General features: G+C 41.0%; 1 protein-coding gene across 4 annotated transcripts; it reads right to left on the bottom strand.

Moving 5' to 3' along the window:
* Window positions 1–17,855: 17,855 nt before the first annotated feature.
* On the bottom strand, window positions 17,856–50,715 carry LOC134203866 (cell death abnormality protein 1-like). Of its 4 annotated transcripts, XR_009977723.1 has the most exons (5): window positions 23,040–23,154; window positions 22,872–22,980; window positions 20,637–22,806; window positions 20,472–20,577; window positions 17,856–17,895 (listed from the first exon to the last, which is right to left on the bottom strand). XR_009977723.1 is itself a non-coding variant. In XM_062678704.1 (4 exons), exons 1-4 carry the CDS (start codon window positions 49,302–49,304, stop codon window positions 20,522–20,524), a joined length of 2,415 nt encoding a protein of 804 aa, XP_062534688.1. In that variant the 5' UTR covers window positions 49,305–49,349; the 3' UTR covers window positions 20,381–20,521. The 4 variants fall into 4 exon arrangements, 3 of the variants coding, with proteins under 3 accessions (XP_062534686.1, XP_062534688.1, XP_062534685.1); XM_062678704.1 differs by lacking the exons at window positions 17,856–17,895; window positions 22,872–22,980; window positions 23,040–23,154 and adding exons at window positions 49,039–49,156; window positions 49,234–49,349 and having other exon boundaries at window positions 20,381–20,577; XM_062678701.1 differs by lacking the exon at window positions 17,856–17,895 and having other exon boundaries at window positions 20,382–20,577.
* Window positions 50,716–72,089: the final 21,374 nt, after the last annotated feature.

Here is a 72,089-nt window from a genome sequence, read left to right as displayed (position 1 = left end):
TGGAAACTTCGGTAACAATTTTAATGTATGTGGTGTTGGGATCCATTGTTGGGCGACAATATCCAGGGTAGTCAGGATACACGTACTCGAAAACTTACCAAATGGAAAAACCTAGTTGTGCAAAGTTGCATTTCGACGAGGGTTGACTTATTCCGTTGTTGTGCTAACAATGATCCGGTGCACGGTGGGTGGGTGAGGTGAACCGGTCCCCGGAAATGCTCCCAATAGTTAGAAAGCAAAGTTTCCCATTTAAACGAACAACCGGCACCTCTTCCGTTCCGGTTCTGTCGTCTTCATCACGCAAATTCGAAAGCCAACGAAGTTAGCTGAAGCGAGGTGCGAATAACTTCCATCGCTGCAAGTGTTTAATTGAGTTCAGCACAAAACACTAACTTAGTTGTTAACACCATGTACTTTGATGTGCTTGCGCCCCAAGTGAGTGAGCGACTAACTTGAATGGCAAACTAAAACCCGAAGGGGAAGCACGGGGTGGATATTCAACAGAGATGCAGCTTTCTAACGGTATCCATTCAAAATGACAGCTTTTTGTCAGCTAACAGGAAAGTTTTATCTGTTCCTTTTTTTCGGATCGGATCTCCGTCTTCCTTGCAGGGTAATAAAATAGGTTTCAAAACATCTCTGCAAAGGGTAAAGTTGTAACAAGGAAGACGATGACGATGGAAGGTATTAAAAATTCATGGCACTTGTTCAATTCTTTGCTCTCTTGATGAGGAATCGCAGAACAAAACCATTGTCATTGCTCTTACATTATTGCTTCTTACAAATTTATCAGACAATGTGGGAACGGGGTCTCGTTCCCTTTTTACCCCACCACCAAAAATATCGGCACTGCTCACCAAAGTGGTTTCGTTACTCCAAAGCGTTGCAAACGCGTTGGATTGGTACATTCGTACATTTCGGCACAAGATCAAAATATGAAGTAACCAAATTCATTTTTTACCCGTGAAATATAATGTCGTCTGCGTATATGAAAGTAAATACTTTTTTGGGGAGGCAATGAATTCTCGTTTAACTTTTCAAAAGGATCCTGACAATTCTCGGTTTGGGCATAAAAGCCTTATTGCAGTCGTGAATTACAATCAATCAAATGGGAAATAAAGGATGTTCGATAAATAATCGGCACATATGATATCGATAATAATTGGCGCTTAAGGTCTGAAGGAAGGGTTTTCCGCTAAAAAAGCACGTGGTAGCACTCTCTGAGAGAGAAAATTGCCCAATTCCGTCCGCCAGAATGACGCTGTCAGTGTTGCCAAAATTATTTCATCATTATGCAGTTTACAATTGAATTAGAATTTGCCGTAAACGGAGAACAAAAGGAATAGGCAACAATGGGGAAGAAATTTATCACTCGTGCAGTGGTTCGAGGAGAGAACAGCAGCAGCGCTGACCAATCACGCAATGAGGAGGTCAAAATAAACAAACTCCAGCTGTTTTGCAAAATGAAAACATGAGCCGTTTCTAGAACAGTTCCGGAGGAATTCCTGGAGGAACTTCCGGAGGAATTCCTGGAGGAACTTTCGGAGGAATTCCTGGAGGAACTTCCGGAGGAATTCCTGGAGGAACTTCGGGAGGAATTGCTGAAGGAACTTCCGGAGGAATTCCTGGAGGAACTTCCGGAGGAATTCCTGGAGGAACTTCCGGAGGAATTCCTGGAGGAACTTCCGGAGGAATTCCTGGAGGAACTTCCGGAGGAATTCCTGGAGGAACTTCCGGAGGAACTTCCGGAGGAATTCCTGGAGGAACTTCCGGAGGAATTCCTGGAGGAACTTCCGGATGAATTCCTGGAGGAACTTCCGGAGGAATTCCTGGAGGAACTTCCGGAGGAATTCCTGGAGGAACTTCCGGAGGAATTCCTGGAGGAACTTCCGGAGGAATTCCTGGAGGAACTTCCGGAGGAATTCCTGGAGGAACTTCCGGAGGAATTCCTGGAGGAACTTCCGGAGGAATTCCTGGAGGAACTTCCGGAGGAATTCCTGGAGGAACTTCCGGAGGAATTCCTGGAGGAACTTCCGGAGGAATTCCCGGAGGAACTTCCGGAGGAATTCCTGGAGGAACTTCCGGAGGAATTCCTGGAGGAACTTCCGGAGGAATTCCTGGAAGAACTTCTGGAGGAATTCCTGGAGGAACTTCCGGAGGAATTCCTGGAGGAACTTCCGGAGGAATTCCTGGAGGAACTTCCGGAGGAATTCCTGGAGGAACTTCCGGAGGAATTCCTGGAGGAACTTCCGGAGGAATTCCTGGAGGAACTTCCGGAGGAATTCCTGGAGGAACTTCCGGAGGAATTCCTGGAGGAACTTCCGGAGGAATTCCTGGAGGAACTTCCGGAGGAATTCCTGGAGGAACTTCCGGAGGAATTCCTGGAGGAACTTCCGGAGGAACTTCCGGAGGAATTCCTGGAGGAACTTCCGGAGGAATTCCTGGAGGAACTTCCGGAGGAATTCCTGGAGGAACTTCCGGAGGAATTCCTGGAGGAACTTCCGGAGGAATTCCTGGAGGAACTTCCGGAGGAATTCCTGGAGGAACTTCCGGAGGAATTCCTGGAGGAACTTCCGGAGGAATTCCTGGAGGAACTTCCGGAGGAATTCCTGGAGGAACTTCCGGAGGAATTCCTGGAGGAACTTCCGGAGGAATTCCTGGAGGAACTTCCGGAGGAATTCCTGGAGGAACTGCCGTGGTTATTCCTGGAGGAACTGCCGCGAGAATTCCTGGAGGACCTGCCGCGGGAATTCCTGGAGGAACTTTCGCAGAAACTCCTGGAGGAACTTCCGGAGGTATTCCTGGAGGAACTTCCGGAGGTATTCCTGGAGGAACTTCCGGAGGAATTCCTGAAGGAACTTCCGGAGGAATTCCTGGAGGAACTTCCGGAGGAATTCCTGGAGGAGATTCCGGAGGAATTCCTGGAGGAGATTCCGGAGGAATTCCTGGAGGAACTTCCGGAGGAATTCCTGGAGGAACTTCCGGAGGAATTCCTGGAGGAACTTCCGGAGGAATTCCTGGAGGAACTTCCGGAGGAATTCCTGGAGGAACTTTCGGAGGAATTCCTGGAGGAACTGCTGCGGGTATTCCTGGAGGAACTGCCGCGGAAATTCCTGGAGGACCTGCCGCGGGAATTCCTGGAGGACCTGCCGCGGGAATTCCTGGAGGAACTTCCGGAGGAATTCCTGGAGGAATTTCTGGAGGAACTTCCGGAGGAATTCCTGGAGAAACTTCCTACATTTGATTTCTATTTATCTATCTGGTATCTCCGTGTTTACAAATGGGAATACGCATATACAAAGTTGACGGACTTTCCTTTTCCTGCCGTGCGCCACAAGAAAATATGGTGTTGACTACTCTCCCGAAATGGTAATTTTTGTATGGAATTTGGAAAACTTGGTTGAAGTAAAAAGAGCTTCCTTCAAAATTTAATGCGGTCACATATACTTTTTATTACATCAAAATGATCGTTGAAAAATTTCAAAACTTTTGTTAGTTGGGCTTTGCAAAATTCGGTTCCTTTATGTCTCAAATGATCGGAGAGAGGTACAGAGAAGCGAAAATTTTAGATGTACAATAGTTTAGTATTTAGAGCTTAAATCAAATTTGGAAAATAGTAGGTCCGCAAAATGGGGGTTTGTGCAACTTCACTGCAAATGCTTATACATGTTCGGCCAACCTTGACTCCGCCCCCTACAACTCAAATCAAAAACAAAACGTTTTAATTTTTTTTGATTTCACCCCAGGAAATTTGGTCCGGTCGGAGTAAAGTCGGATCGTCTGTGAGCAAGTTGTATGACTTTTGGACAGTACTTGCCTACAGACGGTCCGACTTAACTAAGACCAAACCAAATTTCCTGGGGGCTGAGTCAAAGCTGTATAGCATGTCGGATTGTCGGAGCATGTAAAGGGCCCCTAAGGGGCCCCATACACGCTCCGACATGTTGTAAAATTTGGTTCAGTCAGATCAAAATCGGACAGTCTGTGGCCAACAGTCGTACAATTTGCCCAGACGGTCGACTTTACTCCGACCCAACCAAATTTCCTGGGGGCGGAGTCAAAGTTGCACAACATGTCAGAGCGTGTATGGGGCCCCTTACACACTTACCCCTCTAACCCCTTCTAACACTTTCGTAGTTAAGATCTTGAATAATTTTTATGATCGATACACACGTGATTTGTGAATGCTTTCCATGAATTGATATTTATTCAATCAGCTATAGATGTTAATTAAGGGTAGAAACTTAAAGCAGATAGAAATAAATTACCAAAATATCATTCAAATGACGCTAGTCAATTAAAAAGAACTAGAGTGGAAAGTGGTGGCGCACATAATAGTCGGTGCTTAATAATCAAATTAAATTTAAATTTTAAACTGGGTTTTGTAAAGCCAAATTACATTCAATGTTACCCCCGTAGGTGATTTTTGTTTAAAAGAGTGTTTCGAAGCGCAATATCGCAATGATTTATCCAATCATCAACTTTCTTCTAGTTGGATCAAATGTGTAGTTGGATTTCGTTTTCGAAATCTTCATTAGGTCAACTGAGTCGTGCTGTTGCTTCCAACACGTTCAAAATCCAATAAGAATATTACAAAGAGAACGAATCAGATAGGTCAGAGGCACCACGCCTGAAAGGTATGCAATATAAAATCAAGCCCTACACGATCGTTAGAAACTGCGCACAGTTGAGTCACTTTTCACTACATTGATTTTTTTTTTGCTCGAACATATAAAAGGTAAGTCACTAGATACAAAGTCTGGCGAAGACACTGACAGGTCACCAATCGAACTGTCATTTGCGGGATCCAATCGAACATGATGCTTCAAATGGGCTTGAAGCAATGGAGAGTATTGAGATAGTGCTGATAAAAATATTGGAAAATTATTCCAAAAATATAAAAAGCTACAAAGTCCGAAGAAAAAGGTAAAGGAATTTGTTCTTGGATTTACTAGTTGAACAACATTCTATTTGATTTTTCGTGAATAAAATGTGGAAAAAGTATTTTGCTTTGTGAACGCTACTTTATAAAAGCTAACAATCGCGCGAGAGCTTGAACTTTTTCAAGGGCTGCCAAAATCTAACAAGGATTTTTCTGATTGGAAAATCTCACGGTTTTCACTCCGTCAGACTTTATATCTAGTGACTTTAATAAAAGGATGCAAGAAAGATAATTTGTAAAAAAAAATAAAAAAAGAAATATTTACAACTGTAAGAGTGAAATCAACAGTGATTCAGTTTCATTCCAAATTTTCGACCACCATTCTAGTTTGAATCTGGAGAAAAATAAAACAAACTCGCTGGTTTGCCCGGCTCCATTCATGTCTTTAAAAAATCAATTAAATGAAATATTTATGTTGCTGCCAAGAAAGGCGCAGTAATTGCGTGGATACGTTTGCGTTTGACACATTTCCCATGGGAAAATTGTCAAACGCAACGCAAACGTATCCTATGTAAGGAGCTCTTTATCGCTACATATTCTCTTTTGTGGCTTGTTTTTTTTTTGCATTTTCTGCGACAATTACACTCCTTGCTCGTGATTCATTCGTGGTTTAAATCTATGAAAAATAGAACTAAGCGTAATACCAGTTTTATGTTTTGGACAGTTGACAGTATACAAAATGAATCTAGCATAGCCGCTGGGAAAATTAATGTTACAGTCTCATATTCAAAACGACAGCCCCAAACAATTAGAATCATTGCTGAATTTGCTCTAAAATAAATTAAATAATATTATAATACGTTGTAAATAGGGTAACAGGATTAATAGTAAAGGTTTTTATAGATCCACAAAAAATAAGCCTTTTAAAAATCTATAATTATGTGAAATTCACAGCTTATGTAAGCAATATTTAAGCAAACTGATAAACTAATAATTTTGTTAACAAAAATGGGGTTGATTATTTAATATCAACCACTACCGAAAATTGCTTGCACCAGGTACACTGTTCCTTTGGTGGTGGTAAAAAATAATTTCGGCTCATAGTGGTGCTATCCATTGATTTCTTATGAGACTTGCCACTATTGGTACAGTTGCTTCACAAGGTTGCTTCTTCAGTTGCTAGGTTCAAGGGAGTCAATTTTATTAAGGAAAATTGTCATTATTCCAATAGTTTTTCGAGTGAATTGTGTGGAAAAATACTAGACTACAAATATTTCACTCTGCAAAGGGACGCGGGCAAAATACGAAGAAACAGAAAATTAGGTAAGTTTCAATATTAAAAAAGGGGAATTTTGGAATTTTATTTTAATTAACTCTTATACTGCCGCTAACCGCAAGTCAGACTTATCTGTATATGGCGCCCATATACAGATAAGTCTGATATGCGGTTAGCGGCAGTATACATGCATTAAGGATTTTATTGTTGACCAATATCAAAAAATGGCATGGCAAATGCTGGGTAATGCGTACCTGAAGGAATAATATAGACCCCATTTCGCAGTCCTTAGCCTATTACCCAGCAACCCCTATCCATACCTCATCGTGGCGTTGTCCGGGATACGAGCAACCTTAGGGAAGATCAGGAAACCAACCCCGGTGAGAATTATGGTCGCATGCTGACAGGGAATGGGGGGATTGGCTCCTCTCCGGAGGTGCAACGACTGGAAAGTCGGATCTTGGAGCATGAGAACTTTGAATGAAGCCGCACGTGTTGGGCTCCTAGCTCGTGAGCTACAGAAGGTCAGCGTGAGTGTGGCAGCAATCCAGGAAATACGGTGGCCCAGAACTGGAGAACGTGAATTCCGGGCGGTGGATACCACAGCTAACACTTCATTCAAGTACCACATCTACTATAGCAGCGGTGACAGAGCAGAACGAGGAGTTGGCTTTATGGTGATCGAAGCCGTGTTATCTGGTGGCAGATGGAGCGTGTTATCCGGAGAAGCCGATAAGTGACCGCATTTGCGTGTTGAGAATGAAGAGCAAATTCTTCCAGCCTGCATGCCCTAACGAACGATAAGCCTGATGACGTGAAGAATGCGTTCTATGAGAGCCTTGAAAAGGCCTACGGAGAAGGTCCAACACACGATGTAAAGATTGTCATCGGAGATGCAAATGCGCCGATCGGAAGAGAAAGTTTCTTCCGCCCTGTCATTGGTACGGAAAGCCATCAATCCGCTACCAACGATAACGGTCTGCGGCATTGTGACCTTTGCTGCTGCTAGAGGGATGGCAATCAGCAGTACCTACTTCGCACGTAAGAATATCCGCAAACATACCTGGCAACATCCGAGTGGAGATACTTGTTCGGATGTTATGGATGTAAGGTGCTTCAGAGGTTTGAATGTTGACTCAAACTGACCTTGTAGTTGCAAAAATTTGGGCGCGACTTCCCAGCGTCACGAATTCACGAAATAACAGAACGATGCGTTTCAATATCCAACGCTTGTCAGTTGAAGAAGCTTCTGAACAGTACCACCAGAAGCTGGACGAGCGGATTGCAGATGCCACTGGATCTGGCGACGTCAACAGATTGTCGGAAAATATCCACGAAGCTGTGACTACAACACCGCAGAAAGTGTTAGGCACTGTACAGCGGCGCCATCGAAATGGTTGGTTTGATGAGGAGTGCCAGTGAACGACGGACGAGAAAAATGCTGCTAGGATTCGAATGCTAGCGGCTCGTACCCGTACAGTTAAGGGCAGAAGAGAAACGAATCTACCACAGAAAAAAAAGGCAACACGAAGTGAGTGTAATAGCTGAAGTGCAAAAGAACATAGATAGAAACGATATACGAAGGCTTTACGCAACTGACAATGGTGCGCGGTATAAGACTGCACCGGTGCCCGTAATGTGGAAGGAGCACTTCGAACATTTATTGAACGGTAAAAACAAAGGTGTATTAATGAGCAGACAGGACATAGTCGACGGTCAAGCTGTGGAACCACCTTTGCTGGACGAGGTAAAGAAGGCTTCAAATGAGCTGGAAAACAGTAAAGCTGCTGGGAAGGACGAGATCGCAGTCGAGCTGCTCAAATACGGGAGTGAGCAGCTGCATCAGTCAGTCCACCACATTATCCAAAAAATATGGGAGGCTGAAGAACTGTCTGCCGGCTGGTTGGATGGCCTCATATTCCCAATCTATGAGAAAGGGCACATACTACAGTGTGCCAATTATAGAGGGATCACCCCTCTCAACTCGGCGTACAAAACTCTGTCGTGTATCCTGTTTAACAGACTGAGCGCCGAGACTTTAACTGACAGACCATTGAGCGTCGTTGCTGATGAAGCAAGTGTGTAGGAGCCGGACAATACTAAATACTCATCCTACTTGGTTGGCATGTGTACAAAAATACATATGAGAGAGTTAGTTCTGAAAATGTATTGCGAGAGATCGGCTGGTACCTGGTGCTGGGAATTTGGTTTCATCAAAACCCGCTAAGCTGCGGTGGACGACGAAGGTCCTTCGTAGCTTAGTAGGGAAAACACCTGTCATGCGAACTGGGGTAGTGGGATCAAAGCCCACCGAGGGGCGGTTACCCTCCAATACCTTTTCCGAACTAAATCTATCACATGTTGTACATATGCATAATCATGTTTCAGACAGACTGATACCGCTTGAGGAGCCCTTCGTCGGCGACTATCAGGCAGGTTTTCTTGAGGGCCGATCAACGATGGAACGATTCCGGGAGTACAACTTGCAGACTCACCATCTGTTCATTGATTTCAAAGCAGCGGACAATGTCCGAACATGGTTTTCCTGCTAAACTGATTAGACTGATCCGTACAACGCTGGATAGCTCGAAATTTGTATTCGGATTGCAGACGAAATGTCAATCTCTTTTGTGACCTTAGACGGATTGAAGCAGGGTGAATTTATTGTTCAACATTGCATTTCAAGGCGCTATTGGGAAATCTGGCGTGCAGAGGAACGGCACTATCATCTTCTTCTTCTTCTTCTTCTTCTTTTTGGCATTACATCCCCACACTGGGACAGAGCCGCCTCGCAGCTTAGTGTTCATTGAGCACTTCCACAGTTATTAACTGCGAGGTTTCTTAGCCAGGCTACCATTTTTGCATTCGTATATCATGAGGCTAACACGATGATACTTTTATGCCCAGGGAAGTCGAAGCAATTTCCAATACGAAAATTGCCTAGACCGGCACCGGGAATCGAACCCGGCCACCCTCAGCATGGTCTTGCTTTGTAGCTGCGCGTCTTACCGCACGGCTAAGGAGAGAGGCACTCTCATCACACGGTTGCATATGCTCCTGGGCTTTGCGGAGGACATCGTCCTCATTGGAATAGATCGCAGAGCAGTAGTGGAGGCTTTTGTACCAGTAAAGAGGAAGACGGCAAGGTATGGCTTAATCTTTAACTCTACCAGGACAAAGTTCATGGTGGCAGGTAGAGAAAGAGGAAGACCTAGTTGTGTTGGTGCGGAGGTAGTGCTTGATGGGAGTTTGTTTGAAGTTGTTGAAGAATTTGTTTACCTTGGAACGATTGTGACATGGGACAATGACGTTTCGCGTGAAGAGAAAAGACGTATTGCTGCTGTGAATAGGGATTACGGATTACGTTAGCAGCTTAGGTCCCGCAACATGCACACGGAAACGAAATTTGCTCTATACAAAACTCTGATTCTACCAGTGGTCCTTTATCAGTGGTGGAAATACTCGCGTCACGAGTAAGAAAAAAGTGTAATTGGGCCTACCAAAAATGCCGCACTCGCGGAACCTACTGCCTGCATTTTCTGGCGCTTGCTTTGTTCGCGAGTACGGGCAGAGCAAAAACAAAAAGGCAGGGCAGTATTTTGTTCGGGAGTAAAAATCACGGTCGCGAGTATTTGTGATTACTTCGAATACAATGGATAGATTTGACTTGACATAAACACAATAACAATAAACAATTGTGTTCTTGCTCGAACATCAGTGAGAAACAAGTTCCGAGGTGGTTTTGGTTGGACCACGTCCTGTAGATGGGCAACAAAAAAGGTAAATTTAAAAAATCTTTTTTCGTTTGTAAGAACCATAAGTGTTGTGTCCAGTCTCGCGTCGCGTTTTGTGTGTGTTTTATGACTTTTAGCAAATTACCCCGAATTACTCGCGAAGTTTCACGAACATTTTTCGGGGTTTGTTTTTTTGTTTTCTCTGCGAGTAGTAGGTAGCCAAGAAAAAGGCAAAACAAATGTTCGCGAGTCTTCTGCATTGCATACTTCTCGTTTTGTGAGTAAGGTTCGCAGATTTCCACTACTGCCCTTTATGGATATGAAGCATGGACGTTAAATGAGGTGGACCGGAGAGCTTTCGGGGTTTTCGAACGAAAAGTACTGCGTGCAATACTCGGAGAGAAACTAGAAAATGGTGTGTGGCGCAGACGCATGAATCATGATACAGCAAGTATACAAAGAAGAAAATATTGTGAATCGTATAAAATACGGCAGACTTCAGTGGGCTGGTCACTCAGTGCGAATATCGGAAGAAAGAATAGCGAAAATAATATTCAAAAGAGATCCAGATAGAGGCCGGCGACTTCGTGAGTGCACACGGTGGAATCGGACCTGGGGACCTTAAACGTCCGAGGAAACTGGAGGACATCACCCAAGACCGACGATTATGAAGCTCTACACAACGCTAGGCATAGGTGTATCGATGCTGTAGCCAACCAGGTAGCCAGGTAGGTACCAAAATCTTTTCCAATTCTGATCAATAGACAATAACAGAAGGATGAGAAAAAATAGTTTTAATAGAAAATGTCGAGATACAAATGCGAAAAGAGCAATAGGGCGGGATTATTGGTTTCCGTTGCCAAGTTCTTTTTTCTTGAATATAAGTGGAAAAAATCTGCGGATAAGAATAACAAGAATCTCAACAAGGAAAAACCATTAACCCTTTTGTTACCGACACAAAAAACACCCTTACGTTACCGACAGGGTACCCGGGTACCCACGGACTTAAAATGATCATAACATAGTCAGTTTTTCACCGATTTCGACGATTTTGGTTGCTACGGATGCAGGAACTTACCCGCTATTCGATACATGTTACAGAGAACCGATTCGGATTACATGGTAACCGGAATTCCGGATTAACTGGGCCAAGTCCCAAAGTATGTGTGAATTGAAGATATATATTCAACCAAATGAAGATTTCTTGCGTGATGACTAATAAACTTCGTTGGAAATTTAAAGAATATAACTTAACTACGTTACAGGACCTTTTTATGAACTAATCCCGGAACGGTTATTCCGGAAACAGGTTCCCGTCGGGCCAAAAGTGGCCACAAACTCATTTTGAAGAAACCCTGGCAATATGGGTATCAAAATTCATGAAATTGTTTCGGAAGCATGATCTGAAAAGTAATTGGACCATTGGATGGTTTGACAACGGACCGGTCATCCTGGAACAGCTTCCCGTGGGGCCTGAAGTGGCCACAAACTCTTTTAGAAGAATCCCTGGCAATATGGATATCAAAATTCATGAAATTGTATCGGAAGCATGATCCGATAAGTAATTGGACCATAGGATGGTTTGACAACGGACCGGTCATCCTGGAACAGGTTCTCGTGGGGCCTAAAGTGGCCACAAACTCATTCTGAAGAAACCCTGGCAATATGGGTATCAGAATTCATGAAATTGTATCGGAAGCATGATCCGATAAGTAATTGGACCATAGGATGGATTGACAACGGACCGGTCATCCTGGAACAGGTTCTCGTGGGGCCTAAAGTGGCCACAAACTCATTCTGAAGAAACCCTGGCAATATGGGTATCAAAATTCATGAAATTGTATCGGAAGCATGATCCGATAAGTAATTGGACCATAGGATGGTTTGACAACGGACCGGTCATCCTGGAACAGGTTCTCGTGGGGCCTAAAGTGGCCACAAACTCATTCTGAAGAAACCCTGGCAATATGGGTATCAAAATTCATGAAATTGTTTCGGAAGCATGATCTGATAAGTAATTGAACCATTGGATGGTTTGACAACGGACCGGTCATCCTGGAACAGGTTCCCGTGGGGCCTAAAGTGGCCACAAACTCATTCTGAAGAAACCCTGGCAATATGGGTATCAAAATTCATGAAATTGTATCGGAAGCATGATCCGATAAGTAATTGGACCATAGGATGGATTGACAACGGACCGGTCATCCTGGAACAGGTTCCCGTGGGGCCTAAAGTGGCCACAAACTCATTCTGAAGAAACCCTGGCAATATGGGTATCAAAATTCATGAAATTGTTTCGGAAGCATGATCTGATAAGTAATTGAACCATTGGATGGTTTGACAACGGACCGGTCATCCTGGAACAGGTTCCCGTGGGGCCTAAAGTGGCCACAAACTCGTTTTGAAGAAACCCTGGCAATATGGGTATCAAAATTCATGAAATTGTATCGGAAGCATGATCCGATAAGTAATTGGACCATAGGATGGTTTGACAACGGACCGGTCATCCTGGAACAGGTTCTCGTGGGGCCTAAAGTGGCCACAAACTCATTCTGAAGAAACCCTGGCAATATGGGTATCAAAATTCATGAAATTGTTTCGGAAGCATGATCTTTTGGGTTATTAGGCCATAAGATGGTTTGACAATGGACCGGTCATTCTCACACAGGTTTCCGAGGGGACCCTCATTTAGAAGAAACACTTGCTCTCTTCTTTTCCCGTTATTTCTTGTCAAAAAGACTTAAAAATTCTTGACAGGTACTCAGAAATGATTTATAATGAACCACAGACGCTGTAAGTATCATTGGTGTTTGCTGAATAATTTACAAAAATAAAAAAGAACGACTGAAATTTTCAATAAAATTTATGGATGCAAAATGGGTCAAAAACGTGACAAAAGCGGAACGTGATGAAATCGGGTCGAAAATGTGATAAAGTCGGAGGTAGATAAAATCGGGGAGTGACAAAATCGGGTCAACACTGTGTAACTTCAGTTCAATCAAAGGTAATTGCCTATTTCCGGGGATTAAACCACCCGACTTGGACGTTAATTTACAATGTTATGAAAACTCATATGTGAATATGTACGTTATGTGGAAGATATTGATTTGGAAAATGTATTGGAGGTAACCACTTTCCCTTCGATGGGACTCGAACCCATCGAACTGTAGGGTCATGGGTTCGAGTCCCATCGAAGGGAAAGTGGTTACCTCCAATACATTTTCCAAATCAATATCTTCCACATAACGTACATATTCACATATGAGTTTTCATAACATTGTGTAACTTTCCACTTCTCTCTTCTCATTTCTCTCATTTCACTTTTCACTTTTTACTTTCAATTTCTCTCGGTTGATATCCATCATATGGTCTCAAGTACATGGAAAACATGTTTCCGGAACAATTCCAAAAATTTTGAAACCCATATTGCCAGGGTTTATTCTAAATGAGTGTTTGGCCCCTGCGGACCCTCGGGGAACCTATTCCAGAATGACCGTTCCGGTTGATATCCATCCTATGGTCTTAACTACATGGAAAATATATTTCCAGAACAATTCCAAGAATTTTGATACCCATATTGGCAGGGTTTATTCTAAATGAATTTTTGGCCACTACTAGCCCTCCGGGAACCTATTACAGAATGAACGTTCCGGTTCATATCTATCCTATGGTCTCAACTACATGGAAATTATGTTTGCGAAACAATTCCAAGAATTTTGATACCCATATTGCTAGGGTTTATTCAAAATGAGTCTTTGGCCACTACGGGCCCTCCGGGAACCTGTTCCAGAATGACCGTTCCGGTTCATATCCATCCTATTGTTTCAACTATATGAATAACATGTTCCCGAAACAATTTCAAGAATTTTGATACTTATATTGCCAGGAATGAATTTGCGGCCACTATAGGGCCCACGGGAACCTATTCCGGGATGTCCGTTCCGAGTTCATATGATCACGTGGTCCTAATACGTTAGGAAGTCATAATCCTCGAATTTTCTGCGAAACTGGTAGCTCAGGATACAAGAAATCATCATTTGGATTCTATAAGATCAACTTCTCTATTTTTGAGACATGGTCTAGCAAATCCGGAACTCCGGTAACCAGGTAATCCGGATCGGTCCTGTGTGACATGGAACGGATAGAGGATGAATTTCTTAATCCATAGCAAACGGAATCGTCCAAATCGGTTGAAAACTGACGAAGTTATGGTCATACCAAGAACGTGGGTACCTGGGTACCCTGTCGGTACGTTACGGGGGTAAAAATATTCAGAAGCCCCTCCCAAAGCCCCCCTTACTTGGATTTTATTTTCGTACCACCCAAACCTTAATTTTTCCGAGTTTGAAGATGTCACGGAGTTTCAATTTCCTGCGATGTTCAGAACCCTAAAAAAATTTCACTTGAAAACGAAAAAGGTACCCGGGTACCCTGTCGGTAACAAAAGGGTTAATAAAATGCAATTTTAATTATTTCCATGAATATGGTTGGCGTATGAGAATAAATGTCAAATCTCAGTCTACTTTGATCAATTGATAGTCTTTTTTGATCGAAACTGATTTAAATGACGCTAAAAGTAGGATCACACCTCGGGAATCTTGTTCCCATGTGCTCCCAAGCTGGAATTTCGTCGCGAAAAGTTAAAAAAAATCCTGGCCGATTTATAGTATGGTTTACAGCTCGGACTCTCGGAGATTTCCCCCAGATTGTATTTTAAATCGGACCGAATTTTTAATTTTTCATAAGGGAAGATCCATTAATTACGTAACGCAAAAATTGGCCATTTTCAACTCCCCCCCCTTTGTTACACTTTTTGTATGAATCATTGAATATTTTTGTATGGATTGCCACAGCTCGTTCAACACCCCCCCCCCTCCCCCTCTAAGCGTTACGTAATTTGTGGATGATCCCTAAGGGAAACCCATAAATCAAGTTCATCTAGTCATCTAGGTAGAAAAATAAGCATGCATGCTCCTGATGTGTGAACTAGCCTCAAAGTACGTGGGGACCTTGAAACCAGGGTAGAAATATTTCACAGTCAATGCAGTGAAAAACATGGATCTCAGTATAATCTGCAGTCGCCTTCATCGCCGCCGTGGTGAGTGCGACTGAGTGCAGCCGAAAAATCATTTCCAACGCCGACCATTCAATTTCGCATTCTGCCACTCACAAGTCGCTCTGACATGCTACTCAGTTCGCGCCTTACCGTATGACTGTGAGTGCCCCATTTAAACGCGTGGTGAATTTTTTCAATTTGGTGGGTGAATGTGTACATTTTGTTGTGGTAAATTTCATCCTCGCGGCGCAGTGGGTGATGTGAGTTCTGTTGTTTACTTTTCTGCCTCTCCGGGAATGTGAGGTTGATTTCAAAGCAGGAAGAAAGTAAAAAAATGAAATAAAAAAACATCACCTTCATCCAGTGCTGCCGAATATTTACAACCCTGCTTGAAACTAGCCTTTAGTCCGACCAAATTTTCCCTCGGTTTAAAACTGCCCTAAACTCGATTTTGTTCAGTTGATTTATAAATTATTTTTTCATGCCGTCTTTTTTTTATAGTGAAGGATTTCGAAATATTCAGAATTATGCAGAAAAACTTTGGATGAGTTTTATTGTTTCGAAACGAATCAAATGATTAAGCAATATGTGGTAAAGCAGATTTGAAAAACATAAATCACATACTTCGGAAGATTTAAGGTGAAGGTGGGTTGAGTACCAAAACAAAGCTTTGAAAGTATTGGTAAAATAAAAACTGTCATATACTGTAGTAGTATTGGTGTCGTATTTATAAAAAACCAAAGAATATTAGTAGGGTGGTTCAAAAAACGACCCAGCACCACCACGCTCACTCGTTTCCGTCCCATGCTCCGAGTATCCTCCAAAAACCGATTTGAACAAAAACTGGCTGAGCGCAAGCCGGTTCAAGTTTGTATGAAAACTAGTATGGGAAACTAAACCTTTTATTACACTGGCTACAGTGCCTCCCCTCCAAACGCTGGAATAAGTATATAGATGAAAGCAACATTTCTGAGACTTCACTGAACGAGAACCGCATCGCAGGAAAAATCCATTGATTACGTAACGCAAAAATAGCATTGTATACCCCACTCACCACCACGCCACACTTTTTGTATGAAGCATTTGCCCCTTGCGCGATTGTGTAGACTAGACTAGACTAGAAGTATCTGCACCTGGTGCGATAGATATCACAGACAAATTCTGGGTATTTTGTTGAATTGCACGTTTCACTAATGCCTTCTGAGAAGCCTAATGATCATGCTAAAGATTCGCAACCTCGCTTAAAATCGACTTCCAACTATTGCAGCGACCATTCAACATTCATTGTCTATGGAGTTGAAGCTCTTGAATATTTCATCCAGTCATATGGTCTCCCCCCTCGCCATCGCCCAATGACGGAGTGCCAGAATCAGAATAATGTTAAATTCAAGCTCGCCATATCAACTGTCATACAAACCTGAAACGACCTGTGCACGGTAAGCCTCTAATCAAACCAACCCAAACCATCGGATAACACCCAAATTATAAATCATAATCGACTGAGCGTGGCGGAGCAAAATTATTTTTTGAACCACCCTGTTTATTAGTTTGCTGCTGCCGGTGCCGTTGTTTACTTTCGCTCCGCGATCAGTTTTTAATTGTTTTTTTTTGGACAAAAATAGCAGTTTATATTAAGTTTTCGGTTTAAACAAGTGACTGATTTCAAAAATTGATGTTTAATTTGTATTCCATCAACATTTCGGGGTGTTCATGTGCGTAGAAGTGAGTAAAAACTTGTTTTTTTTTCAGTGCCATTTCAGAAGAAGTGAAGTGCAGTGATAAACCCACCACATCGCGAACGGCTAATAAATTGGCACGAAACAGCTGATTTATGAAATGCATAGGACTCTTTGGATAAACATGTTCATTATCACGGGAAGTGAATAAATATGCTGTGAACAGGTTAGTAATTTGAATATTAAATTTTTGTTCGATGCTGTTCGAAGCATTCGAATGCTGGTGGGAGAGGGGTGCGGGAGGTGTGGGGTTGACCCGTGGAAGGTCCGGTGCCATCTTGACTGCCATCGTGGTACTCTTTCAACTATGTCCTTAAAAAGAATAAAAATTAGAATATTTGTCCCTGCGCTTAATTTTATTGACTTGAGGCGTGACCTGATTTTTAGGAAATACTTGACCTCTAAGTTACTATTTCCGTTCAATCCACTGATGAAATTGGCCAAACTTTAATGCCTCCGGAGTAAGCAGAAAAATCATTGACTATGAAAAATCTCCCGGAGAAGCACCTGTTGTCATTAACTCTAGACCAACATTTGAAAAAAGCGTAACAGCCAAAATAATTAAATTCTTCTGATTTCTCATCTACATGTATAGCTATTGAAGTCATGAAGAGCAAATAATGGTTTTCATAGCCGTTATAAAACTAAAAATGTTACTTGGATAAATGTTACTTGAGAAATTCATCAGCACCGCTAGGTGGATCAATCTAGGGTTTAGTCGATTAGGATGGCACAAATCGATAGAGCTTTCACTAAACTATCGTACATTAGCTAATTCGAAAACCACTTATGGGCATTAGTGTTATCACCGATTCGGTACGCCCCATTCCACATGCTCAATCCCTTACTCCTCGAAAAGGAAAGTTTGGTTTATTAATTTCCATTTCACCTCAAATTGGATTATGTACCGATCCCAGGGTGAAACACTTTATAGTTCAAGCGTTCGTTGTAGCGGAATATCAGAATATGCTATCTCTGCCCCCCCTCTTTGCACTTCAACGCAAAATATCGTTAATTGGATTGAAAACTGTTGATTGATGCCTCCGACATACGGCTTTCGGATGGAAAAAGCTTTTCAATTTAAACTCACTCGGGCATAACAGCTTGGGTGTATGCAATAACAATTTTAATAAACGATGTCACTAATGAGAATTTAATACGCGGTAACTATTAAAGGATATTATTGGGCGCCGGTAGTAAACTCGCATATGAGTAATTCTCGCTGAAACCGGGCCACTATTTGCACGAGGTTCTTAAAAATGCCTAAATTTATATTCTTTCGAAAGCTTTCGGCGAGTATATAAAGGATCCGAGTTAAATTCTTCAGAAAGATGAACCCCTCGTTAGTTATACACGAAATCATTTTAATGGACCCCTCGATTTTTGTCAATTCATGACTCACCAAAACTGTCATAACTCCAACATTTCTCAACCGATCATAGAGATCAGCATATCGTTGAAAAGAGGAAGAGTGTATCCTCAATTTGCAATAATAAAAATATAAGCAGCCATTTTGAATTTGGCCGCCATCTTGGATTTCTTTTTAAAAACTATTTTTCCGCCAGGTTTGCAACCACCGATTTTGAATGTTAATACATCAATGGAAAGCTTAGCTTATATTGTGTATTGTGTCCGAAAATCTCAGGTGTATGTTTTTTCTATCAAAAGTTATGTACGATTTACCAATACTAAAATTCTTGAATTATTTAATACCATAACTTGGATACGGCTTCGTTATGCTCAAAGCTTTTGAGCCCTTCAAATAAAATACTGTTGTAGATATGCCTTTCATTTTTGAAACATATTTGGCTTAGAATAGTATATGAAATCAAGGAACTGACTTCGTAGTACCATATTATCCATAAAATAATGGTCGTTGGTCAGATGGCCCTTCAAAATATAATTTGGCGAACCGTACATAACTTTCGATAGAAAAACCTTTATTTTAAACACTGCACCAAGTAGTTAAAAATAAAGTTGCTAATTACTTATAATAATTCGCAACTTTGTTGCATTCAGATTCAGCTCAACTTTGAATTCGTTTCTGTATCGTACGAATGTTTATTTTTGACAGCTAAGATGAGGTGGCGAATGTAGCCAAACATTTTGAAAGGGGTATTTTTTACTAATTTGATGCACTCCAATTTTTTTGATTAATGCTATTTACATCTGTAATAAATCACTTTACGTTTTAATTTTGCACCATCTGATGATAATATTTTTGATATTATGAATAATATGGTATGAACATGTAAAAACAGATTCTGTATAGATGTAAATATGATTGGCTTTTCAAGCTATGGAATTTGGCATGATAAGATGGAATCTTATTGTTCTCTGCCGCAACATAATTTATTGACATGAATGATCATGTGGATTAAACTCGATTGTACAATTTGGGTATAGATCAGGGTTCGTAGTTTTCTTTCTCGCGAGAAGAAAATAGCCTTTTTTCACGATTAGTGAGAAACGAAAATCGCAATATGAAAGGAAAAGCGAGTTTCGCAGAAGGTATCAATCACCATCACTTCTCTTTTCGTTCCTCATTTTTCACCAGTCTACAACGAAAACTGAGTCTCACTTGTCAAACTTTTCTTGATGAACTGTGCACTGAGATGCTCACTACATGGTGAGAGAATTTAGATGAAAGAGATACAAGCAAAATTCATTCTAGCCTTACATTTGGAACAAGTTGATTTCATTGTGACCAATCATATTTACATCTATACAGAATCTGTTTTACATGTTCATACCATATTATTCATAATATCAAAAAATATTATCATCAGATGGTGCAAAATTAAAACGTAAAGTGATTTATTACAGATGTAAATAGCATTAATCAAAAAATTGGAGTGCATCAAATTAGTAAAAATACCCCTTTCAAAATGTTTGGCTACATTCGCCACCTCATCTTAGCTGTCAAAAAATAAACATTCGTACGATACGAAACGAATTCAAAGTTGAGCTGAATCTGAATGCAACAAAGTTGCGAATTATTATAAGTAATTAGCAACTTTATTTTTAACTACTTGGTGCAGTGTTTAAAATAAAGGTTTTTTCTATCGAAAGTTATGTACGATTTACCAAATTATATTTTGAAGGCCCATCTGACCAACGAACATTATTTTTATGGTTAATATGGTACTACGACGTCAGTTCCTTGATTTCATACACTATTCTAAGCCAAATATGTTTCAAAAATGAAAGGCATATCTACAACAGTATTTTATTTGAAGGGCTCAAAAGTTTTGAGCATAACGAAGCCGTATTCAAGTTATGGTATTAAATAATTCAAGAATTTTAGTATTGGTAAATCGTACATAACTTTTGATAGAAAAAAAAAAACATACACCTGAGATTTTTGGACGCAATGCACAATATAAGCTAAGCTTTCCATCAATGTATTAATATTCAAAATTGGTGGTTGCAAACCTGGCGGAAAAATAATTTCCAAAAAAAAATCCAAGATGGCGGCCAAATTCAATTGAGCTGCTTATATTCCTATTATTGCAAATTGAGGATACACTCTTCCTCTTTTCAACGATATGCTGATCTCTATGATCGGTTGAGAAATGTTGGAGTTATGACAGTTTTGGTGAGTCAAGAATTGACCAAATCGAGGGTACATTAAAATGATTTCGTGTATAACGAACGAGATCTTTCTGAAGAATTTAACTCGGATCCTTTATATACTCGCCGAAAGCTTTCGAAAGAATATAAATTTAGGCATTTTTAAGAACCTCGTGCAAATAGTGGCCCGGTTTCAGCGAGAATTACTCATATGGGTTGATTGGAAGCTTTTAGTGTCATCCATTATGAGTTTTATGATCGTCATTATGAAGCTATCTGCGTTTCGGAACCGATGGATGCCTTCTCGGTTGTTGGATCGTCTGAAAAGAAGGATATTTTTTCGAATTGGAAAGTTGGTAAAATCGAACGCATTACTTACACTGACACTTGTAGGTACGAGAGAATTTCTTCTTTATATAAAATTTGTATACCAAAAAAGCAGCGACTGCGGTGAGTGTTGTGGCACATAAACAAACAATTAAAACTGCCCAATTGAATCCCGAAATTTGTTTTAATTGATCGCACCTGCAATGTCCCGGCTCTATACAACAAACACCAATGCAATCAAAGCATATTGGATCACAGTTTGAAGTGACGTTTGATAGCTCATATCCATCGTTACATTCACATTCATTTGGTGCGATGCAGTTTCCGTTTCTACAACCCTCGCACACTGGAAGACAAAAGTACGGGCTTTCAAGGTTGGCGTAGCCTTCGTTGCACAAACAGTTCAAGTGAATGCATGTGCCTTGTTCTACCGTGCAGTTGTTTTCGCATATTGAGACACACCACGGGTCATCAATGACAGCATGTCCGGGATTGCACTGGCACTGATTAGGTGCCACACATTTTCCCTCCCCACAGTCATGATCACAAATTGGGCTACATGATCCGTCGTCTCTGGTTTCGTGTCCATCGGCGCATCTGAATATCCCAGGGGCAGTGCAAATTGCGTTTTCCGGCAGACTGGCACAAACTGGATTGCATTGGGACAGCACATCATTATCTGACGAAAGTTCGTAGCCATTGTGACAGGAACAGTTGTTGGGACCAATGCAGGAACCATAGGTGCAATTAATGAAACTTGGATCACAAAAGGGCTGGCAGTCGAAATCATTAATGGCGGTATAGCCTTCAAAACAGCTGCATACATTTGGCTTTTGGCAAATCCCATTTGAGCAGGGTTGGTCACAGCGTGGTTCACAATAAGATGAATTGACTTGGTTGAATCCGAGCAGACATTCACACACATCCGTATCGATGCAGTGCCCATTTACACAAGCCGGGTTACAGAGTGGAGTACACCTTAGGATCGTATCCGCTCCCTCAGTTAGTTCGAAACCTTCGTGGCAGTCACAGGTGTCGACGTCTGTGCAGTTACCATGCGTATTGCAGTCGACCACTTCCGGATTACAGTAGAAGGAGCATTTGTTTGTAGTGTTATGATTTTTCTGATATCCATACTCGCATGCACAAGAACCAGGAGCGATGCAGTGTCCGTTCTCACAGGGTGGATCGCAAACTGGTTCACAGGCATGTGAGCTACCTGCGACTTGCTGGTACCCATTTAAACATTGACATGAACCGTCCTCTCGGCAAGTAGCATTGATGCATTTAGGGCTGCACTTTGATTCGCAAGCCAACTTGGAGTCTCCTTCCTGGTAGATAACGAAGCCTACATCACAGCGTAGAACATTCGGAGCAATACAGCTTCCGTTCACGGCGTCTACATAGCGTGCATCACACACTGGTTCGCAGTAACTACTGTTCACTGATTGATATCCATTCAGGCACTTGCATTTATTCACGCCAATGCATTCGCCATTTTCGCATGGTGGATCGCACAATGCAGTGCATTTATGTGATTCATTCAATTTCCGGTAGCCGTGCCAGCAAATACATTCTCCCGGTTCACTACAGTTGCCATTTTCACACTTAGGATCACAATCCGGGACGCACTTGTTTTGAATCAACTTATAGCCTCTATTACAAACACATTTGTTTGGGGCCGTACACATTCCATTGGTACAATCCACCCACGTGGGATCACACACCGGATTACACGTGAACTGATCATATTTGGACAGTTCGTACCCGAAAAGACAATCACAACGATTCTTTCCTGAGCATACTCCGTTTGCACACGGTCTGTCACATTTGGCCGTACAAACCGTGTTGTTCTTTACTCCGAAATCTAAGAGCTTTTCATTGAAGTAGTAACCGTCTCTACAGACGCACTGATTCTCCGAGCTGCAATCGCCATTAACACAGTAATCCTCACATTTAGGAACGCACAATCCAGCATCATTTTTAATGAATCCCTTCGAACAGACGCATTGATTCGGAGCAACGCAGTCTCCGTTGACGCAGGTCATGCACTGCGGTACACATCTGTCGCCAATCATGAGGTATCCGGTATTGCACGAGCATGTGTCGGGTGCCGTGCAGCGTCCATTGGTGCAGCCATTTTTGCACACAGGAATACACTCAGATCCGACTTCGTGGTACCCATCGCAGCAGCCTTGCTTGTTGGTCACTGCGTAGTCAAGCTGAAAGGGAGAACACAGATAAGGAGCGGTTATTAGGATCCCAATATTGAGCACTAATCGATTACATAGCATTGATTTGAATGGCAGGTACAAGCAACTGCACGTCTGGAGCCGAAACAATAAATATATTGGTTCTCTGTGGTAGTTTTGGAATAACTTTTCGATACTGCAGTCCTAGGAAAAAGAAAATAATTGAATAACAAATGTTCAGCAGATCAAAATCAATCGCTTACTTTACTTGATTCGTGCAATATTTACTCTCAGAGATTTCAATTGCTGAAATCAACACAACCAATAGCGCCGAGCTGCACTCTTTGAAGAGATTCATCTTGACTTAATTACAGCTCAAGTAGAACTGAATCTTTGCAAAAATTTAGTCGCTGTTTATTGTTCTGCCATTCAATCTTCGGCTTTTGGATATGTGATATCACGAATAGTGTAAAGGGTGTACAGAATCAAATTGCATCACTTTCAAAGAACGATAGCATTTCGTCTCCTGGGTTGATTATGATGAAATTTTGTGTACGGCGGTTTTAGCATGTGTTATTAGAACTGCGTGTGTTTCATTGTGAAATTTCCAGCAGTTTCGAAATTACAGTCGAAGGACAAGATCGTGCGCGATATGCATGATCTTGTGCATTCACCCAAAAAATCCACACCTTGAGAAAAGATGCCAGTAATCCATATTTATGCCAATGGCCCCGTAATCACCGGAGCTGCGGTCGATCCAAAGATACTGGGCTAGAATAAAAGTTGGAGCTGGAGCTCCACAATTTTGCATTATGGAACATGAAATGCTTTATTGGTCTCGCACGTTAACATTTTTCATTGGCTAATAATAATAATAATAATAATAATAAGGTGGAAGTAGATAGGAGCTCAGGTGAAATACCCTGGGTGTCCATGAAAAACCACCATTTTGAGTAGTTAGGGAGCTGAAGGCCCAGTTCCTAAGCACCAATGATAAACCACCCTCGGGCGAGCACTGGCGCTTGAACCTAGCTATTTAGCACTGTAAAGAATTAAATAACTTAACAGAACCCGTAGCTTCCGGGAATGAAAGCACACCCAGATATGGAGTTACGTTCAAGAAGAATACCACCCATGCGATTGCTCGAGGAGGGAGCCCCTACTGGAGCTGGTCCTGGAACGGGGGACAGAGCGAGCGGCCAGCGGCTAGAGGAAGGAAAGGTGCAACAGCGACCCTCTAGTCATCGGGCTCAGCCCGTGCCGACAAAGCAAAACAGAAACAGCAGCAGAAGAAATCACCAAGGCAATGCGGTACCTGTTGCTGTTGCTATGGTTGATCGACGTCAATCACTCACGTTGGCAGGCCGCCGACGGCAACGGATCATGTGGACAAGTGAGATGAATCAATACGTGATCCGTTGCTACTACGTTTGCACCAGGATGGAGACGGATATGTCCGGCAGACCGGCGATGCTGGAGATGTTCAATGAGAGGTTCCCTCGGTTTGCACCCCAGCTTGACCAGAACAAGTTGTACACACGCCAGAGAGCTATTATGTCACATAATATGCTGACTCCAGAAGACGTAGAGTACATCAAGCGGGAAGTGCAGAGGGAATTAGGAGAGGAGGAGGAGGCAAGATCGAGCGATACGTCGAGACGGAGTTCTGTTGGGTTGGATGCATCAATCGCAAGTAACCGTCGCGATTCGATTGCACCCGCCGCTCCAGGACCAACAGTGGAATTGCAACGACAGCAATTGAAGGACGAGCTAGCTAACCATATGGGCACAGCAGTTACACAGTTCCGTGGGACAGACCCCATGTCCCGACACCGGATACCCAAGTTGGAGTACTCCTATCGGTTGACGAGTACACTAAGCATCCTTAACCAGGATATTTTGCCACAATACTTGGAAACCGTGAAAAACCTTGAGGAGCTGCAATTTATCGTGTATTCGGCTGCAGTGGCTGTTGTAAGAACGTTGGGATTGCGAACGCGCCCACAAGCTGAGAGTGATGGACGCGCACGCCCCAAAGCACGAAAACCCGCGTGGATGTGACGTCTGGAGACCCGCATCGCCACACTGCGGTTAAAGGTTGGTCGATTAACACAGTACAAGCAGGGGAATCGATCAACCAGGCTAGTTCAGAATGTTGCTGAAATTGTGAAACCCACAAAACTCCGTGATCTCACTGAGGCGAACATAACTGAGATTCTCGACACCCATGAACAGCGGTTGAGTGCTCTTGCTAAACGACTGCGACGTTATGGAGAATGTTCGAAGAGGAAGGAGCAAAATCAAATGTTCAACATCAACGAAAGGGAGTTCTACAACCACATCCGAAACGACAAAGCCGATTTTGGTGAGGGCCTTCCGGAGATTGGAGAAGTCACGCAGTTTTGGTCCAATCTATTGGAGAACCCCGTCATACACAACGGCGAGACATGACCGCTATCAACGTAACCGCTAAAGACATACGTGAGGCTACCCGGTATACCAGGAATTGGGCTGCACCAGGACCCGATTTTGTGCATAATTTCTGGTATAAAAAACCCATAACGCTCCACGGGCGGATGGCGGAATGCTTCAACACGGTACTAGATAACCCCGGGCAGCACCTAAAACCGGAGATGAACGTCAACATCCCGGACTTCCGCATCGTGCGACTAGACCGGCCGACCAGGGGAGGCGGTGTGGGCATCGCTCTTCGCTACAACATCAACTGTCGTCTGCTTCCAAACTTCCAGCTCAGTGTCATCGAGGCCATCGATGTCAATATCACCACTTCGGTCGGCACAATCGCGCTCATCGCTGCGTACTGTCCATCCAACGCAAGCCAAAGCCGGCGATGGATCATCGGCTGCTCTTCGGAGGGACATCGTCAAGCTTACGCGGAGGCAAGGCCAGTATATCATTGCCGGCGCCCTGAATGCCAAACATCAAGCCTGGGGCAACAGTCGCGGCAATCGAAACGGCACCATCTGGAGCAACGACATGGAGGAAGGCCACTACACGATCTTGAGCCCGGATTCCCCCACTCGGCTGAGTTGGTCCGGTGTCCACGCAACCCTCGACCTATACATAACCAACATGAACGACCACGTCTCGCAGCCGGTCGTCTACTAGGAGCTCAGTTCGGATCACTATCCGGTGGTGGTGGAAGTGGGCTCCTCGGTCAATCGGCACCAGTTGTTAAGGCGAAACTACCATCGACTGAACTGGCAGCGGTTCCAGCAGTGCGTCGACAACACCATCGATTACGAGGTGCGTCCAGGGACGCCGGAAAGTATCGACCGCCAGCTGTGCGCCATCGAAGAGGCAATCTCGGTGGCCAGAGAGCAGCATGTCCCGACGGCTCGGCAGGTAAGCAACTCCTTAAACATCGATACACTCACCAAAGACTTGATTCGATTGCGGAATGTCACTCGCAGGCAGTTTCAGCGTACTGGACTGCCTGAGATTAAGGCACGCTGCAATCGAATCAAAAAAATTATCAAGGCCAGAATGGTTGACCTCAAAAATAACGACTTCTCGAATAAAATCCGCACTCTCCCAGATTATGCTAAGCCGTTCTGGAAAATGACCATTCCACCTTTGATCCCACTAGACAATAATGGCTCTAAAGATCGCTTGATAACTCCTGCAGAGAAGGTCGCTGAAATAGGTCGTTACTTCGTCAGCTCACACAATCTTGGGCAGAACATCGTCAGTCCACATGAAGCAACCGTCAACGAGCATACTAACAACATCTATTTGATTCCCAACGACTTCTCGGAGGAGTTGGAGATCTCAGCTGGCGAATTGACGGCTTATATCAAATCATCGAAGAAGGCCCCAGGCTTCGATAGCATCCTGAATCTCGAGCTCAAACACATGAGTGCTCCGTTCTTTGAGCACCTCTCGCTGATCTTTAATCAGTTTCTCCGGCTCAGCTACTTCCCATCGTCCTGGAATTCATCCCCATCCGGAAGCCTGGAAAGGATCCTTCCTCCTCCAAAAGTTATCGTCCCATCAGCCTTCTCTCAGGGATATCCAAGCTATTCGAAAAAGCTATTTATCACCGGTTACTTGAGTCTGCCGAAAATCTCAACATCTTGCTCGAGGAACAGTTTGGTTTCCGACGCGGTCGGTCAACTGTACACCAACTGACTCGAGTTACCAACGTCCTCAGACGGAACAAGTTTGTCTCAAAAACATCCGCCATGGCCTTACTCGATGTCGAGAAGGCATTTGACAATATATGGCATGATGGCCTGGTGTACAAACTACAACGCTACAATCTTCCCAGCTACCTGGTGAAAATCATCAACAATTACCTGTCGGCAAGGACATTCCAGGCCTCAAACAGCGGAGCGAGTTCCAATGCGCACAACATCTTCGCAGGCGTCCCCCAGGGCAGTATCCTCGGGCCCCTGCTTTTCAACCTGTTCACCTACGACATGCCAGAACCTCCAGAAGGCGGCATTCTGTCTCTGTTCGCAGATGACACCTTCATCGTCTACAACGGTAGAGTGATCAGAGCGCTAGTAGCAAAACTCCAACGAAGCCTGGATGCCCTGACAGAGTACTTCACCAGCTGGAAAATCTGTATCAACGCGGCGAAGATCCAGGTCATAATTTTCCCCCACTCTAAATCCCCTAAACCTGTTCCGCCTGGAGACTGGGCAAATGAGGCCGACTACCTTGGCTTGACCCTCGACAGCAAGCTTATTTTCAGGCAACAGGTTGACGAAACGGTGACAAAGTGTAACTACTGTACTTTTTGATCAACCGCCGGTCGTCGTTGTCCTTGAAAAATAAATTTGCTGTCTACAAGCAAATCATCCTCCTTGTCATCGAATACGGCATGCCATTCTGGGAGAGCTGCGCTAAAACCCACCACCTCAAACTTCAACGGGTCCAGAACAAGTTCCTGAGGATGATCCTCAACACCCCTCCCAGGACAAGAACATCCGAGGTCTACCGTCTGGCCGGGATAAAAACCTTACATGAACGCTTTGGTGAGTGTAAAGAAAAGTTTAGGGTCCGTAGCCTGCACTCGGACCAAGAAGCGCTTAGGGCGCTAGTTCCGATCTAGGTTATCAAATTTTTATTCTAAATATTAGTGTACATAGTAGTTAGGTTATCAATTTTCTAAATTAATCAATGCCTCCTTAAGGCTATTCTGATACATTAGATAAACTTCATAAATTATATTTAAATCCTAACCATTGCTATTGAACCGAATCAAAGATGAAGGGCCAAGTGGCCAAACACTTGTAATGTTAAAAATAATGTAACGAATGATGCTTCACCCCTTAGATAATTATTAAGGAGGCAAATAGTGCCCCACAATTTCCTACTGATGGCATCTATGCGAAATATTTTTTGTAGCGATTATCTCAGACGCGCACTCGTGGTTCTGCTTTCAATGGAAACTTTCTGCCGTAGCCAAGGAATTATAATTTGTCTCGGTTTAACCTTCTCTTCTATAAAATTGTGGTTCTGGAAAGAACCGAATTATTTAACATAAAGCGCCTCTCCAGACACTAACAGTAACAAAACCAAATCAGAACCTTGAAATAAAATTTCACATCCTGATCCTGATGTCATCCATGCTAATATTTGTTTGCAAAATCTCCCTTTGTGGTTGTAAGATTAGTCCAGGCTTAACCTTCCCTTATATAGACTGTTGGTCCAGAGGAGAACCGATTAATTTCCAATACTGTGCCTTCTGAATCACTAACAGCTACCATTCAATAGTCCGACGCGCGCTTGTGATTCTACTGTCAAATTTCTTATGGCGTCAAGCGATGATTTGCAATTTGATGAAAATTTCTTTCAGATCAACCTTTTCTACTGTAAAATTGAGGTTCTGAAAAAAAAACCAAATTATTTTCAATAATGCCCCTTCCCAATCAACAAGAAAACCAGACCCCCGAACCATGAACCACTGGAGTGCCGCTGACGCCGACGATAGCCACTCAATAGTTTGCCGCTGAACCGCTACAGATGCAGAAACCAGCGCCATCGTTCTCACCGTGCTCACTCTTCGTGACTAGTTGGCGTGGATCCACGAACAGGAATGGCGCGCGAGCACGTAATACGGAACCTTTAATACCCACAGAAAATAAAACGGCTGGGTCAAAAGTACATACATCATTCTGTTGACCGTGTTAGGAAAGCATGAACAGGATTGGTTGGTTTTGATATTTCTACTGGGTAGGATAAAAGTTTGAATAATCAAAAGTTTCAATGAAATTGACAAATTGTAACGGTCCCCAATTTTGGATTCTGATTTGACACCCTTGTCCAACATCAAAATGTTTATTAAGGACTTGTTTAAAATCTTACGAGTTCATTTGAGAAAAAAGTTTAGATGTATTAATGAATTCTCGCTTAACTTTTCAAAAGTACCTAAGTAAAATTTTTTTCATGAATTAATTTGAATAGCGCAATCAACAGAACAACATGAAAGCTATTTATTGCAGTATTCAAACTAATTCATGAAAAAAATGTTACTTAGGTCCTTTTGAAAAGCTAAGCGAGAATTAAAGCTTACGCATTGTACTCCAGTCCCTGAAAATTTCATGACAATCTGTTAATAGTCATTTTTTTGCGAGTGGTTTCAAATGGTTCAATTTGATGCCGTACACCCTTTAATGCAACATCGGTCGAAGAATCACTCTCTCCTCTTCTCTCTCTCAATCTCCAATCGCATCCCATGAAAGCTCTTATCAATAGCTGGATATTTAATTTTAATTTAGAATAAAAGAAGCAGATTGCTGGAGGCAAAGAGAACCGACACATCATGTGATCGGTATGTGTAAAGTTGTGAATCGTATGATTTTTTTTTGGTCACCGTTGTACATAATGAATTATTTGCTTAAGGCATGATCTGTGATAATGAAACGCTAATGAGGGATCGAAAGAGGAAAGTGGGGGAACTCGGTTTAAAATGCGTCAATCAGATAATACGCGTCAGAGCAATTTCTGGGTTGTTATACTGAATCTAGTTACAAAGCCGATGGAATGCGTCGGACCACTAAATTGAAAAATATTTGTTAAGACATCTATAATAAAATAAAAATTAAAACGATAAATTTGGTACATGGTCTTAGAGATACGTAGATCAGCCGTGAGTAAGATGCGCGGCTACAAAGCAAGACCATGCTGAGGGTGGCTGGGTTCGATTCAAGGTGCCGGTCTAGGCAATTTTAGGTTTGGAAATTGTCTTGACTTCCCTGGGCATAAAAGTATCATCGTGTTAGCCTCATGATATACGAATGCAAAAATGGTAACTTGGCTTAGAAACCTCGCAGTTGATAACTGTGGAAGTGCTTAATGAAAACTAAGCTGCGAGGCGGCTCTGTCCCAGTTTGGGGGTGTAATGCCAATAAGAAGAAGAAGAAAAAGAAGATCATATTTAATTTACAGATAAAGATCTTGATTAGAGATGGGCAAAACGGATCACCTGTCATAAGACGAGTTTATACAATCCCATTGAATTCAATGGGATTGTATAAACTCGTTTTATGACAGGTGAAAACATTCCACTAAAAAGCTCAAAATAATTTTCTTATCAAAACGGATCACTTTGATGAACGGATCAGATCTGGGTCATTTATTCTAATGATCCGGATCTTTCAACCGGATCGGATCCTTAGAACAAAACGTAAGGAGAATGCAAAAAGCTGAAATCTTCGTCATTCTGGCTCACACTTTTGAACCGTACTGATAATAACTTTACCCTGTCTTGTTTACAAGCGTATGGATTACAAAGAATGAACTTTTTATTTTATTATTTCCTTACAAATGGTCAAATAATTTGCTGATCTGGTGAACCGGATCTTTTAAAAAATGATCCACGAATCATTCACTCACTTTAGAGATCCGGATCATTTGACCGGTTCCGGATCTGAACGCCCATCTCTAATCTTGATCATCCAAGAAGCCTGAAGTAAGACCTCAAAGGTCTTATGCTAATCGGACTGTTTTAAATATGATACAAACTCCTTTTGACGTATATAATAGAAAGTGTCAAAGGCATAGTTATTTGGCCATCTGAGAAATCTCTGGAGTAAGGACCCAAAATCTACACGAGTAACCAAAGATCAATCGGGCTGTTTTAAATATGGTACGTGCCATTTTTGATGTATAGAATACAATGTTCCAACGACATTGGTTTTCAGTTATCCAACAAATCGCAGGAGTGAGGCCTACAGGTCTTCACGAGTAACCAAAGATCAATCGAACTTTCCCAACTATGGTACATGTCAATTAATATAAAACGGCAATCCCGAGTCCCCTAACAGCTGTTCGATGGCTATGTAGTGGCTGATTGGTCTGGAAAGTCGCTCCAGAAAAGATCGCGGTAGCGGTGCCAACATACCCCCTCCCCGTATCTCGGGTATTACCAGCACCGCTAGTTTTGTCACCGGCCTCCTCAACTTACCCTTAACCGTTTTGTTATCGCTTGACAAATTTGACCGTCCACCCCCGGATAGACCCCCATCACGATGCCTCAAATCCAACTTTTCCGCACCGCGTCCGCGATGCAAACAAGGTCGTCACGGGACCATGCCATTTTTCCCGCCAGTTGATCGATGGCAAATATTCAGACACCCACCGTGTCCACAGTTTGTCCGCCTTGACTCGTTTGTGAAACGGCATGTTTCATATTAATTGTTCCGTCGTCTCCGCGGACGAAATGATTCTGCGTCAACGTGTTTCCTGCCTCTGATTCTATAATAGCTGCCAGACCTTGATAATAGAATGCCCATCGTTAAATACCGTCAACGCCGTATTAACTGAGCATACAAGCCGTTTCCAGATGCCGCCCATGTGCGAAGTACTATGTGGATCGATATCCAGGTAGGCTTTGTAATCCTCTAATTTTTCCTCGCATTCTTTGCCGATATGTAGAACCACGAACCGACGCTGACGGCAGAGAATCCACTATAACATTTTTTTTTCGAATTGGCCTATGTAAAACGCTCCTCGATACTCCGGATCCACTTCGAGCCGTTGCAATTCTTGTGGACCGGGAATGCAGCACGAAGCAAATCTACATCTAGTCGTCTGTTGGTGGACATAACTTTTCGATGCTCGCACGGTCGGGAAACTGATGCTGTCAACGCAATCACTTTGCTATCAACCACTAGCGGCGGCATACCCTTTATCTTAGAGGTCTACCAATTAAGGATTTCGAGAATGTTACTCCAAAGCTTTTGATTGGTCTTGACAACCTGAAGCTCGCAATACCGCTAAAGATACGCGAAGGAGGTTGGGGCCACCCCATAGCAGCCAAATGCCGTCTCGGCTGGAGCATCTACGAACCAAATGGTTTAGAATTACATGTCATTGGATAATGTCGGAATAATCTCCCCAACAGCACATCTTGAGTCTGAAGAAGAGAAACGTGCACGAGAAATGCTTGATAAGACAACTCGAATGGTATCTTCTGGTTTCGAAACCGGACTCCCCGGAAAACAGACATCGTGAATCTCCCGCAGAGTTATGCTATGGCCTATAGAAGACTATGTAGCCTCGAGAGAAAATTATGTAAGGATGAAAATCTTTACGAGAGTGTACTTAGAATAATTCGCTATTATGAGGAAAAACAGTATGCTGAACAGAACATGAACTTATTACTACGAAACCGGAAAAATGCTGGTACCTCCCAATCGGCGTGGTCATCAACCCTAAAGAGAACAAGGTTCAATTGATAATGGATGCAAGAGCAACTGTGGATGGTGTTTCGTTCGACTCTCTTCTGTTGAGAGGTCCAGATATGTTGACGTTTCAGTTTCAATACGCTATAGCGGCTGATTTAAAGGAAATGTTCTACCGTATCAGAATTCAGGAAATGGACAAACAATTCCAACGTTTCGTCTGGCGAGATCGACCGGAACTGAAGCCCTCCACATTTGTTATGGACGTTGCAATCTTCGGATCAATATGTTCACCAAGCTCGGCCCAATATGGAAAGAACCGCATCGCGTAAGAGTTTATGGAAGAGAACCCTAAGGCAGCGGATGCAATTATTCGTCATCACTATGTTGACGAATACCTTGACAGTTTTGGAACGAAGGAGGAAGCAATCATAATCGGCCGACAAGTTGAAGAGATTCATGAAAGAGGTGGGTTTGAAATTCGCAACTTTCTGTCAAACACGGCCGATATTGCAAATAGTATTGGAGCCCAGTCAGCGTCTATGGAGAAGGTCCAAACAGGAATGGAAGAGTTTTCCCTATCCGTCCTAAGAATGAAATGGATACCAACTAGTGACTATTTCACATTTTCATTCGAGATACGAGAGAATCTAAATCGCGTATTATCTGAAGCTCATATTCACACAAATCGGGAAGTGCTGCGGGTCGTCATGAGTCCTTTCGACCCGCTAGGCCTAATCACGTTCTTTTTAATCCACGGTAGAATCCTTATTTAAGATATACGGGTTCCTGGTATTGAATGGGATGACAATATCAGTAAAGAGCTAAATGAACGATAAACAATATGGTGTGGGCATCTCCAGCAGTTAGGCTCACTTCGTATTCCACGTTGTTACTTCGTCGGTGGTACACTAAAAACATATTCCACGCTGCAAATCCACGTTTTTGTGGACGCTAGCAAATCAGCTTATGCTGGCGTAAAATACTTTCGCATGGAAACCTCAACAGATGTTGCCTTGGTATCAGCGAAGTCGAAGGTGGCACCGCTGAAGATGTTGTCCATTCCGCGCTTGAAGCTCCAAGCCGCTGTATTAGGCACACGGTTGATGAACAGTGTCATCAGAATGCACGATATTTTTGTAAAGAAGCTCATTCTATGGACCGACTCTCGAACAGTACTGGCTTGGATTAATTCCGATCATCGCAAGTATCATCATTTCGTAGGCTGTTGTGTAGCGGAAATATTATCATCGACTGAAGGAAATGAATGGCGGTGGATTCCCATCAAATCAAATGTAGCGGGCCTTGCAATGAAGTGGGGAATGGGTATTAGAGTGGGGCGTCATGGTCATTTTTTCAAATCAATGGTTTTTCTAAGCCATTCTGGGTCCTGAACAACTGTGCAGAATTTAGGACCAATCGGTTGCTTCCTCGCTTTCCGCATCGCGTTTGAAGTTTGTATGGAAATTAGTATGGGAGAACGTATATTTATGCATTTCTACTACTAGAGGTTTCAGTTCATCGTAAACCAAGTGGCACATTACGTTAAAGTATAACCCAAAGGATGCCGAAAAAGTTTGCTGAAGAAGGCACGTTGCTGGAACGTCCACGAAAAAAGTTATAACGCTTCGAAGATTGAGTGTTCAAACCATATGCAAAAAATCGTTTATTCTGCCAGCACTGCCGAACTATGTAGACCAATAATTTAACTGAGTGTTATTTCAAAATAATTGATCTTATAGGGCTTTAGAGCTAATGGGAGCTATCCGGAATCATTTCATAAAGAAAAAAAATCCGACAAGAAGGAAGATGGGTTTTGCCCTTCGATATCCATAGGTCGTCCGGTAGTGCTGGCAGAAACATTGATTTCTGGCATATGGTATGAACAATCAATTTTCGAAACGTAATAACATTTTTTGTAGACCCTCTAGCTACGAACCTTCTTCGGCAAAGTCTTTCAGCATCTTCCAGACTATATGCTAACGTATTGAGTCACGTGATTGATGATAAATTGAAGCCGCTAAGAGCAAAAACGTAAAAAAGTACGTTTTTCCATCCTAATCTCCATGTAAATTTAATACGCGATGCGGCATGCGAGGTCGCAACCAATCGAGCCCATATTTTGCACAGTTGATTGGGGTCCCAAAACGATTCAGAAAAACCTTGATCTCACTTGATCGGACGAAGTTTGCGTTTTTCCATACAACTGCGCCCCACTCTAATGGGTATAGGCATGCAAACCGAGAGACAATTATCAACGAGATTTGTTATTTGTTATTTGTTTGTTTATTATCCAACTGACAATGATTGTCTCAATGAATATGACTTATTCTATTCTAAATCTATTTGGTAACGTCCGGCGGTACGGAAAACTTCTAGTAGTCGTTGTCGAAACACGTCAGCAGAAACATTGTAGTCAAAGTAAGAAAAAAAATTATTTAATTGATGGCAGATTGCACGGACGGGCTCGTTCAAAGCATAATTGCTGTTCCTCGATTCCAGAAAAAGAAAGTTACGATGACGAAGCGGTCTATCTGGTGCGTATATTTGAATTTGGGCCAGCAATGCTGGACAATCGATGTCACCTGTGAGCAATTTTCCTGCAAACGTTGCTTGAGCGAATCTTCTTCTGACGTCAAGTGGTTCGATTCTCAAAAGACGACATCGCTCCTCGTACGGTGGCAAATTCCATTGGTCACGCCAACCAATAAAGCGTAGTGCATACCGCACAATTTTTTTTGAACGGCTTCTATTCGAGCAATCCAATTGGCTTGAAAAGGACACCATACAACAGCATTCGATTCCAATAAAGATCTCACAATCGAGCAATAGAGAGACCTGAGGCACATCGGATCCCTGAACTCATCAGCGATTTTGAACATAAAGCCAAGTTGACGATTAGCTCTGGTCACGATATCGTTATAGTGGACACGGAATGTGAGGGCACTGTCCAGAATAACACCAAGGTCCTTAACTTGCTGAACCCGAAGAAGAGTCTGTCCGTTGAGGACGTAGTCGAATGTGAATGGTTGATTTTTCCGATGAAACGAGATAATGTTGCATTTTTCGATACTTAGTCTTAGCAAGTTTCTTGAGCACCACTCAGCAAAGATGTTTACCATGTTTTGTAAATAATAGCAGTCGGAGTAACATTTTACTATTTTGACTATTTTTGTGTCGTCTGCGAATAAGTAGCGGCATCCAGGAGGTAGCAACAGGGAGGCGTCATTTATGAAAATAGAAAATAGAAGAGGCCCAAGATTACTGCCTTGCGGGACTCCAGAATTATTAACAAACAGTTGGGATTCCGAACAACCTATTTTTACGCTGACTGAACGGTTTCGCAAGTAGGATCTAAACCAGTCTACGCTCCTTGAAGATGCTCCGAGTCTCTCCAGTTTGGCAAGCAGAATTCCGTGGTCAACTGTGTCGAACGCTGCCTTCAAATCCATGTATGCAGCATCAACCTGCCAACCTAAGTCCATGCTCCGTAAGCAGGAGGAAGTAAACTGTATCAAATTCGTGGATACAGAACGCTTCAGGTAGAATCCGTGTTGATCTTTGTCGATGTAGTTTTGCAACACCTAAATAGGCTATCATTGACTATTATTTCCAATAACTTGGAGCAAGAGCACATGAAAGTAATCTCCCGATAGTTTGCAATATCACGTTTGTCTCCTTTTTGTGGACCGGAAACATGAAGGAAAATTTCCAGTGTGTCGGGAACTCACTACGCTGAACTGACAGGTTAAATAGCATTGCTAATGGTTGGCTCAAAACGTCTTTGCATAGCTTTAGCACGGATGCTGGTATTCCGTCGGGACCTGGAGCGAACGATAGCTTCAATTTCTGCGTTACTGCTATTACCATGTCAGCTGTAATGCGGGAAGTTCGAAGTTGAAGACATCGCCTGGCATATCAACGATTGCATCGTCCACTTGCACTTCAGATGCGGAAAATGCGTTGAAAACGCGTTGGAAATGACGTGCAAATAGATTGCATTTCTCGCGTTCATTGTTGGCCGTCGTGTCTCCTAGAAACATTGAGCATGGCAGTCCTGATTCTTTCCTCTTCTCGTTCACGAATGACCAGAATCTCTTGGGATTAGCACGAAGACTAGCTTCCGTTCGCTTCACGTACCGATTGTACAGGGAGTGGTTATAGTTACGGTAGCACTGGCTAGCAACATTGAATAATCGTTTGTAATAAGTTGATCGTGAATTACTGTATTTTCGGAGAGCAGCTGATCGTTCTCGCTTTAGTGTCCGTAAACGGGAGTTAGACCATGGCGGTTTTTGTGGAGGTCTGCGAGCTGGTGCAACAAGGAAAATTGCCTCTTCTACCTTGTTACAGAAGTAATCCACAGCGTCGTTGATATGACTGGATGTTTCAATAACTTGCCAATCGATTTCAGAAAGCGCGATGCAGAAAGCGCGATGCGATGCGTGCACTGTAGTCGGTCCGCCGAAAATCCAATGAGTAGTTTTCGGGAGACTGTTCAAACACTATAGGCGAAGGCAAATTTAATGACAAAGTTAGGGCGGGGTGGTCAGCGTCAAGATCTACCAACGACTCAAGTGGCAAGGAAACAGTTGAGCTCGGCAAAGCGTAGTCGTTCACTAAGACGAGATCCAGTAAGCGATCGTTGCGATTCAAGTTGGTATTGATTTGGAAGAACCCGTGCAAGTTGAATCCGTCAAGAAGTGCACAGCAGGCTGCGGGCATGTGCGATTGCATTGGGTCGATGAAAGGTGTACCGTGCGGGACCGAAATCCGTACAGCACCGAAATCCGTCCACCTCATGAGATATCACTAAATTAAAGGAGGTTAAAGGTAATTAATGTAGAAATAATTAATCTTATCCTGTGCAGATACTTGACAGTCAGTTTTTAGGGCATAGAATTGGAAAGAAGGCTTTGAAATTAAAACAACAAAATTCAAAAACAAATCTCCACCCACCATACGTGGAGTTTGTGCCGCCATTTTGTTTTCAAGTGGAGCATGATTACACCAAAATTAACTGTGTTTTAATTGCTAATAGCAAATCATTACATAAGATAAGCGGAATACAAATCGAAGGGATCGCTTCTCAAGGTGCGTATCGAACTATTTACAATGGTAGTTTAGTCAATCAGACTGTTTCAATTGAATTTTTTAGTTAAGAAATAGCTGTACGGATTTTGATACCTTGATTCGAAATCCGTCCACGGTGGACGGATTTCGAGTCAGGAGTAGTTGGTTTAATTCATTATTTTATCATGTTTTTCGTAGTTTTTAATGAGTAAATGTGAAACACTTAAAAAATAGAAGCCTTCATGCTCCTGTGTCAATGACAAACGTTTTATTTACTTTCGATTCCTATTTTCTAATTACTTTTTCATATACTAAGGTGCTTAAGTGTACGGATTTCGATGCCCCACGGTACCATTGTTGGGAAAGCTCCAAAGAAGACCTGCTTGATTATAGTCACCGAACAGAAGAGCAGGAGACTGGAAACCTATTCGAGATGAGATGGATCTCACCGATTCGATGTGCGAGTTGATAATCGTGCAATCGTTCTTTCGGTCGGGAGGCAGGTAAACCACACCGACACTTAGTGTTTTTTGAGGAATTTCAACAACAACCCACAGCTGCTCGAGCGTTTCGGAGATAGGCGTCGGGTCGATGTAGCTGGCCATTTTATTGGAGACAGCAATCAATACTCCTCCACCACGTGACTTGTTACTGTTCAGGTTAGATCGGTCGGTCCTGTAGACGGTGTAAAGTGAACCGAAAAGTTGTGTAGAGTAAATACGATCGTCAAGCCAGGTTTCTGTCAGGACGATCAAATCGTACACTGCCTCCGATACAGACAAAAAGAAGGTATCAATTTTTGTCCTTAGTCCACGCACATTCTGGTAGTAGACTCGAAGAATATTAGATGAGCTTTCGAGTGAGTCGCTAGAAGTTGCAGACTGGAGAGCTTCATAACGGTTGTCAACCAGAAATAAGAGTGGGTTGAGAGACTGATTAACTTCCTGCATATCTGACACGAGTGGTCTTGGATTAGATGGTCGGCGATTCAGCAGGGCGTCCAAAACTGGAACGTGGAGTAATTTCAAGTACCGGATGGTCAATATCACAAATGTACTTGCCTGACGTTGGAGATCGGAGGCCCCCTATACCATTACCAACTTCAGGACTGGGACGATGACGATGAACAAAGGTGTCTGTGGAGAGCGCGACTGAGTTGGCTGGTGCGGGGGCTTCCTCAGTGCAAGATGGAGTGTGTCCCGGATTCATTAAAGTTGCTGCAATACCAGGTACAGTAGTATACTGCATGTTGTCGGTGGTGGTAATACTGGAGCAGCTGAAACTTGTCGAAGAATTAGACGAAGTAATGGTTCTAAAGGACGCATACTTGCCTGGAAGATGTTGTCGGGAGATCCCGTCACCAACCACGACCGAAGGACCAGGACGACTCAGATGGCATGAATTTACGGGAAGCACGACTTGGTCGGGTGGCTCAAGGACTCCCTCAGTACTGTTGGCAATGCGTCCTGGATGTGTACAGCGTGTGGTCGATACAGCAGCAGAGTCTTCTTCAGGCTTAGGATACGCAGAAATCAGTTTACGGCTACGATAGGTGATGCTGCAGCAGGAGAAGGAGCTGGATTGGCGGTGGAAGGTCTCCGAAATTTTTTGGAACCGTAGTCCTCAAACTCCCGGAACATAATTCCTTACGGCCAAGTCGAGGGATCGAGAGCACTATTCTTCAAGGCTTGATCAATGGGCACTATTCTTCAAGGCTGGAGATGCGACAAACGTGTTCAAATCCGAAAATGCGTTCCCCTTATAGCAGAGATGGCAAGAAAATGTACGCAGTGTATAGTATGGAAAGCTGTCCCTAAGTCACCATTAATCCTACTTCGATCCAGTATTGATCAGGCAGGGCCGGAGTAATGTAAAACGGTGGATCGCTCTATTCACCTGTCTCAGCATTCGCGCGGTACACATGGAAATAGTACATAGCCTCTCAACGGAGTCTTGCATTCTGGCTATACGCAGATTCATTACACAACGTGGAGCTCCACCCAAGCAGCACGCGCAACATCTTTCAAATAGGTGTTTGTTCCTAATAAATTGCATTGAAGACACTGGCAATACATCGAGTCACATTGAAGCCACTTTCCAGTTTCAGAAAACCACAATGTTTCATTTCCGTTTAAGTGGCGTCGCAATATTCTACCCATCTGACTTCTTGGGTGGTTTAAAATTCGATCTGTTTCATATCAGAAACAAAACAAATAAGTTGTAGTATAAATAACTCTTCGTCTTCGGTTCATTACTGTTACGACAATGTTTTTGATATGTTGCAAAACTCTTTGAGCTCATGAGCTCATGAGTTTTGGGTAGGGGAACCCACTGCTAGGTAGCAGAGCATGTGTATAAGGAAAATCACCCAATTACGGCATCAAATATTAAAATCTTAAGAAATGTCTCTTCCCCATGGAAACTCGATGTAGCTGAGAGTTTGGAAATCCACCGACAGGTACAAACAGCGCTGTTGAATAAGGATCAGGGAAATGGCAGCTCTTGGCTCTTCAAGTTTCTACCTAAACAATAAAGTAATTTACTGTATAGGTCAATAAAGTAGGCAAATAAGATTAGATTAGGTACCTAGCGTAGTATAAATAGTGTAAGTTGCGATTGTTTTCTTCAAGTCGAGTCAAGTACAAGACACTGAAGACGACCATACAGTTGTGGTCGAAATACGTATCTGCAAAGATAACGAAAATTAACTGGTGGAATTAAATGGACAGTACTTAATTCGTCTTAGACGGTTTAATACATTCCACTAAACGAGCTTAATATATTTTTCCGTTAAGAACCAGCCGGAATGTTCCATTCCACGTTTTTTGCAACACTTACAAATCGCATATGTTGCTTGCAAGTCATACCGCACTGCTTGTATGAAATCCGTTCGAATTGAAACCATCAAACATTTTATGCCAAATGAAAATTAACATAATGTTTCATCAATAAATAGTTTTATCTGTGTTTCTAAAAATCCAGTTTGTGAAAAATGAGCAAGAAAACGAAATGATTTTCTTATACCGAGAAAACGGGATTAGAGTTTGAATGATTCGTGCAGTTCATAAGATTATGGTCACTGGGGGAGACAAAGTTAAATCGCGGCGCAAGTGCGCTGGCCAGCCTGAAAACTGCAATATGAACTAATAGAGTAATGACGATATATGACATTTTGGAACTTAAAATTCAGGATTTTTAAGGGATTTATATTGATTTATTATATTGAATCCTCTAGGATTCCATTCAGGAGAACCCCACAGAAATTACTCCTGCAGCTCTTAAATGAATTCTTTCTGGAGTTCAACCAGGAATGCCTCCTGGAATTTCTGAAGGAGCCATACATGAAGATCTTAGAGAATTTACACATACATTTCTTCTGCAGTTCCTCTACGAATATCTCCTGAAGTTCAGCTAGAAATTCCCCTTGAGGAGCACATAGCAATTTCTACTGCAGTTCCTGCACAATTCCACAATGGCATGGAATTCTTCCAAGAATTCTTTCTCGAATTCCATCAGAAATTCTTTCTGGAGTTCCTACGACAACTCCACCTAGATATTCTTAAGAGTTCCTTCAGAAAATCATGCTAGAACTTCTCCAGTCTCCACTAATTCCTTCTTTGGTTCCATCAGAAATTTCTCCTCTAAATCCAACCTGAATTTTCCAAATTTAAAATATCGCTGCCGAATGATTTTTTTCTCACATTTGTTACTAAAAGTTGTAACAGACGTGAGTTATTCCAAGAATTCATAGAATAAGAATTTCTGAAAGACCCCAGGTAGATTTTTTAAAGGAACTCCAAGAAAAAATCCTGAAAGAACTTCACAAGGAAACCGTGGGAATGCTCCTGAAAAATCAAAGGAGGAATATTTGGAAGGACAACAGGAGGATGTACAACTGTAATTTCTCCAAGAAGAATTTTTGAAGAAACTCCATGAAGGAATCCTAGAGGAGCTCCAAGAAGAATTCTTAAAATTCATCATGAATTTCCCAAGGAATTCATTCTGAATTCGCCCAGGAATTTATTCTGAATTCCCGCAGGAATTTATTCTGAATTCCCCCCGAAATTCATTCTCGAGTCCCCCCAGAAATTCATTCTGAATTCCCCCAGGAATTCATCTTACTTTTACCAGCAATTCATTATGAAATCCCCCAGGAACCCATTCTGAATTCCCCCCCAAGTTCATTCTGTATTCCCTCAAAAATTCATTCTAAATTCCACCGGGAATTTATTCTAAATTCCTCCATGAATTCATACTGAATTCCCCGATGAATAAATTCTGAATTCCCCCATGAATAAATTCTGAATTCCCCCAGGAATCCATTCTGATTTCCCCCAGGAATCCATTCTGAATTCCCTCAGGAATTCATTCCGAATTCCCTCAGGAATTCATTCTTAATTCCCTCAGGAATTCATTTTGAATTCCCCCAGGAATTCATTCATAATTCCCTCAGGAATTCGTTCTGAATTCCTTCTGGAATACATTCTGAATTCTTCCAGGAATTCATTCTGAATTTCCCCAGGAATGAATCGCCTGCTTTGAGCGTGCTTACAGCGGCACACTAGGAGTTAACTTTTGGAAATCAGTATGGCGAAAGGCATCTAATGTTGAATATCTCGAAAATAAGCAACTAAATCGAAAAAATATTTGGTAGGCCTTGTAGCGGACAACTTTCTACATAACTGGTACCAAATAGTTTTTCCTGAAAAGTTCCTGCTGTTGAGGAAACTTGCGTTAGATGTCTTTCGCCATACAAACTTCAGGTGGTTAACTAATGCTGGCTATTTTTACATATACGTTAGCGCCTGGATACGGCAGCGGCTGGTAGGAAACCAACCACCGTATGTGATTCATTCATTCTGAATTCCCTCAGGAATACATTCTGAATTCTCCCAGGAGTTCATTCTGAGCAGCACCAGGAATTCCCTCAGTAATTCCCTCAGTAATTAAATCTGAATTCCTCTAGGAATTCATTCTGAATTCCCTAAGAATTCATTCAGAATCCCCTTAGGAATCCATTCTGAATTCCCCCAGGAATATATTCGAAATTCCACCAGGATTTATTTTGAATTCATTTTAAATTCCCCCAGGAATTCATTCAGTCAAAACGATTAATGCAAAAGATGGCGTTTTTACAATGGTAGTAATATCAAAATTTCATCACTATAAAACTACTAATTAGTGGAAACAAAGTGCGGAAAATAATCTTCTTACCTCATACTTTATTCCTTATCACTACTTTCTTCTAAAACACCACCATTTTGTATAAATTTGCAAAATACTTGATTTTCCTGTACATTTTATTGATTACCATTCTTCCAAGAGCTCATGGTGAAAATTGTGAAAATCTCAAAACATAGAGTAGCAAGTTTAACAACACGGATAGAAACGCCAGTAAGCCACTCAGTGACGAGTACCGTAAACATTGTGCACGGGAGATTGTTGTATACACATTTTACGGCTGCTGCACCCTGGAAGCAAATGTCATTGAAGTAAACAGTCGGTCCCTCATTCACCCAGGAATTCATTCTGATTTCTCCCAGGAATTTATTCTGAATTATTGCGAGAGTTCATTCTGAATTATTCTAAGAATTCATTCTAAATTCCCCCAGGAATTCATTCAGAATTCCCCCAGAGATTCATTCCGAATTCCTCCAGGAATTCATTTTAAATTCCCCAAGGAATTCAGTTCAAATTCCCCCAGGAATTCATTTTAAATTTCCCTAGGAATTTATTCTAAATTCCTTCAAGGATTAATTCTGAATTCTCTCAGGGATTCACTCTGAATTCCCCCAGGAATTCATTCTGAATTCCCCCAGGAATTCATTCTGAATTCCCCCAGGAATTCATTCTGAATTCCCCCAGGCATTCATTCTGAATTCCCCAGGAATTCATTCTGAATTTCAGGAATTCATTCTGAATTTCAGGAATTCATTCTGAATTTCCAGGAATTCATTCTGAATTCCCCAGGAATTCATTCTGAATTCCCCAGGAATTCATTCTGAATTTCAGGAATTCATTCTGAATTCCCCAGAATTCATTCTGAATTCCCCAGGAATTCATTCTGAATTTCAGGAATTCATTCTGAATTCCCCAGGAATTCATTCTGAATTTCAGGAATTCATTCTGAATTCCCAGGAATTCATTCTGAATTCCCAGGAATTCATTCTGAATTCCCCAGGAATTCATTCTGAATTCCCAGGAATTCATTCTGAATTCCCCAGGAATTCATTCTGAATTTCAGGAATTCATTCTGAATTCCCCAGGAATTCATTCTGAATTCCCAGAATTCATTCTGAATTCCCCAGGAATTCATTCTGAATTCCCCAGGAATTCATTCTGAATTCCCAGGAATTCATTCGGAATTTCAGGAATTCATCCTGAATTCCACCAGGAATTCATCCTGAATTCCACCAGGAATTTATCCTGAATTTTCCCAGGAACTCATTCTGAATACCCCCAGGAATTCATTCTGAATTTCCCCAGGAATTCATTCTGAATTCCCCCCCGGAATTCATTCTGAATTCCCCCAGGAATTCATTCTGAATTCCACTCAGAATTCATCCTGAATTCCACCCAGAATTCATTCTGAATTCCCCAGGAATTCATTCTGAATTCCCAAGATTCATTCAATTCCCCAGGAATTCATTCTGAATTCCCCAGGAATTCATTCTGAATTCCCCAGGAATTCATTCTGAATTTCAGGAATTCATTCTGAATTCCCCAGGAATTCATTCTGAATTCCCCAGAATTCATTCTGAATTCCCCAGGAATTCATTCTGAATTCCCAGGAATTCATTCTGAATTCCCAGAATTCATTCTGAATTCCCAGGAATTCATTCTGAATTCCCCAGGAATTCATTCTGAATTCCCAGGAATTCATTCTGAATTCCCAGGAATTCATTCTGAATTCCCCAGGAATTCATTCTGAATTCCCCAGGAATTCATTCTGAATTCCCCAGAATTCATTCTGAATTCCCCAGGAATTCATTCTGAATTCCCCAGGAATTCATTCTGAATTTCAGGAATTCATTCTGAATTCCCCAGGAATTCATTCTGAATTCCCCAGGAATTCATTCTGAATTCCCCAGGAATTCATTCTGAATTCCCCAGAATTCATTCTGAATTCCCCAGGAATCCATTCTGAATTCTCCCAGGAATTCATTTTGAATTCGCTCAAGAATTCATTCTGAATTTACCGAAGAATTCATTCAGAATTCGCCCAGGAGTTCAATCTGAATTCGCCCAGGAATTCATCCTGAATTCGTCCAGGAATTCATTCTGAATTCGCCCAGGAATTCATCCTGAATTCGTTCAGGAATTCATTCTGAATCCCCCCAGAAATTCATTCTGAATTCCCCCAGGAATTCATTCTGAATTCCCCCCGGAATTCATTCTGAATTCCCCCCGGAATTCATTCTGAATTCCCCCCGGAATTCATTCTGAATTCCCCCCGGAATTCATTCTGAATTCCCCCAGGAATTCATTTTGAATTCCTCAGGAATTCATTCTGAATTCCCCAGGAATTCATTCTGAATTCCCCAGGAATTCATTCTGAATTCCCCAGGAATTCATTCTGAAATCCCCAGGAATTCATTCTGAATTCCCCAGGAATTCATTCTAAATTCCCCCAGGAATTCATTCTGAATTCCCCAGGTATTCATTCTGAATTCCCCAGAATTCATTCTGAATTCCCCAGGAATTCATTCTGAATTCTCCCGAGGAATTCATTCTGAATTCCTCCAGGAATTCATTCTGAATTCCCCCCAGGAATTCATTCTGAATTCCCCCCAGGGATTCATTCTGAATTCCCCCCAGGTATTCATTCTGAATTCCCCCCAGGTATTCATTCTGAATTCCCCCCAGGAATTCATTCTGAATTCCCCAGGAATTCATTCTGAATTCCCCCAGGAATTCATTCTGAATTCCCCCAGGAATTCATTCTGAATTCCCCCAGGAATTCATTCTGAATTCCCCCAGGAATTCATTCTGAATTCCCCCAGGAATTCATTCTGAATTCCTCCAGGAATTCATTCTGAATTCCCCCAGGAATTCATTCTGAATTCCCCCAGGAATTCATTCTGAATTCCCCCAGGAATTCATTCTGAATTCCCCCAGGAATTCATTCTGAATTCCCCCAGGAATTCATTCTGAATTCCCCCAGGAATTCATTCTGAATTCCCCCAGGAATTCATTCTGAATTCCCCCAGGAATTCATTCTGAATTCCCCCAGGAATTCATTCTGAATTCCTCCAGGAATTCATTCTGAATTCCTCCAGGAATTCATTCTGAATTCCTCCAGGAATTCATTCTGAATTCCTCCAGGAATTCATTCTGAATTCCTCCAGGAATTCATTCTGAATTCCTCAGAGAATTCATTCTGAATTCCTCAGAGATTTCATTCTGAATTCCCTTAGGAATTCATTCTGAATTCCCTTAGGAATTCATTCTGAATATCCTTAGGAATTCATTCTGAATTCCCTTAGGAATTCATTCTGAATTCCCCCAGGAATTCATTCTGAATTCCCCCAGGAATTCATTCTGAATTCCCCCAGGAATTCATTCTGAATTCCTCAGAGAATTCATTCTGAATTCCCAGGAATTCATTCTGAATTCCCCAGGAATTCATTCTGAATTCCCCAGAATTCATTCTGAATTCCCCAGGAATTCATTCTGAATTCCCCAGGAATTCATTCTGGATTCCCCAGGAATTCATTCTGGATACCCCAGGAATTCATTCTGAATTCCCCAGGAATTCATTCTGAATTCCCCAGGAATTCATTCTGAATTCCCCAGGAATTCATTCTGAATTCCCAGGAATTCATTCTGAATTCCCAGGAATTCATTCTGAATTCCCCAGGAATTCATTCTGAATTTCAGGAATTCATTCTGAATTCCCCAGGAATTCATTCTGAATTCCCCAGGAATTCATTCTGAATTCCCCAGGAATTCATTCTGAATTCCCCAGAATTCATTCTGAATTCCAGGAATTCATTCTGAATTCCCCCAGGAATTCATTCTGTATTCCCCCAGGGTTCCCTGAGAGTTCCTCCTGGAACTGCTATAGTAGTTATTCTTGGACTTTCTCCAAAAATTCCTACTGGAATTTCTGAAGAAACTTCTCATGGGAATCCTCTTGGAATTTCTTTTGAAATTGCTGCAGGTATTCTCATATTTTTCCTGGAATACCTTCAGGTATTGATCAACGAGTTCCTGCGATAATTACTTCAGCAATATCTTCCAGGAATTCCTTTTAGAATTCTACTAGGTTTCAGGAACATCACTGAAAATCCTTCTGAAACTTCAATGGTAATCTTTCGAAAAATTCAACTGAAAACTCTTTAGGATCTTCACTGGAAGCTCATCCTGTCTCAATAGAATAAATTCCCAAATATTTCAAAAGCAACAACCTCAGATCATCAGAACAAACAATAAACTCGCTAAAATTCTAGAAGAAACTCCTCGGCCCTTAGAATTTACCCAGAAGTTAAGTCGTTAATTTTATAAAATTACGGATTTCCGAGAATTCTTGTAGAAGTTTTTTGAATTTGGCTTTTTCCATGTTTACAGAAGAAGCAATGCAAAGTTGAATAGCATGGTGAACTAATTTTGTACTTACTTTGTACAATTTCAATTATATTATTCACTTTTTCGTCGGTTGTTTGGTATCATATTGTACTCATTCAAAATTTTTTTTTTCTGCATAATAAAGAAGGATCCATAACGTATATCACGCGGATATTGGCAATATTCAAACCGCCGCCGCACAGTGGCTAAAATCGCGCGCCGCTTTCCTTCGTAACAATCTTTGCATTGAACATCTAAAATACTTTTAGAAAGGCTTTGGGCTTTGTTATGGAAGGATTCTGGATTGAATGTTTCGGAATTTTAGTTTCCGCATATTCTTCGAATGCAAAATAATCCTTAGATTTTCATGGCTGAACTATGATTCATCCAAACGTTTCTCCAGCTCCATATAATTTTGCATACAAGCAGTGTGGTACGACTTGCATGCAACATGCTGGATGGCCATAAACAGACTGCGTGAAGCGTGGAACGGAACTATCCGGCTGGTTCTCAGTGCTCGTTACTTGAAAATGTAGTCTGTCTTCAGTAGCCGATTTTGGGCATCCCAAAGATTGTTCTGTGAAAAAATCAAGAGATTTGGTTGAAAAACGGCAGAGATCTGGGTGCTCAAAGTTGCCGTTCCACGTTTTTGCGAGCTTGGTACTTTACGTTGCAAATCTTGTCTCGGTACTTATAGTGTTAACAGTCATAAATCGAACTAAAACTTCTATCTAAGAGAGGAAACTGTGTGAAGTAGAAAACTGAAGATTTATAAGTAACTTTTATCTCGTTAAAACTAATAAGCCTTTCCCAATGTCAAAATATATTGTGATTAAAGTTGCCCTGAAACCACGGTTCCGCTACTAAAGAAATCAGTCCGAACAAAATACATTCACTTGAACATAGTTTTTAAGGACATTTTATTCCTCATCATATTTGCTGATACATTCGAGGATACGCATTCCAGAACAATTTGGATAGCCTAAGACTACTAGTTTTGGCAGGATCTAGTGAAATAACATTATTTTATGAGTAAGATCCGCGTTAAAAAAAGTCGTCATGAATGGGATAACACAAATAAGAATTTAATTACATCCGACAAATATAAATACCACAAGATAAGAAACTTTTGTGCAAATCTTGGCATTCATTCAACGGTAGAGTCCAGGTTTTCATCAAATTTCTGTTCTATTGAGAGATTAACTAAAAATCACTCGTAGAGACACATTTATTTGATAAGAAGATTAAATTAGATGCATGCTTCCACTGATACCGTTTTGGTAAATATATTAAGCACTTATGCACATGTATGGCGTCAAGGAACTCCAGAGCACAGAAATCGAAAGATAATAATTATTATACCTGCATTTAGAAACTACAACATGTATCTTTCATATAAGCATGAATTGCATTTTAGTCAAAATTTAAAATAATAAACTGGGTTACTTCACCCAAACATGGCGTCGAATGTTGATTACTAATTATCAAAGAACTTTCCTTGTTAGTCAGTTTGGATTATTTCGAACTGATGAGTCATAGAAGAAAAAAAACCGCGACAAGAATAACTCACTATGCATCGAACAATGATAACGTTCTACCATGCAATATTTTATATAAATCTCCAAACTTAACACCAAGTTTAATGAGGTCTCCATTCAACTCAGATAAGTTTTGATCTCGCTTTTGTTATAATTTAAACTAAATCTAAACAAAATGTGATCTCTATCAAGAACGTTTTTTACAGATTGCAAAGAACTGTTAGCTATGTGATGAAAGTCGCAACACAGTTTTACTTCCCACCATAGAGAGTAGTGGGCGTGAGTAAAAAATTTTCGTCTTAAAAACGCAAAAACTACACCGAGGAATAAAGTCAGGCCCATTGTAATAAGAGCAAAGAACATAACCTTCCGCAACCCGGTACACGCAGCATAGTATACTGAATTTGGAGACATTTTATCATACTCACAAAACAATTATTGGTTTGGTAGTCGACTTTAACTTGCAAAGTCTTCCTTCCGAAGCAGTTGTATTCAGGTCTGACATATTTCCAACTATCGACGGGTATCGACTTCACGAATGGTTTTCTGTGGTACACAAAGAAAGTGATTATTAAACATATCCCTTAATTCTTTTGTCTACTAATTTAGTGACTGATAATTACAATTCCTCTGTTAAACACCGCTGGGAGGAGGCAGCATCAATCAAAAACACCCAAATTAGAACAAAAATCATGATCACCCGGTTAATGTTTAGATATTGCAGCGCTTCACTACGAACAAACAGATGCACCAGACTAGAACGTGAAGAAAAAAAAATTATCGGTGCTTTCGAGAAATGATGCTGGCCAGCTGAAGCCCTCCGTTGATAAGCGGTGAGACGCGCGGATGCATAACAATATCATACCAAAAGTAGCTGGACTCGACTCTCGGACTGATGTAATTATTTTTTATTTATAGTCATTTCTAGTCTTTCCCAACCATTGTCATTTTTAAATAGAAACCTGGCAAAAAATCTTGCAACTCTAGATGTGCACAATGAAAGCATGCTGCGATGCTGCCATGCTCCAATCGGGGGTGCAGTGTCAGAAATGAATAAGAAGTTGACCCAGAATATCGCATTTACTTTTACTCACGTACGACTTCTTATTAGAAGGGATTTGAATCATTTGTTTGAGAAAGTATGTAAGTCCGATCATCCGAATTTCCAGAAAACAAAATCCTTACCAATAGGGAAGAGTTCAAAAATTACGAACAACCCTAATTCCACAATCCATTGAAGTATGTTTTGTAACAGTATTACAAAAGGCACGAATTGAAAAAAAAAATCAGTTTTAAACAGTTTTAAACAAATGCAGAACGAGAAGTAGTTGAAGTTTCTCATGACACATCTTGAACCGGCAGCTCGTTCCGAGTCGAGAGGCGCAATGCCGAAATGTTTTGGCATTTAATGGATGTGATGTATGTCTCTTGTTCGAGCATTAATACTTTGGTGTATTGTGAATTTAGGGATAGGATTATTGTGTGTTGATCAAAGAAATCGATGTTATTCGATGTTTTGTCTTTTTTTAATTTGGCATGAAGATTCACAAAATTCAAGAATGAGATTTATGCCAAGAATGTCATTTGCGCAGTTTCTCAAACAAACGTCTCGTTTACACACTGCAGCAACAAACGATAACGTCGTCGGGTGTCTTAAAACTGCGAGAACGAGACCCCACTGACGTCATAACTAGAATTTCTTCTTCTTATTGGCATAACTAGAACTATCGCTACTAAATTCAAAATGTGATGTCATGGTATTGCGCTTGCCTGGTTTTGATAAAAAAAAAAGATGCAGAGTCTTCCAGAAACTAACTACACGTCAAGACGAAGAAAGCAAATTACTCATCGGCACAATTATAACAAACATTTAATTATAGCTCATGAATACTCACAATGCATTTGTTGGTCACATAATTGACATTGATATTCATTTTTTTCGGGACAACGCAAGTGTAACCAACTTCCACGGTTTTGGTTTTGTTCACTGGGATTGACCTGCTAAATGGTTCTCGTTGTTCTTCGTTACACATTTCACCTGCAATGACGTTGAAACTCATTACACATATCACCACTATTTCAAGTTGCATTTTTGTGGTGACAGGTTGCTATCTTCTCTAGGATTGAAAAAGTACTAACAAGCATCTATGAACAGCGGATCGAAGCTTAGTCTGGAGCAGTCATCTTTTCCGGTCCATTTAGCTTTATTGGAACACGTACATTTAACTCTGCAACGAGTCGCGATACGTTGATAACGTATTGAGATGCCACAAAGGCGCATCATATTGTTTTACTTTGCCAAGAAAATCAAATCCAATGAGGATGAGTGAAAGGTAAAACACGATATCAATCTATATTTAGAACAAAAACGCTTATAAGGAGTATGCTCTGGGTCATGCAACTCAGACCTATAGTAGGAAGGAAACTTCGCTTTTGGGTGATAGCTTTCAAAGCCATAATTCAAGACAAAAGCTTCAAACGCGGGAATTTTTCGCCGTGCCTTCTCGATTGCGACAACAAAAATCACACTGCTAGTCGCAAAAGCTACTCAGCCGCCCGAAACCACCGGAAAAGAAGATCCGTAAGTATTTAATCCAATCTACGAATAAAGGAACCCGCGCCTTCACTCGGGGTCGCCGGGCGAAACTTTTGCTACCCTCCTTCCAGCCAGCAGCGGAGGTAATGGGGATAGTGCGGAGTGCTAAAATTATATTCGGGCTGGTGATTTCGCTTCTTTCATGGCCAATGTGCAAAGGAAAATCCCAACAGCACAAAAAAAAAAGAGTGACTGAAAGTGAAAGTCCTTTGCGGGAAATGGGTGCAGAAGGAAATGCGAACAAACGAATCGTAATTAAAAAAGTCTGTTTCTTATATTAATCTTTTTGGTTCGTTCGTTCTACCACCTCGGCTGAGGGGTTAACTCTCGGTCGGTTGGTTGAGATTCGTCTAGAACCCGATCCTTTTAAGCAACTGCTTGTTTTCCTTTCGTTTTTTTTACCGTAGTCCGCATTTCGGTGTGGTTCCAGATTTTCATGCTCACTGATAGCGATAAACTTTTTGATTGTGTTTTGGCTTTGTGCTCACGAGCTTTTTCCCAGCTTCTGAACAGCTGCTAACTTTAGGAGTTGGATTTGGGAATCGCCAAAAGAAATTGCATGCGGGTAAGCACTATTTTAGCGCCATTTTATTAGTCTCAGTTGAGGTGGCAGCCAGCGGTCAATGGCTGACGTCGATCCCTTTTCTTTAAACAAACCGGTTTTTGGCGAGGAAAGTTGCAGATGGGGTAAATTATCGCGACTGTGAAGGAAAACTCTTTGTAGATGAAGCTAAGAATTGTGGAAAATTTGAGAAAGTTAAAGAATCTCCCAATTAATGTGAGTTTGAGAATAATTATTTCAAGACTTGGACTTCTTCATTTAAAAACGCTACGTATCAGTTATTCACATAAAACAACTGAATCTAAGTTTCAATAATAGCTTGAAATAAAAGAATGCCACCATCAATGCCGTCGTTAAGTATATCGAAGAGCTTGTGCAGGTAAAAGTGATGTGGTTACGGATGGCAATCGGAGCTACGGATCATACATTCTGATAACGAGAATGCATGAAGAAGCTAGCGTGCCGTAGATCCTGCGGAACGAGTAGTTGTGGTGTGGCAGCTGTTATAAAGATGCGTTTTTTTACGATGGAGGGTTGAAGGCAAATCTTCAAACAGACATCTGAAATTATCGCTCAGGGAGTGGGGTCGGCCGACCCACTGAACCCACCCGAGTAACGGAAGGTTACTTGAGCTACCATCTCTTCTAATGCCCTGATTCCCTTGGGACAAGAAGTGGGCGCTGCCGCCGCCACCGACATTTTTGCTTCGGCACGCCTACGTTAAAAAATTGTATTAGAAAAACTTCGAATTAAAATTTCTAAGAATTTCCCGTTGAAATAAAAAAACTCGTTGTAATAGAATTTTTGAACGGAGAAGAGTCGTTGACAGAAAGCTAAACTTTTTGCCGATGTTCACAACCAAACAAACATTAGAGGTGAATAAAGGGCTTATATAACGACAAATAGTCCTCTAAAGCTTATATAGATAAAATTGTTTGTTGATAAGGCTGGGAGTTGTTTGTCCTAATAACACAAAGGACAGAGGTTCATTTTGATTCGTGCTACTCAGCTGCACATTGTATTGGTCATTTTCAAGTAAATCGTTATGCCTCCGTTGCGCGGTGCTAGTGTGCTGGAAATTTGATAAGCTTTACACACGTTTTCAACAAAATTTTATATGAGCCTCCATGTTTGTTCTTTGTCATTTGGTCGAACAGTTCCTTTGGCAAAAAAAAAAACGGTTGGCCGAATAGCTCAATTGGCTAAAATGTGTGGCAGAAAGAGTCATTTGGTTAGAATGGGCATTCGGCTGACTTGGTCATTTTGTATTTGTATTTGTATTTGTATTCGGCCGAAATGTTTTCGTTCTATAACCGACCCGAGCAGCATGAATCGAACGATAATGGTTTCGGCAACTTGATTGTGACTGAATCTGGTCACATTTAAGTTGAAATAACCCTTGTAGGACAAGTGTGCTGCCAGGGGTTTCGTCCAAACGTTCATTTCGGCCAAATGCAATTCGGCGATGATTTTTGACTTAACGTATTATTCGGTCAAATGGCTTTTAGTATAAATTTAAAAAAAATGTCGTGCAAATTCCAAAGCATTTCCTACGAAAATTTGCCGTAGAAATCCATTTTTTGTAGATGTTCATTTTATGATGCATCACCCGCGGAAAATCTAAAGAATTTTCTGTGTAAATGTCGAAGAATACTCAACAGAAGCTTTCTGTGGATTTTGCAAACATTTTCTTGTAGAAACTTGAAATATTTTTTTTGTGAAATTTCTGAAGAAATTTTCATGTCAATTCCAAAGAAAATATCAAACGATTTTCCTTGGAAATTCCAAAGTGCTTCCTTGAAAATTTCAATAAATTCGCAAAACTTTTAAGTTGCCATAGAAAATTCAAAAGTAATTTTCAAATTAATATTTTTGAGAAGCTCAGGGAATTTTCGGAGAAGTTCATCAGATTTTTCCAACGAAATTCAAAAGATCACCCGTTGAAGTTTTGAAAACATCCTCAAAAATTTGTTTTAAAAGAAACAAACGAAAAAAAATCCATACCGATTCACGCCACCGCCGCCGACCAAAATTCTGTTCAATGCCGTTGCCGCCGATTTTCGGACACCTCTACCCGGGACTACTTTCTAGTATTAGTTCTGAAGGATGAGCAGTGGAAGGGCAGGCATCTTGCAGAAGGTACCCAGAGTTGGCATCTCACGATCTAGTTGGTCTCCAATCAGTATGGCAATCATTCGTCCTGCACGGGAGTGATACCACTTGTCTACCAAGCTGGAGGCGACTCTAGGTTGATGACTCATGCCACTCCTACCTCAGCCACACGTACCATGCGAGACTTACTTGTGTCCTCGCCCATTCATTCGGTCGCTCACTCTGTGGGGGTATTAGCATGTATTACTCGCAATATCAGCTCCTCAGCTCCCTTATGTCTCCACTTTGTGCACCTCCTGTGCATCCATTTGGGTGCGGAACACCCATCTCATCACTAGTGCGCTCACCTATTGACATTTCGTAGCCCAGATAGTCCTCAATCAGTGTACTGGTCACCCCCACCCTGCAACAGAATGGTACTATTTATCCCCTCGGCACGGGTCGCCTGACATCTTGGAATTCGGGGTTAAGGACGTCATATTGTCAGCTTCAGTTTTGTATCGAGCCTGGCAATATGACCGGATTTACACCGTTGTGCACTACTTCAAAGTACCCATATCCCAGCGTAACGGGTGTTAAAAATGCGTATGCTCGCAACTATTTGTTTTAGTATGGAGAGCTATAACAAAATACAGTCTCGTCCAGCACACGACAGGTACAGTGGAAGCATGGCCACGTTTATACGATGCTGTGAGTCGCTATAGCCTGTAATATGAAAAAGCAGCAGACAGTAGGTCTTACAACATGCGAGGTGGAGCATGTTGTAAGACCTGCTGTCCATAAGACCTACTGGAGCATTTGTTGAGCCACGATGATTCGCCCCCGTTCGTAGTGGCTTCAAAGCATGGAAGCTGTATCCGCCGTATGCTGGACGAGATTGTATTTTGTTATAGCTCTCCAAACTAAAACAGATCGTTGCGAACATACGCATCTTTATATCAGCTGCCACAGCTTCTCGTTCCGCAGGATCGACGGCAGATAAAAGTCCGCAGGATCGACGATACGTTAGTATCTATCTTAAATTAAAATCACCCTTATCGCGAATGCCCAAGTGGAGTGAACTCGCGTCCCTTCAACTCGTTCATAGGCGATCCCGTTGCAACTCGTACACTTCCTGCTTCCGATTAACTGGCCGATAGGTGAATTTCCTAAGCCACAAAACTCCGTTTCCTCAGCGGTCAAGTTATACACACACAAAAAAAAAATGTTCCTGAATTCGTGAACCAACAAAAATACAGGGGTTAGACAAAAAGGTTAAGATAGGCAAAATTTTGTCGAAGTTCAAATCAGCATAACTTTGCGTAGAATGATCCGATTTCGATGAAACCGGGACCTTCGGACGCGGAAACTCTTCTTGTATACTGTCCCCATGCAAAACCTCAGATTGGCCGGAGATGTTCCGGGTTTTCCGAGGATATGTTAAAAATGCATTTTTCTTCAGCTTGTCGTTTTATCTGACGTTTACTGCCATTATGTTTTATACTCTCCCTGGAAACTAGAACTAATAAGCTGACATATGCTGGCTGCAGATCGAAAATTCGTTTGTTATACGCAAAGATATGGCCATTTTCTTAAAATCGGTACGGGATTGGCCATACACCCTGAACAAATGTCACTTTCGCAGAACACCCGGAACCTGTTACAAATTGGCCAGAGAGTCTTACAGTCACCATAATGTATCTTTAATATAGATCTTATATTCATCGTCTTTGGAAAACATGAATTTTGACACCCATGTATGCATAGTTCCAGACGGTGCCAAAACCGGCCCCTCCGGGAAGGCCCTTGGAACCTGCTATAAGGGTGGCAGTGGACACTATCACTCTGGAAATGTTTCTGTAATCATCGTCTCGCAAAGCCATGAACATAGATACCCATATTTGCATTATTCCGATCTGTTACCATTTCATCATGTTTCCGGGACCCTTTTTTACGAAAATGGCCATATCTCTGCGTAGTTTTGATGGATTCTTGATCGTTGAAGCACGCATTTAGCCTTTCCGTAGACTTAGTGTACGAGAAGAGCAAAATAATGAGGTTGAAAATAAAAATTAAGCATGTCAATGAATCAACATTCGCCCTCGCAAGAAGTGGGTTAGGGACAAAAGGTCGAAAGACAAAAGGTTGAAGGGACAAATGGTCGAAAAGGACAAAAGGTCAAAAGGGACAAAAGGTCGCACCAGAGTTGGCCTACACAGTTAGCAAAAACTGTGCTCTTTTGTTTTTACAATTTTTAACAATTAATTCTAAATGTCACTTCGATCAAATACACCGGGTACTATACGCCGGTGCATTTTCAATGCGTGCGCCTGCGTGGTATAGGACAACTATGTCTCGCGAAATACAAGCTTTATTCATTTGTTAGTAACAATCTTTTTTATCTATTTCAGAACTATCTAGATATTTATGATATTGTCTTATAGTAATTACTCCTTCTTAGAAAATTGCTCATTCTTCAACTTTGATTGATTAGATGAGGGCGTTATTTTTGCTTAAAGTTTAATGCATTTCATAAATTCATTTGGAATACACCCAAATTGTTATTAACTTGTTCTTGATAGACCTTTTGTCCTTTTCGACCTTTTGTCCCTTTCGACCTTTTGTCCTTTTCGACCTTTTGTCCCGTTCGACCTTCTGTGCAAGAAACTTGAGGCCGACCTAAGATCAGTGTTGCATTGTAAACTGAACGCGTGCTGAGAACCGCAAGTTCGTTCGAAAAAACTGAACTTGATCTCAGCAATCTAGGATCATCGTTCAAAAATTTTGTATGGCTCTTGAACGCTGAGTTCAGTTCTCATTTTTGAACGCGTTCAAACCTATACTAAAGAAAAATTGATACATCTGAGGCCCTTCAATGATTCACTTCTAACAGTGACTGCTAGAATGGTCAAGATGTAGGTACCTATAGGATGGAGATGGAAACAATCTGAAATTTAACCCAAGGCGTATAGAGTAGGAACGAGCGGTTGCCTTATAACTGCCAAGCCTGTTACTGAAAAAGAGTCACAGCGGAATTTGCTTAACGTGCGGTAAATTATTAATACATTACCATATTGTTTTCTTTGATTTATTTAGGATGTATTGTAATACAACTCCACAGATTTTGATGGTGAATTTAAGTCACATGAAGCGATCGAAAAAATATCGCGTAAAACAAGGATGGTTGTTTCACAGATTGATTTGTCAAAGGAATACAACACCTCATTCCTCGATCATATCTTTTCTCGATACACTTGCCGGGAAAGTTCAAAAATTTGAACCGGGAAAAACCGGGAATTCCAAAATGCAAATTGAGTGGCCACCCTGGTATTAGCATACTCTATTTTTAACGACTTGCAAATTGGCATTATGATTTAATTTAATTTAATTAAAATGTATCCATTTTAACAAATCAACGAACAGCGAGTGGATAACTGGAAAGAACGGCATATTACTTGATAAACACAGATTTTCGTTAAATTGAATATGCTATTCTCGATATGTGTTGGACGGAGAAGAAAATTTGAAAAAGTGTTATCAATTATCCAATTAAGAAGAATATGCCAATTGTAGCCGAAAGTTAAACATCTGCTTGAATATTACCGCTTGCTATCGATGTCTATTACTAAGCGACAGTTGACTAAATCACTTGAAAACTATCGAAATAGTATGATCCTGGCATCATTTTTGTACAAATCGAGTTTATAAAGCTAAAAATGCGTAAGAGATTCAAAGCATGCAAACTATAAACTGGCATCCAATCAAATCATTTATTTTCTGTATATTTTTACACGAAGAAGATAAAATCAAAAGAACGTAAAATATGTCATTGAGTATCCTCGGGAATTATTTTCAGAGGGTAACTAAAAAAGTACATTTAATTTTTGTTGTTTGAATAATAATAGTGTTGTTAATTCCATCCTTTTGTGCTTTTCCGAGTGCTTTTTTATAACGCGGGGTCAACAGGAAACCGAAAGCAGTGGGGCGAACGAATTGACAGACCGTTGAGCGAATAACAAAGTTCATACTGTGTTCAAGCAAAGCCTCCTTGGAGTTCAATTTTTTGATCGGAACGCGTGTGCTGTTCTTATGATCACGGGTTCAGTTCAATATTTTTGAACGCAAACTGAACGCGTTCAAATGCAACACTGCCTAAGATTTGATTTCCAACACCATATCTGGATATAGAACCGGAACTTATACTTTCCCAGTCTAGGAAATGTCCAGTCCAGAATACCTTCGAGGAGGGTAAACACGCTGATCTGGTATCTCTTCACATCTCGTAGGCGTTCGATTGGACCTGGAAACCATTAGTTTTGCAACATATCAACAAATGGTGATTCACGAGCAACATATAACGGCATATGCTCGGATTTTTCTCAAATCTTTTCGATCATTACAAGGCGTCATCGAAAATCAATGTTCTGAATCTATCAGGAAGAATCGGCGTACCCCAAGGGGGACTGCGACGTTAGGCATAATAGACGTTTGGTATAATTCTGGATGTTCTTTGGGTCATCTTATGCCTAACGTACATTATGCCTAATGTCCGTTAGGCCTAACGTCTTAATGCCTAACGGGGTATACCCACCCTAAGGGTCGGTCCTGACGCTCACCTTATGTCGCTATGAACGGAGTCTCTCGTTTCCTACCACTCGTCGTTTACGTCTTTATTTGCGCCGCCGAAAGTGTCGTTCTCCGTTGGGCTACCTTGGTAGGATTTAGCATGACCGCCAGCAAATGCGTACGCGGTCACAAATGTCAATCAACTGACAAAACCGTGCATCATATTGGTGAAACACTCCATCCCCAACCGTAAGATTTTCAAAGTACTCGGGATCTCCATCGACCATAGCCTCACATATCTGCCTGGTCAACTTAATCAAAACGCGTTCAATGCCTTACACTGGACCTGTATTAGGGGTAGGGGAGAATAGTCCAAAATGCACCCTTGAGGCAAAATGGCCTCACTCATAAAATCATTCATAAAATCTGTTGTACCGTGCGGGATCGAAATCCGTACAGCACCGAAATCCGTCCACCTTATAAGATATTAATAAATTAAAGGGGGTTAAAGGTAATTAATGTAGAAATAATTATTCTTATCCTGTTCAGATTCTTGGCAGTAAGCTTTTAGGGCATAGAATTGGAAAGAAGGCTTTGAAATTAAAACAACAAAAATCAAAAATAAATCTCCACTCACCAAACGCGGAGTTTGTGCCGCCATTTTGTTTTCGGGTAGAGCATAATTGCACCAAAAGTAACTGTGTTTTAATTACTAATTGCGAATCATTAAATGAGATAAGCGGAATACAAATCGAAGGGATCGCTTCTCAAGGTGCGTACCGAACTATTTACAGTGGTAGTTTTGTCAATCAGACTGTTTCAATTTAAATATTTAGTTAAAAAATAGCTGTACGGATTTTGATCCTTTGATTCGAAATCCGTCCACGGTGGACGGATTTCGAGTCAGGAGTAGTTGATTTAATTCATTATTTGATCATGTTTTTCATAGTTTTTAATGAGTAAATGTCAAACACTTCGAAAGTAGAAGCCTTCATGCTCCTGTGTCGATGACAAACGTTTTATTTACATTCGATTCTTATTTTCTAATGACTTTTTCATATACTAAGGTGCTTAACTGTACGGATTTCGATGCCCCACGGTAGTACATTTATGAACGAATATTACCATTACAATTTATAATTAGTTATCCATCATTGAGCTCCATTGGAAAAATTGAGCAAAATACCTTCATATTCACTCAAATTTAACGATTTGCTATTCTTCCACCACATCGGTAAGATTGTAGTTCAATCCATTAAGAAAAAACAATCAACCATGTGTTCACCATCATTTTACATGCAATTGAATCATTTTAAACCACCATTCGGGCGTTTTTCCCCAGGCCAATTTAAATGCGTCATGAAAATCTTATTGTTTTGAATAGGAGATCATTGTGAAATGTAGCTGGGTTTGTAAATTTTGCACCTATACGTTGAAATGGTTGGGTACTTTTGTTTATATGAGCGAAAACATCGAAAAAGCTTAAGGGGTGCATTTTGGACCGTTCTCCCCTATTCGTCTTCGCATTGGAGAAGTCATTATAGACAGCTGGGATTCGCCATTGCGTTCTGGCTGCTATGTGCCTTCTTATTGAAGGGGACCTGCATCCTGCGCGCGGTAGTTGACGTCCGTCTTCCCCAATGACCAGGATCCACTGGCATGGTCTAATCTAATCTAATCGAACACAAACGCAGCCAGTACAAAGAAAGCATCCTGGAAAATCATTGAGCTAGATGACGCCCAATAATTTTTCTTGTCAATATTGAGGCTCACAGCATACCAGTGGTATGACATGAACTTCAAAGCGGCCAGGCCCACTGCGTTGTGTTTGCCGCAGAGTTGATTCTTCGAGATGTATCGTGTTCAAGTAGTCACTTCAACGTGATACATATCACGAATCTACAGGGGTTGAAGGATGCGTGGACATACCGTACCATACGCACCGCGTTCTTTTTAAGTTCTTATTTTGGTAGTTGTATGTATATAAATATGTAGTGAAATGAATAACATTTTAATAAGAGATTATATTAAATTTTATATATATATATTTGTAGAATTTAACATCAACTGGGAGCCGAAGTTAACTCGGGATGTACATCTCTTGAAGAAGAAGCTGGAAATTGTAAAGAATTTAAATATTATTTAGAATGTTATGAGTATCAGATTGCAGGTCATGTGCCAGGAAGTCGTCTGCATAAAGGTTACATGGTAGGTTGTGAAGATTTCCTTCCTGGGATGTTTTGTAGTGGGCTATGAAAATGTTTAATCATGAAAATATGAAGGTACATAATACAATAATATAAATATATAAATGCATGAAAATATGAACATTTTATAATATAAAAGAATAAAAATTGCTATATGAAAATAAAAAAAAATATGAAAACATGAAATTAAAAATGAAGATACAAAAATATTAGTACAAAAAAGCATAAAAACATAAAAATATGAAAATATTGAAAATTTGAAAATATAAAAAATGATTTTAAAGAATAAAATTTTGAAAATATGACAGTATGAAGAGCTGAAAATAAGATAATATAAAAATATTGAAACACAAAAATATATAACATGGAAATATAAATGTTTTAAAAAATTAAATAATAAAAATATAAAAATACCGGAAACATGAAAATATAGAAATATGTGAATATGCAAATTAAATGATAACAACATTAAAATATAATGATATAAGAAAGACAAAAAATGTAAATTAAATATTAGAAATTATAACAATATGAAAATATGATAACTTGAAAATAGAAAATACACATATATGGATATACAAAAGATTAAAATATGAAATTTTAGATTTAAAAATACAAAAGTATAAAAATATGAACATATACAAGTATAACAAATGTGAAAGTATAAGAATATAAAAATATAAATGCATCATAATGTGTGCATATAAAAGTATAAAAATAGTAAAAATATAAGAATATGGAAAATATGATAATATAAAAATTTTATAATATGAAATAGGGGTGCTGGGTAGCACCAGCCATTCTTATGACCGGGAGATAAGACGAGTTTGTACAATCCCATTGAATTCCACCACTTAATTGTATCTTGACAGATACGTATTTCGACCTCAACAGTAAGGCGTCGTACTTGACTTGAATTGACGTCGAGTCAAGTACGAGACACTGAAGACGGCTTTACTGTTGAGGTCGAAATACGTATCTGTCAAGATACAATTAAGTGGTGGAATTCAATGGGATTGTACAAACTCGTCTTATGACAAGTGAAGACATTCCACTAAAAAGCTCAAAATAATTTTCTTAATCTAAGTTTATCATATTACAATAAACCTTGTATTTCGAAAGTTTTCAAGTTAAAACTGAGGGTGACTCCGATTCAAGCTTCCTCCTTTTCTTCAAGCGCCCATCTGACCTTGGTTTTACTATAAAAGTGGAAAACTGACCCCTTTATCAAAAATCACAGAAATGAAGATAAAAAAAAACTCTTCCATCATTGTTGGAAGTTAAAATGTGCGTGGATGTAAATATGTTTTACAAATCCACAAATTTACGAGTTTTATTCGTAAACAATCAATCATTTTAAAACATTTGTAACTCAAGCCGTGAATGATGAAATAAATCTCCAATTTCGACGTACTACTTTGCTCGGGTACCTACGCAAATGAACATTCGAGTGGAAAATACGTGAAAATTGATCACTTCCCGTGTGCGTGCGATTCTGATTCCGGAACGGGCCCACACCCGTTCCGAGGAAATAATACTTACCTGCCCTGGTGATGGCGGTTCGCGGCACTCGACCTCTGCGACTACCATTCCCAGACCAATAAATAACTGCCCACTTTCAATTCGGACGTATATTTTATTTGTTGGTTATTTATATGCATGTCGAATGGACGTTTGCCTCAATTTGGCGCGCCGTGATGGAATTATTATTTCGGAAAATTGGCCGCCCCAAAACATATCATTACAGCGTGCATACCTACGGTGCTGCTGCGACTGGGAAACGATCGTCGCAATGCACCCCCAATTGGGAGAAAATTTCTCGTCCAATTTGAATATTTTCCATGGCAGGTAGCGCAGCAGCAGCAGCGGTGCCATTGAGCCATATCGGTGCTGTTTGTGCTGATATGATAATGCCACTCAATTACGAGTCTTATCGATTCTCGGCACTCGGCATTTGCGCTTTGCTATGCAAATAGAGAAATAGTCTGGACGGCTAGTTCCCAGTAAGCCGACAGTTGAAGCGCGCATCGCTAATTAGACTGACAGGGATGCGGGGTGCCAGGATATTCGTTTAATGCTTACTAAATGGAAAAATATCGGAAGAAGTTTAAACACTGAAAACATAACTTAGGCACAAAAATATATTTCGGTCGATTGTTGCCCTTCAGTGTGCACCTCTCCAGTCTGATTAAGCACGGAAAAAATGTTTCTTTGGTATTGTAACTCACCTTATTCTGAGCTCGCATAATAAAAATTTGAAATTACACAAATTTCCAAAACTTCGAGCTATTTTTCAAGTTTATTAGCTCAAAAAAATGTTTTGGGAGTTGTTACTTCACAACAGACAGACTAAAACTGCATATATCTATTTCACGCACCATGGACATAATATTGTTGGTTATAGATCTAAAGTCTGAGGTTGACTTATTACCGCTGACAAGATACATTTTCCAGATTTATGATCGGACATTCTACCTACCTTGGACAAAATTAGTGAATATATTTGTATAATTTTAATATGCACATACATGATTGTATGTGTGGTTTTGATGTACAACTAGGACTAGTTTTGGTAGAAACTTTGCGACAATGACGTCTACTCGCCTCGCCTGGCATCCCTGCTTGTGCTAGTGATGACCTTTCGCGGCAGGATCAGCAGCAATGATGTAATCGCAAGCCAGTCAGCCATCCTTTCACTTATCGCACTTATTCGGAAAATTGAAACCCAGACCACCCAGCAATGTGGAGGAAAAAAACAGTCAGAAAATCGTGCCATCGTGGCCAAAAGGCAACGCAAACACTGTCAACGAGGTCATGAGCGCTACATTTAAATGATAAATTAGGAAATACCGACGCCGCGGGCCGGCAGTACCGTACTGTGTGGTAATGAACCTGGGCACACAGAAAGCACCAAGCGGTGGTGCTAAAAAGTAAAAGAATAGTGAGGCGTTAAAGCTTTTCCCAAGGACTCGGGGGAAATAGCGCCTGGACCAGGCAGTCAGCAACGCCGGACCACACATAAAAACGCAATTAAAATAATGTAAACATTAATTATTCCATGGAAATGAAGTTTATTTCTCACCGGATGGCGCAAAAAGGAGCAAACGGACGGGCGTCTGACGCTCACACTAACAGTACTCAGAGCTCAGTTGGTAATGGAAATGGTCGATTAGGATAATTTATGACGATACGACAAAGTGGTGTGTGAGTGAGTGGGTGGCTATGCTGGGTGCGGCACACAACACTTGGCTGGGAAAAGTGATGTTGCGGAATGACCAATGCGGTATCTACGCTTTGCATTCATCGAAATTTCCTTGGAGATTACTTGAAACGAATGATGCTGAATACATTGAAAATACTTCTAGTGAAGCAGGAAATCGAAGCAAGAATAATTTTCGTTTTCGAAACATCGGATATTCCATCCATTCACATTCCATCCAATTTTATTCATTTTAGTAGTAGGAGATTTTTAGTGATGTTCAAAAAAGCATTTGGTTACAGCAAGTGATTCCTGAGTAGTTCTTCTATCTGGGTGCCATACACTTATATCATAAGTAAATTTAGTCTTAATTATTTTTTGATTATCTTCTTCTTCTTCAACCGTCTAGGACGAATTAAGTACTCTCCATTTAATTCCACCAATTAATTTTCGATATGTTTGCAGATACGTATTTCGACCACAACTGTGTGGTCGTCTTCAGTGTCTCGTACTTGACTCGACTTGTCGTCCGAAAACAAATTCCTGCAGCACTCAGCTGCAGACTGCCACCTATACTGACGCCATCGCCTTTTCGACAGTCACCGTACAAATTCATTAAAGCGTCTTTTTTCGCCACATAGTTGAGATGCTTCTATCTATGTCAACATTCTGCCGTCTGCAAGCAATTATGTTTTGTACTTTGAAGAAAATAATCTTTGATCAACCTTCTTTTAGGAATACATTTTTGGAGGCATTCTTCATAGCAAATACACAACACCCGACGATTACGTTTTGCGCTTTGAATAAAATTTATCTCGGATTGCATTTCCAATCACTGCAGCAACCACTCATCGATGGTCGCTGCTCGGACCGACACGGATGCCATGATTAGCGTTTAGAATCTATTTCCACTTGTTAGTATTCTCAACAATACGCATTTTAAATCACTGACAGCAAAAAAACGAACACAGAATAACGCGAAAAAAAAATCACTGGAGAATTTGCAAGTTACTGGCCGTTGCAGTTTGCAAACATCTTGTCAACTTTACCTTCTTTCCAAATATAATGATGGTTCTGAAAAGATCCGATTTATTTTAAATTATGTGCCTCACTAACAGCAACCACTCGATCGCGCGACCGCCATCCAATGCGATGGTTCGCCGCTACAGACGCCATCGATTGCCAAATCCGCCGATGATCACCTCCGATGCTGATTGGTACACAGACGTGAATGACGCGCTGCTGCTGGCGCGAACATTACCGTAGCGAAACATTTTCTGCGACAGCCGTTATCGCTGGGACCGCTTCTGGATGCCTTGGTCCGCTCTCCGTAAAATCCAGAATGAAAATGACGCATGCACGCGAAACACGGGGTTTTTTATGCCCAGGGAAAACGAAACAGTGCACTATGGTCCAGGATACAGATTTACGCGGACAGATGCATTTTAGGCCAAAACTATATTTTTTAGAAAAAAACTGTTGTTCTACAAAATTGTTCGAAATAGTAAGGCTATCATTATGGTTCTACAAAAAAAAGGGTGGCCCATCATATAAAAAAAAAAAGAAAATATTTTTTTTTTCTCGGAATATTGACATGTTATGTTCTACAAAGTTGTAGCGTAGCTTATTCCAATCAATTTCGCTAAAAAAAAATTTCTGTAGCTCTTAAGTTGGCTGATTTAGAGCAATTTTACCTAATTGAATTAGGGTGTACCTCAAAAAACAGTATTTTTGATCTACTTTTTTTGTTTAAGATTTCTCGAAGAAGTCGTGTTTAGGTGAATTTTAGAGCTCAAAAAAATTCAACTTTCGATGTGTAAATATGCTGAATATCGTTTTTCTGTCAAAATTACATTTTTTTCATAAGTCGATATCTCCGGTTAGGGCAGACCAAAAAAATATATTTACACGGCATTTGAAAGAGAAATTAATATTCTTTATTATGTCAACAAATTGGGGGTATGTTATTTTTTTATCTCAAGTTTTATCAATTTTACTAAAATCATGTTTTTTCAAATCCATATATATAAAACTCAATGTTTGTATGTTTGTATGTATGTTTGTATGTATGTTCCAGCATAACTTCTGAACCCATTGACCGATTTCAACCAAATTTGGAACACACATTCTTCATCTTAAGGAGACGACGATAGGGGGGTTAGGGATGCTATTTGGAAACAGGGGGAGGGTGTGGGAGGAGGGGTATTGCTAAGTTATTGATCAACTCAGTGTACCCTTTGAACCCCTTGGCCGATTTCTACCAAATTTGGAACACACATTCTTTATCTTTGAGAGATGATGATAGGGGGATGCTCTTTGGAAAAGGGGGAGGGTGTGAGGGGAGGGGTATTGCTAAGTTATTGATCAACTCAGTGTACCCTTTGAACCCCTTGGCCGATTTCTACCAAATTTGGAACACACATTCTTTATCTTTAGGAGATGATAATAGGGGGATGCTCTTTGGAAAAGGGGGAGGGTGTGAGGGGAGGGGTATTGCTAAGTTATTGATCAACTCAGTGTACCCTTTGAACCCCTTGGCCGATTTCTACCAAATTTGGAACACACATTCTTTATCTTTAGGAGATGACGATGGGGGGGTGCTCTTTGGAAAAGGGGGAGGGTGTGGGGGTAGGGGTATTGCTAAGTTATTGATCAACTCAGTGTACCTTTTGAACCCCTTGGCCGATTTCTACCAAATTTGGAACACACATTCTTCATCTTAAGGAGACGACGATAAGGGGGTTAGGGATGCTATTTGGAAACAGGGGGAGGGTGTGGGGGGAGGGGTATTGATAAGTTATTGATCAACTCAGTGTACCTTTTGAACCCCTTGGCCGATTTCTACCAAATTTGGAACACACATTCTCTATCTTTAGGAGATGACGATAGGGAGGTTGGGGATGCTTTATGGAAAAAGGGGGAGGGTGTGGGCGGAGGGGTATCGCTAAGTTATTGAACAACTCAGTGTACCTTTTCAACCCCTTGGCTGATTTCTACCAATTATCGATCAATTCAGCATAACTTTTGAACCCATTTACCGATGTCCACCAAATTTGGAACCCATATTCTCTGTTTAAGGAAGACTGTATCAGACTGGATAGGAGTGTCATAGCTGAATGAGAGAGAGGGTATATTTATTAAACGAACAGTTTAGTATACCTTTTTACCGCATGGGGGGCCGTACACTTATTATGTAAGCAATTTTTCTAGGTTTTTCGACCCCTTCTCCCCCCATGTAAGATTTTTTCCATACAAAATATTTTATTTTATATTTTATTATAAATGGCGCGTAAGATATTGACAGACCCCCCTCCCCCCATAAGTGCTTACGTAATATGTGTACGGCCCCTGGGTCAATTCAAACCAAATTTGTAAACACGTATTCTCTGCCCAAAACTATTATAGAGAGGCCGGGAGAAACTTTTGGAATGCGGGAGGTTATTGGGGTTGCATATTGTTTGGAAAACGACTTAATTCAAAATCCCTCCTATTTAGTTCATTCGAGGTTCTTTCACATTGTACAATGCTCCAAAAACAAATTGCCCGAATTTCTCAAAAATAGCAAATCCTCGAACATAACATTTTCCCGGTAATAACATTTCTTCAAAAATGACTTCAACGAAAATGATATTTCCCAAAAATGATTCTTACCGATACACATATTCCAGAATATGGCATTTCCCTGAAAATGACATATCTCTGAATGAAGCAGGCCATTAACATAACACTATTTGGCTTGAGGTCATTCGACATGAAGGGCATTTGGAATAATTATGAACAGCATCAGAAAAATCTTTCATAGAAAGCATGCATTTGCTGGGCATATAGCAATGATAATTGTTACCCTTCATCGGAATCATGGCTTGCCCAGTGAAAAGCAAAGATTAATGTGTTTCTTTCTGAATGGTGGATGTGATTGCATTTGCCTGGAATAAGGCAATGGTGAGTGTGATCCCTTCTTTAAAAATGGGCGTTTGCCCGGGATAAAGCATCGGTGGATGTTTTTCCTTCTTTAGCAAATGACGTTTGCCCGGAATAAGCCTATTCAAACCAACGATCCCTTTTTCAAGATCAGTCAATGTTTCCAAAAGCCTTCTTTTAATCAAATGATGAAGTATCAATAAGTTAACACAATTACTCTGTTGACCAATTGGTTTTATCTTTTCCTGATTGTAAAAAAACTGAAAACCAAACTGGCAATTCCGAGCAAGGCCGGGTACATAAAGCTAGTAAATTAATATAACTCGACAACGGAAGAAGATACAGACGATATTCTTATAGCAAAACACGCGTTTTGAAAAGCCCCAAAAGTCTTGTCATTCGTGAGAAATGAAAAATAAAAAATCTACAGTTTAACACTTTTTATAAGATTTATCATTATCATCGTATTGCAAGATTTACGAGAAAAGATGCATTTTCGGTCTGAAGCATACTTTTAAGAAACAAAGTTTATTCTACAAAGTTGTTCTGGATACTTGGGCCCTTATTATAGAGTTATCGGAAAATAGGGTGGGCCATTTTATAAAAATGTAAAATTTTTATTTTTGTTATTTTGCGGAATATTGACATAAAATGTTCTACAAAGTTGTAGCGCAGCTTTTTCCAATCAACTTTGCTATATAAACTTTTTATATAGCTCTTAAGCTCATTTGCTTAGAGTAATTTTACTTACCAGGATTTGGGTGTCCCTTAAAAACAATATTTATGATCTGCTCATTTCATTTTTTATTTTTCACGCATGTCACCTTCTGAAGACTTTTGGGGCTTTTTAAAACGCGTGTTTTGCTATAAAAATATCGTCTGTATCTTCTTCCGTTATCGAGTTAAATCAATTTATTTGAAAAAACATGATTTTAGTAAAATTGGTTAAACTTGAGATAAAAAAATAACATATCCCCAATTTTTTGACACAATAAAGAATATTAATTTCTCTTTCAGATGCCGTGTAAATATATTTTTTTGGTCTGCCCTAACGGGAGATATCAACTTATGAAAAAAATGTAATTTTAACAGAAAAACGATTATAACCTTTTTATCGGAAAAAGATATTGAGCATATTTACCGATCAAAAGTTGCATTTTTTTGAGCTCTAAAAGTCACCTGAAGACGACTTTTTCGAAAAATCTAAAATAAAAAAAGTAGATGAAAAATACTGTTTTTTTGAGGTACACCCTAATTCAATTAGGTAAAATTGCTTTAAATCAACCAACTCAAGAGCTACAGAAAAAGTTTTTTTAGCAAAATTGATTGTAATAAGCTGCGCTACAAATTTGTAGAACATAACATGTCAATATTCTGAGAAATAAAAAAAAAATCTAATTTTTTTTATATGATGGGCCACCCTATTTTTTTGTAGAACCATAATGATGACCTTACTATTTCGAACAATTTTGTACAACAACATTTTTTTCTAAAAAATATAGATTTGGCGTAAAATTCATCTTTCCGCGTAAATCTGTATCCTGGACCATAGTGCAGTGGGCCAAAAGGTCCGTATCTTGCATCAATCTGATGCCCGTGTGGGGGATACATGAACAGGATTGATTATTTCTGATTTTTTTTACCGGGTTTGGAGAAAATAACATTTTCAATATTTCTGAATAGTTTTCGAATCGATTGATAAGAAAATTTCAAAAAAAATTTTTTTTTTTTTTTTATTTCTTTATTAAGGTGTTTTTTTAATCTACAGACTAAGTTCAACACCGGCGAATTTTAATTTCAAAAATCTATCGAATGATTAGGACGCTATTAGCGTTTGAAATCGCTCCTAATTTCGTGACGGTCTCGAATTTGGAAATTTCCATTTTACACCCTGTATCCATGTCTTTCCCTAAGACGTAGTTTACGTCAAAATGTAAGCTCACAAATCAGTATTGTTAGAAAAGCTTGCCGCCCTCGCTGAGAAAGATGAGAGAATTCGAAAACTTGAGGCAGTCGGTAGTCGAGGCACCATTGGACCGGAAGATATACCGCGGCGTCTGGTAAAGGCTGAGGACGACAAATCGGGGATCGTTGGGGCGCCTGTAGACCGGACTTCAAGACCAACCGGAACAACCGGGTCGACTTCGGCATCCAGTGGACGAAGAAATTAAGAAGAGCCTGTTCAGATCCCTTGGAAGTCCCCCCCCCCCCCATTGCGGTCGACTTTCCCACACCGGAGCTGGGAACAACCTCCAGCACCATCGGATAGTCGGAAGAGGGACGCATTAGTTTTCTGTAATGCTTGTCAAGCGCAATGTCACGAGTCGCTGTTTCTCCAGTGGACTCCTTGGAATGCAAACGATTTCCTATTGGCGTTCTTGGGTCGCGATATTATCCCCCGACGGACGATTTGGGATCCAAATCGCAATATCAAGAACAAACGCAAATTACGATTTGTCCAGATACAGCAAGCTTCACGAGTTACAACATCCGGGCAATCCACCCTGGTAACATTTTGGTTTTATGCCGGTTTTATAACACTCTTGTAGCGTTAATTATGGTCTTCAAGAGCGTTATAAAACATAAAATGTTACTTGGGTGGGGACTCCCATCCGGTAAGTCCCAACTGCTTCAGCGACCTGGACTCCCCGGGCCGCAAAATGTTACGCCCAGTGGCTTAAGTTCCTCTTCATTGTCATTCCTTGACGCATTGAGCTCTGGGCCAGTGGATCCTCTTCGTTTAGTGACTCTGCCCTGTCCAGGATACCCAGCTACGGTAAGGACCAGGACCAACGCCAGCTACGGTAAAAAAAAACCCCTAGCATTTTACCGTCCGCTTTCCCAACCTCGGCCCTGCCGCTGGAGGTTAAGCTGCTCAAGCTGCTGGTGCACCACAGCTTACCCTGGATCATCGCCCTCCAGGAGATCAACCGTGTGTTCGACACCGTCATGGGGCCCTATGAGGCAAGTATCGTTAAACCAGCAAGACGTTAAACCAGCAAGATTGGAAGCCATCGGGGTATTACGGGATATAACCTTCGATATCCTCGATATCGATGAGCACCTACTGATTGTCGATGTATGGCTGCACGGAAGTATGACGATCACCATATAAATGATCCGTTTGTTTGAGAAACTGCATATGTAACATTTTTGGTCAAAATGAGATTTTTATATATTCTGAATCCTCGTCCAAAAATATGTATTCTGGCAAAAAATACGAAAAAAAAATTGTGTTCAGGAATGTATGAAATTTGTTTCGTTTGTTTGAGAAACTACATATATCCACGTACTTTGAAGAGCAATTGTGGAGTACTGCTTACATTTTTTGCACTGAAAGTGCCCCACGGTGTTGAGTTTTGACAAAAACTATTTAACTGTATCGAAGAAATCTAAAGATTCGGTGCAAATTTGTTTCTCGAAATAGTTCAAAATGGACTTATGCAGTTTCTTAAACAAATGATTTAAATGTTTATATTCCTCGTGGCGTCTTCACCGCCGTCAGAAGAAAGGTAAGCAACTTGGTCCATCTTCTCCTGGAAAGCCACTATCGTTCTATACGGTAGCAACCACTACCCTGTGCAGATTTCCACCAACGTTGCTCCTCCTGTTGACGTCAAGAGACGCCGTTGGAAATATGGTAAAGCGGATTGGGAAGTGTACGAGCGCACCATATAGATCGCTTGCACGGACCAACCTCCCTCATCCTTCACCGATTTAACTTACACAATCCTTGCTGCCGCTCAGCGCGCTAACTCTCAATCCAGTGGTCATCCTGGTCGTCGTGCACTTCGATGGTAGACCGAGGAAACTCGGTGTGCTGTCAAAGTTAGTCGCAAGGCCTTACTTGGGCGCTAAGAAAGCTCAGCACCGACCCCCCTTTCAGAGCTGACGCCATGGAATGCTACAAGGAGAAGCACCGATGCCATGGTGTAAAACAGCAATCGGGGAGGCGAAGTCTAAGCAGTGGGAAGATTTCATCGACTGAACCAAACAGTGTCAGACCTCCTCTGAACTATAGAGGCCAGTAAACATATCGAGACCTGTTCCCATTCACCTCGATCAGGGCAACCGTATACTTTCCGCCCCTCCCCAGGTTGCCAACGCACACTGGTTCAAAAGCTCCCAAAACATGCGTTTTTTAGTTTTCTACATGAAAACTACATTTTATAGTCATCGTGTATTCAGATGAGTTGAAGTATATTTCTTAGGCTTCCTTTTGATAAGAAAATATCATTGATCTATCCACCTTGGAGGGCGGTGTGGAGTATTAAAGTGGAGTACAAAACCAGTGGTTATCCTCTGCAATGTTATAGAGAATGTGAATTGGAATATCT

This window comes from Armigeres subalbatus, unplaced genomic scaffold (assembly GCF_024139115.2).
Source record: "Armigeres subalbatus isolate Guangzhou_Male unplaced genomic scaffold, GZ_Asu_2 Contig274, whole genome shotgun sequence".
Lineage (NCBI taxonomy): Eukaryota > Metazoa > Arthropoda > Insecta > Diptera > Culicidae > Armigeres > Armigeres subalbatus.
This window is presented reverse-complemented; position numbering and strand designations above follow the sequence as displayed.

Coding starts and splice junctions, on each gene's coding strand:
- LOC134203866 (XM_062678701.1), bottom strand. CDS start 23,134: ATGAATCTCTTCAAAGAGTGCAGCTCGGCGCTATTGGTTGTGTTGATT. Junction 22,981..23,039: donor TATTGCACGAATCAAGTAAA/GTAAGCGATTGA, acceptor TCTTTTTCCTAG/GACTGCAGTATCGAAAAGTT. Junction 20,578..20,636: donor TCGTACCTACAAGTGTCAGT/GTAAGTAATGCG, acceptor CCTTCTTTTCAG/ACGATCCAACAACCGAGAAG.